A 72,089-nucleotide genomic window follows, 5' to 3' on the forward strand; every position below is an offset into this window, starting at 1 on the left:
TTCTTATATATACTAATAAAATGTGCACTTTTGTTGTTTTTGCTTTCTGTTATCACACTGGTGTGATGTGCGGTCATGTGCCAACTTCTTGAGCTGTACTTGCTGTATGTACAACATGCAAATGTTATGATTTACTATCAAACTCACAGGAATGGAATGATGAACTGGCTGGAGTAGCTCAGGCTTACTCAACAAATGCGCTACTCAGCCACATCCTAATAGAGCCAGCCAAGCTCCATCATTTAGTATTGTTGGTGAAAATTCAGGAGTAAGTATTCCTCCATGCATCTTCTGGCAGCTTTGGCCAGGTGGTAGGATTATGGTTTAATGGACATCTGTTATACAACTACACTACTCGACAGTGTTTTAGAGATGGAGCATGTGACAGTTATACACAGGTAGGTTGGGCACATAATGTGTAAATGTACCAGGTAGGTTCATACATACTATGTGTTTGGATGCGTGTACATGTTTGTTTCACTAACAGTAAACCACAAAGTTTGAATTTTATGAATGACTTCCAGGCCTGAGTCAAATATGCTCAAAATAATTATTTTGCCCAAACTTTTTAAACCAGGCGCACGTCCACAGCCGGCCTTCGTGCGCCTGGTTTACTGTAATTGTTTCTGTAAAAGTGTGTGTGTGTGTGTACCTATCTATCTATCTATCTATCTACCTATGTTTGTCCGTACGCACCCACGTGAGCAAAATCGTTTAATAACGGTGAAAGCAGCTTTTACGTAAGAAGTAAAAGTGAAATGAAGTCTGTATTAAACTTCTGCACAGGTGAACTTTGCTCTGAGGTGGTTTCTTTTCGGCGGACTGAAATACGGGTGTGGTGACTTTCCTCTGACTACCTTCCCCTTGAGGTTTTCAGGCATTTAGCAACTGAAAAACAACGGTGCAGGCCTCGTACACTGCCAGGAATAGCCTATCGCTTCGAGTTGAAAGGGGGCGTATCCCTTACGTACGCGAACGAAAGTGAAGAGCAGCTTTGAGGCTTTGTCGAGAGAATTTGTGGGAAAAAACACGTTAGTCACACTATAAAACAGTTTAGAAGATAGATTTGTGCGTAATATGTTGGTAAAAGCGGTTTATTTAACAAACGCTTCCTTAGCAGTGCATAGCAACGTAATTGAATGAATTACGAATATTTCATGAATTACGAGAATTAGCTAATAATATTATTGCACAACCCAAACTACCATATTGTAAAGTAGTAATACATAGTTGGTTAATTCATAGTAGTATATACTGTCTATAGTTATTCCAGATGAGTTAGCTAGCTGCATGGCGCCTGGTTTTTAGAAGTAGCACAACATCAACTTGTTGCCTATCACCTCCTCAGTGTTCCCATTTATGTCCCTAGGTTAATGACATTTTTTACAATAATCTTGGAACATTTTAATCAATGAATGCTCTGTTAGAATTATTTCACTGAAAGTGGTTGTTCTATTAGAGAGTATCAATCTAAGGAGTTGTGCACAATGTATTTGAGTACTGTATTGCAGTTTGCATTAGGGAGTATTGATCTATTTTCACGGTATTAAGCTCCATAGTTTGAAATATCCACCTAATATGCTAGCATTATGCTGGCATAGCACTCCTGTCTATAATGTTTTTGCATATTTATGTGGACCTAATGATCTCATTACATTTGCTCTATTGTGAATGGTTTTGTTCTTTTGTTATTTGAATACTTGAACAGTGTTAGCTATGCACTGCCTGAAATCAGTAAAACATTGGAAGTCTATATTATTTATTTGCAACATTTTTATACCTGGTATCAGTTTCCATGTCTAATCCACATACAAAAAGCTGTTTAGATTTTTGCACAAACTACCAGGGTCATAACAATTAATTATAGTAGTAACACAAATGTCAAACATGTGCATAACAAGCATGTAATCTGGTCTAAACACTCTAATAGAGCAGTCATGTGTAACACAAAGTCCATAATTATACTAGTGAAAGTATTACGTGCACATCTGGTGTTCTGTATTCATATAAAAAGGAGATGAATGAACAGCAAACCCTAATCCTGTATGCCTTTGGGGCTTGCATGCACAATAAATAAATAAACAGTTGAACTGTGAAGAAAATGTAATGGTCAAGAAATGGCTGTAGTGATGTATGATCTTTGATTTTAATTTGCTTAAGTATTAAAAGATTTTTCCCGAAGTTTTCTGATATGTAGCTAGATCTGGTTTATGGTCATTATTTATGACCAAGAGTGCATGTATCCAGCAAAAGTTATTAAGTGGGGCATGCATGGAGGCTCTATCACTTAGACATAACAAGATATTTTTTAGATGGGGAGCTCTAGTTTTGGTAGGGCACAGTGTTGAAGCAACTAAGGCAAGCAAAAAAAAAGCGAAGGTCAATGCTTATTAAGAATGGCTGCCCTCCACCATTGTAATCACTGATAAAGCACATAAAAAATCCTTATTTATAATTTCAAAATTTGCTACACTGTTGTGACTGCTTTATTAGAGTACTTGGCTGCTCTATTAGAATATCTCAATCTTTTTGCAATTTACAATCAGAAAAATCGCAAGAGTGCTCCAGCCCCTCTTGCCCCCTGGGTTGCTATGCTTATGTATCAAGAGAAGTGTGACATTAGAATCTTTATCTGTCCTATTAATGTTGGGATGCAACTCTTTGTGTTTTTAGTATGCTTTCACACGGTAGAGCTGCTACCAGATTGGATTCTAACCAATAACATTGCATACTGTAAAGTATGTACATGTGTGTGCTGGTGATATGCCTCACTACAAAAAATTAATGTGTTTGTAAATTGGGTTAAGGTGCGTTATTGTCAAATTATTCATGATAAGTAGCTGGTGTGGGCTACATCTAATCAAGTTGGTTGTGGAGCAACTTGATGCAATCCTGTAGAAGGATTTGTTGGTGAAGGTCTCCTTCTTGTGTGTAACTATAGACCATTGTGAGTGACATGTTTGTAATGACTATTGTCACTGTGTTTATTTGATAGTGGAAACTTGGAAGGACAATCTCCTTACATGACTGAAGATTCATCATGTTCAAATTGTCCTGATGACAAGAAATCCTGTGTGAATAATCTTTGTAGTAATGGTAAGTAAAATAGGAGTTTGATAATTATTCTGAAAATAAATCCGAGTTGATTTGAATAATTTAAGTATTCTGATTTATATTGGCAGCTGTTAAATTCATAGTGCAACATTTATCTCCTGACAATTATATATTTTACAAGTACACAGAAGAATTTGGAATTTTCAACTAGAGTAGGGACCATAACACATCGTTAAAAAGTACTGAAACAAGCTGGAGTAGTGCACGATATTAAATCACAGTAAAACAATAAGAACGAAGTGTTATATCCCTACTGTGCATTTCCTTAATGGTATCTTGAGCACATGCAGTAGGAATATAACACTTCTTATTGTTTTACTGTGATTTAATATTGTGCACAACTCCAGCTTGTTTCAGTACTTTTTATCAATGTGCTATGGTCCCTACTCTAGTTGAAAATTCCAATTTTTTTTGTGTATTTGTGATGAATATAACGTAATGATTATTTTATTCCTCTTTATTCAGTGTCATGTCCAGTACTTGACCCACCCAATAATGGAATGATTGACTGCACCAGTAATGAGGTTGGAAGCACTTGTACATTCAAATGTAATACTGGTTTTGAGCTGACCAGTAGTGCCAGTCGAACCTGTCAGGATAATGGCACTTGGAGTGGTACTGAGACTACATGTACACCAGGTTTGTTACAGGTTGTATATACAAGAAATTTGAGTATAAAGTCAAGAAAAAGATTGTCTACCCCTACAGTCACACTATAGTGACATCAAATAGTGAAGAAGTCAATCCTGTAGTGGTTTAGCTATACTTACATGGTTGGAGGTATCACTTAGTTTAGTTAGTCAGTAGAAAATAAACAGTTTGCACCAGAAAGTTGTTAAAACTGAGCCAGGCCATTCTAAAGGCACATTTAGGTGATTATGCCAAACCAATACTGACAAGTCATGGTGAAGGATGATTTGTGATCAATAGTTTTGGTAACAAAATCTATATTTAATAATCAACCACAGGCTGTACTTATGGTCCTGTATAAACAGACAGTTAATGTTTAGCCTCTATTAGCTATCTATTAAATGTGTTCAAGTACAGTCTGTCATAATGACAAGATCATCACAAGGATACTCTGGCTGCACATCACATTGCAAACGTGCAGCTAGCTGGTGAGTTAATTAGCACTGAAATAAACCTTGATGATGCCAATTATATCAATGAACACAATAGCATCAGCTGCTTAGTTTTAATTGCAACGTAGGTATTATTATTATTATAATATGCACTAGCTATATAGTTTAAATTCAGATTTTGTCTTAATCAATTATATCATAGGGATAGTCTCCAGTCCTATGGATGAAAAAGCAATAATTATTGTATATCCATATGGTGGTGAAAATATTTGAATGCCTAAAGTATATCATTTAGGTCAGAATCTACCAAGATCTCTTAGCACATATGCATCATTTTTTTTAAGTCTTTGCAATCTTATGCATTATACGGCAGTCTACTGCTGCCTTAAATTGTGTGGATAATTGGCTACAACGGTTGGTGTATTTTAGTTATGGAAGCTGAAGATCATTCAAATGCATACATGGTGTTTGCTATAGGAAAAGTATCTAGCATACTTGTGTAATGTGAGGCAAACTAGAAGCTTTGTATGTAATTCTTAATGTCATGTGATGCCTTGTTCTTCACAAGTGACCACTTAGCCTCATGTGTGATAGAATACTGTAACTACATATAATTTCTGTAGATTGCAGTGCTGATGAAGTTACAATAGATGATATTAGTGTAGCTAGGGAAACTGTAACTGTTGAATTTTCATCTGATCCAAATTCCAGGTTTAGATGCAGGCTGAACAATCAAAGGTCTAGGCAATGTGAGTGTACTTGTACAAGACTAGCTACAGACTGGATGTGTCAAAACTGGTCATGATCATGTACACAATTAATGTTTTACCTTCCACTGCATAACATGTTCTCATTACAGGCACCAGTCCTGTGACATATACTGGGTTGAGTAGAGGAAGGTATCGTGTTACTGTACAAGCTGCTTGTCCTGGTCAAAGATTTCAAGGTGGAAACGCTTTGTAGTATGTGCATAAATCCATAGCAAAGATGATGGATAGAACAGATAACTGGTTTTGAACTAGTAGGCTATTTGGTTGACATTAGTTTGAATTAGTTGATAGATGCACACACATGTTGTAGCTTATTGCTTCTGTGAGCTCAACACGGTAGATATTATATTAGATAAAGACAGCTAAATTATAGATAGCATGGCTGGTACATAAGCTAACTATAAACTGCTGATAGAAAATTTTATTAATTTTATTGCAATCAGTTGCATACACTGTAGTGGACTGAATTTTTTCTTTTTCCAAGCAAAAATATTCTAGCAAACAGCTGTAGTTACATGATTTACACTGAACTGTAGAATATGCAGGTGGACCCACTGCTTGTTCGGAGGTTTATAGTACACAATTACTTAACCTAGAGACCAGCCTATTGTGTTAGCATAATGTAGAGCATATATAATAGCCATAGGTACCAGAAAGCATCAAGCATGCATAATGCTAGCATAATAGGCTAAACCTGGTAGGGTTTCTGCCTGGTGTCGAGAGGTCCAAGGTTCGATGCTCGAGCAGAGACTTACTGCTACTGTTGTTTCTACCTCCATTGCTCCAGCCACCCAGCTGTTAAACCAGGAACATATCGTATGTGTAATTCAGGGCATAGCTGAAGAACAACCTTGGCTGATGCTGTCATCCCTGCAAAAATAAATTTGAAAGAGAAAAAGCGATCTTAATTTTCCGTAAAATTTAGTCTGTGGGCCAGACACACATGCATTGTATCGCATGAAGTGCTCAAAATAAGTACTGGAACATTACAATAGTCATTGATTCTAATAAAGCAATCATGTTATTGTACCTTCCAAAAACTTTGAGTGCATAAACTAATTTTGCAAATTTTGTAATTTTGCGTGTCTCATAAACTACTGCAAGTGTTCCATATTGGCTGATAGAGCAATGCCTTCAATTTTCTGCAACGCTTGCTGCAAAGAAATGATTCAATATAGCTAGCTGACTAGCTGACTGCGACTACATCTCAAGTTTCAATGCTTTAGGGATTTCCTTTTGCTTTTACAAATGACTGTGTGCGTTTAAGGTCCCAATATTGGGTCATTGACCATGCCATGCTCTACTGTGTATTATTCTGCTCAGAAAAATGATTAATAGCTACCACCCACACATAGATATCAATTAAGACTAGTGATAGATATACTATATGCGTGCCTTAAATTTGAAAGTCTGAAACTATTTCCCTTTGGAACAGCATGGCATGGATTTAAATTTTTCGTGTCTCATACTGCAGCATCTACAGTCTTCAGGGCAAATAACATTTTCCTCACGTGAGTGCGGAAACAGGCGCGGCCAAGTGTGGGCGCGCGCTTTGTTTATTTCTTTGTTGTCGTCACACTGCATAGTGAAGGACATCATGTCTTCTCCGCTTATCAAAAGGCATGTTGTATTTCTGTTGTTAATTGTACTTATCATAATTGGATGTTTTGGCGTGTATTTTAAAGGAAGAACAGCGTCGATTAGCGGTACGCCAGACTTTCTTGAGAGCCGCGAGACTGCCTCAAGAGGCGCTTCCACTAAGACTACAGATAATAGACGTCCCATTATATATGATAAGACAAAAGCGACGAGAAAGCCCAAGAAAGGTTTAACAGTTCAACAGAGTACTCAGCCGCGTTCCAAGTCGTTCAAATCATCTTTTATGGAAACCGCAGCGATAAAACGATTTGGAACTGACCTGACGGACGAAGCACTGGCTCAATTTAAGAAGTGTGCCGGTCGTGTGTTGTCACAACGCAGCAGTGGATATATAGAAATACCCCCGTCTAAGCAGCACTGTAAAACAATGTCATTTAGAAAGTCAGGACTAACAGTATTACTGGTTAGCTATCCGGGATCAGGAAACTCATGGGTGAGACAGCTACTCGAGACAACTACAGGAATTTACAGTGGCTCGTTTCCTTGTGATTCAACATATGTTCAAGCTGGAATGATTGGGGAAGGAGTAAGAACAGGCAATGTGATTGCGATCAAGGCCCACAAGATGTCTAAATCAGTGGATTATGACAAAGTAATATATTTAATCAGAAATCCATTTGCTACACTTGTTGCTGATTGGAGCCGATTTGAATCGAAGAAATTTGACATGAATACTAGACATGTGCATGAAGTGGGTCAGGAACACTTCAGTAAGTGTGTGATAAGTATATGTTAAAGCATTGCCACGAGGGCTATATGAAAAATAAAGCACGAGGTATGCTGCCTTGATACTATTAAAGCACGAGGCCAAGCGCCGAGTGCTTTATTTTTCATATAGCATGAGCAAGGCAATGCTTTAAAATGATTTTGAACTTTCTAGTTGTAGCTTGTAGCCATACACTAGGACTCATAATTAACACGCATTGCACGAATTATTAGCAGCCTAAATGCACACAAACTAGTTTGACAAAGTAATAGTTTAGCTTCATCACATATTTTGGTAGGTTTTGGTCTTAACCCACAATCGATTCTATTGTGACACACGGTAAAGTATTTCCGTGATATCTCCAGGACTTGTCCCTTTATATTAATTAACAAACGTAACAGCAATGTTACCTTCTCCCACCCATCATCGAAGCATTTAGGTATGTCTATAAAAGCAATCCAGTGGTAGAACTCTTGTTGGCTGGGGTGATTGACCACTCAGCACGGCGCAGGCTATCAGCCTTCACCGGCTTGGGTGATTAGTCATACTGGCATGAGCACCGCGGGCTATTAGTCTGTACTAGAGCACGTGGACAACTGTGCTTTATTGCCCACAAAGAGTGCTTTATTGTACCGCAAAGAGTGCTTTATTGTACCGCAAAGAGTGCTTTATTGTACGATTAAAGCATTCTTTGCGGTGCAATAAAGCACTGTTTGCCCTAAAGTATACTTTATGAAATTTAAGTACACTTTTTTTCCTCTGATCTTGCCCACACAAAGTTCTATAACTAACCATGATTAATTGAACTTTCAAAGGATAACACTTATTTTTTTTTGCGCAAAAATTAATGTCAGGAGCCCATAGGTGTTGCAAGGCACAAAGGAGTGTAACACTCAGGATATAGCTGTGTTCTACCTTTTATGAAATGCCTTTGCATCTACATGTCCTTATAGAGAGAGCAGTAATTGCCTGCGCTGTGCCTGGTTATGTTAGCAGGTGCTAACAGTTAATATGCAGCCATGGAGTGTCAGTAATACTCGTAGTAGGCCTGTGCGATAATGGAAAAACCTATATCTCGATAAATTCCGATAATAAAAGCCTATTTATCTCGATAAACGATATTATCTCGATAATGATCATACAATATAACACTGAACACTAAAGAACTTTCAAGTAAGTGATGGTTGTTAAATTTAGTCTCAATATTGTTATACTGTTAGTCATACTGTTATTTTTAAATTTATCTTTTCTTCTTGTTAACTTCTAGGTTTGCACCAAGGAAGACCAACATGTTAACATTCTCCGGTAGTAGACAGGCTCTTTTTTCATTTACTACATGTCCAGCCACACTAAACGCACGCTCTGATGGCACTGAGGTTGCTGGAATACATAAAAATTTCCTGGCTAACCGTGCTAACCGTGGATAGTGTTTCTGATTGTCTCTCCACCATACTAGAGGGTTACCCACTGTACTAGGATCAATTTCAATGGCAATGTAATTGCTCATTTCCCTTTCTACTTCAGCTTTGATTCTTTCACTGTCTGATAGTGGTGCACCTTCATCTTGAGATTTGGAATTAACAACATCATCCAACAAAGACATCAAGCCTTTCTTGGCCTTTTTAGATGGTAGAGGAGGATCATCATCATCAGTCAGATTAATAGTGCTTGTACTAGTATCAAGGCTGTTGCTATCATCATCATTCAACTCTTGTGCTTCTTCTTGCACAGAAGCAATTGTAAAGCTCTTGTCACTGTCAGTCATGAAAGCAAGGGCTTTAAATCTAGGGTCAAGGAAGCATGCCTTGTTAATCAAGCTCATGACATCATCGTAACGATCTTTGAGATCACCCATCACAATCTTTTTCATTGTTTTAGCCAGTGAGGAATCTGAAGAATTTTCAACCAAATGTATTGACAAAAGCTTGTATAATAGTGGTCTTACGGCTGAAATGGTTACTAGTTTTTCACCACCCAGTGTCTCAGTGATCTCCACAATGGGTTGTAAAACTTCCAAAAATGTTTCCATTATTGAAATCTCAGCATCACTGGGCATAAAATCTGTTTTTTTAATTTCAATTAAGGTAGCACACAGTGGCTGACGCTGTTGAAGCAAACATTTCAGCATGTAATATGATGAGTTCCACCGTGTAGTGACATCTTGAACCAAACTTAGTTCCTCAACATGCAAGTCTGTTTGTTTCTGCTTTAATATATATATGAAGACTTAGAAGAGTGATGAAAATGGGTCACTACACGGCGGGCACGAGCAAGAGCTCTTGATATTTGTGGAATTTCCATAGCTTTCTTAACTCCAATTTGAAGAGTGTGGGCTAGACAACCAAAGCGAGGCCATGACAGTATTTCAGTTGTACAAACAATGTTTCGTGCATTATCAGTGGTTATAGACACAAGATCATCATGTTTAAGATCCCACCTTGCAAGGCTATCCTTTAACTCATCAGCTAAATTGACACCTGTGTGCTCCAATGGCATTTCAGCAGTGTCCAAAAGGTGAGCTTGTAGATTCCATAATTCATCAATATAATGCACGGTATGTGTAATATAACTATGGTTAGCACGGGAGGTCCAACCATCAGTGGTAAGTGAAAAATTCTTTAGACCACGTGCCATAGCAGCAGCAATTCTTGCTTTCTCACTCTGATAAATTTCTGAAATGTAATTCTGTGAGAAGGTCTTCCTATCAGGAACCACGTATCTTGGCTCAAAAGTACGCAACATAGCCCGAAATCCCACATTGTTGACTATGCTAATGGGCAACATATCCTTCGCTATATTGTATTATTGTATTAATGCTTTACAGTGACCAGCACTATACAATGGCTTACTGATTGGTTAAGAGTTTTCCACCTTTTCAAGTTTGTTGACAGTGGCTCGAACTGACGGAAAGCTTCACTAATGGGTGGTTGGTTGGCAGACACGGCACTACACTGACTTTTGACCAGTTGCCGTTTAGGCTTTTACTTTCAAATATTCCGAGCGGTGGTTGTATTCCAATGAGAGATCATATTGGTGGTGTTTCCAAGATAGTTCATCTTCTTTGGGCAGAGCGTACAGTAGACTTCAGTCCGCTTCTTTTTATCTTTCTCCAAGTACTGCCCATTTTCCGCTGGGAAGCCAAAGTATTCCCAAACAGAACTCTTTGCTTTTTCAAGCTTTAACAGTTCACGAGGACTATCACGACACTCACTGCTTGAGTCACTGCTAGAATCACTGCTCGCACCACTTTAAGTGCTCATTTCACTAACACAGATAAAACAAAACAACACAAGGTGAATCACGAGATACATGATTACGTAAGCAATTGCATCATAATTAATTATCGTATAATAATCGATTACAAGGAATATAATATCGCTATCTCGATAACCCTTCGTCCTAGCGCGATAATCTTATTATCGCTATTATCGCACAGCCCTAACTCGTAGGGTAGTTAAAAGAATGATTTCAACATAGTTCTGTTTCTGGTCCGAGAGCTTACAAAAATGATTACTGAGTTCATTGTTAAGAGTTGTTCAGGTTCTTTGGTTTACAAATAGCACACAAGCACTTAGACTCATCATGGCTTCTTTTGAAAAACAATAGCTTGAAGGTGATGATGCAATAAACCACTGAACAGCAGTGAATATAGCCCTATATGGACTTGAACTTTACTTGAGGTTAAGTAATTAGTCAAATGTTGGAACCACTAGTATCACGCTCCTTACGAGCATCTAAAGTTATTACAAAATAAACACATTATGTGTTTTAGGGAAATCTAAGAAAACTGTTTATTATAAGTTTCTCCTCTGAAAGTTTTTGAATTACTAATGGTAGCTAGATATAGAGTACTGGCTGCTAACGTGGTACTTGAGATATGAGAACACCAGTAATATAGAGGCTTAGTAATAGTTCCAAAATAGTTTGTAAAGTACCTGGAAAATCAGGACACTTGGTTTATCTGTTAAGATTTTCTGCTTTTGTAATTGCTACATGGTGGTTGATGGTGCTGTGGTTTGATTGGCAACGATTTTAATTTAACAAACTTTAGCTGTGTTTGCCAAAATAAGATACCCATATACGTAACAGGAATGATTCGTGGAAGAAAACATTCACGAATTTCGCGATTTTAGATGCATTCACAACTGTTTTCTTGCAAAAATTTTTCCTACAATTAAAAGCTTGTTTTTTTCATGGATCAGTTGATGCAGCATTCATATAAACGAGTGCATAAGCAGGTAGCTACTCGCCTTGTTACTCGCTAAACTGCTATATATATGTGACGGTATAGCCATGCAGTGAGGTGTAAAAACATGTGATTCAAATTTGAACAGAGATGCAAACTTCAGCGAAAAAAAAAATCTGTGATATATACTCATGCAAGAGGAATGGGACAAATATAATTGCAGTCTGGTGATTCACTGTGCCAGAATGGCATTTCTTAGTCTCAGTTTTAGTGCCACCCCCAAAGCTAGGCGTGCCTATCGTCTGCGCTCATTATCGTGAATTGCTACTTCTCCAGCGAAGCAGCGATCATGCATGGCTACTAGTACGTGTAGTACGCAAGAGAGTCAAGCGATACAGTAGAGCATTCCCTATCCATGATTAATCCATTGAAGGTGCGCACCCAATTATTAAATTACTTTATGCAATAAATTGCAAATGTTTTCTCACGAATGAGGAAACACTACGAAATAGTAGATAATTCATGAATGTTTTCTTCCGCGAATCATTCCCGTTGTACGGTACAACCAACTGCTAGTACAATTTGTCCATGGTCTGGTGTGACTATAAAGTAATCATTCATCACGTTTAACAGTCCACTGATGTGCTTCATTTTGCTTCATTTGCCAATTTGCCCAATGATTTTTAATGCCTGCAAATTTAATCACGTAGATTGTATGTAGGTCACCAAGCTAATTAACTCCCAAACAATGTGCTCCAACTCATACTCATTCCGCTCTATTTCCACCCATTATACAGTGTTACAAATGAACAAAAAGTTCCTCAGCAGTGCTCCCGATAGGAATTCTTAAGCTCCAGGACAAAATATCCTGACCAATCCAAACTTGTCTGGACAAATCTATACTTTGCAAGGACACAAGTGACCTTATAACACTGCCTGTAGTAAGCATTCTCTGATGTAAGGCACACTGGCTGTAGGCATTCCCTTTGTTGTGCTGAGGATAGACATTCTTTTATGTCTGAGATACTATTACAAGTGACTTTGTGAGTTTCTGTACAGCAGAGGGGTTGGCATTGGTACATTAGTGGTCATTCTCTTGGGTGGCTTGAATGTTTAATCTCCTAGCAACCAAGAGACAGCTATTAGTAGTAAAGTAAACAGTCAAATATGCACAACCTGGGCTATTTGGGCTGCTTTGATAGGACATTATGTCCTGCCAAATACAATTATGGTCAGACATTGGCTAATTTGTCCGGAAATTGTCCATTGTCCGACCGTTATTGGGAGCATTGCTCAGTCACTACAGAAATTATGGATGTTTTTTTTGATAGCCAGCATTGAAGCCACAAAGAAGATGATCATGATGCATACATTGTAGCTGCTGCGGTTGGAAGAAATCAAGCCCATAGTGTTAGCCATAGTTGAGTTATGCTTGGCTGGAGGCATCAGGCAGCTGCAGTCAGTCAGTCAGTAAAAAATTAATATTTCATAGGGAGAGTTTAATAATGCTATTACTGGCTCTTGGATATTAACTAAAAGTAAATGTGTGGATTGAGCTATGAAGATGTGACTTGGCTCAATTCATAGAGGTATAGTGCTTTCCCTGATTAAAATGTGTGCAAATTTTCTTTTATGTGACACATGTATTTTCACCCAATTTATTTCAATACATACTTGGAAATTTTGCAAAAACGATGAGTTTTTGTTGAGCTGGTGACATATATTAACCAAACAGTAATAGACGCAGGCTTTATTCATTACACAAAAAAACTGGGCATGGCTCGTATTGGATTACTTGTAGTGAATAAAATAGGTGATTAGAAGATGGCTATCTGGTTTATACAGTACAGCTCACGGGTAACGTCGCATGTACATGCACGACCCGCGTGAGGTGCGCTTGAGTGACCAGCGTGGATACAGCAAGGCTACAGTATTGCTCCATGATAGCAAACTTTACTCAAGAGCATCAGGCAAGACGAGATAACAGGACTCGCCTATGGTGTTGGGAGGCGGCACTGGCTCAGTTCCGCCAGCTGTGAGGTCTCCTGTTGCAATGCCTGTGTTGTAGCTACCGAATACTTAGTCACTTAGCTACTGACTTGACCTTTCATGTACTACAGTCAGTACTGTAGCTAGCAGTAGCTACTGTAGACCTAGATGGATTGGTCGCAAAGTAATACGACAGAACCCAAGTTAGTGCATTTTTCAAATTCATATTTTCTTTATCTAGATAGCCAAAGGAATGGTCAACCGAAGTTTCAACTTAGAAGCCAAGAAATTTTGAAGTTACAGTGCTACAAAGTGGCAACAGCAAAAAATCAATTTGTACAGTGACGATCATAACGTATAAGTGCAGTCCTCTACCAAGATACAACTTGCACCATCGAATTCTCCTTGAACAAGCAAGTCCATTGCTGGGTAAATTTTGTCTTTCAGGCCTTTCCTACAACTAGGAGAAATCGACGAAGGTGAACAAACGTGAGAAAAGGCAATAGTGAACCGCTTGTCCAATGCAAGGCAAACTAACGCTGCTATCTTCCGTCTTCTTGGGAGTACTGACACAAAACAAAGATTTTGGAACTCCTCTTGCTTTGGGGATCATGATGCTATCAAAGTTTTTTGTGGTATCACTTTCCTTCAGTATGAAACAAGTGCTTTAGAATTTACAGAATTTTTTCAATTTTGTAAATATTCCACCCATTGCATTCTGCGGGCCGGCCAGTATGTGTTTATTGCATTCTACTGTAAAATTAGCTAGCTAGGCTTGCACGAACATATGGGATCGGTCACAAATGTTTATGTGATTTAAGTATTGTATGGAGGTACTAAACTCAGTAGCGAGTGTTCTCATGTGTGGCGAGTTTTTTGCGTGGCTAGTGCATATCCACGTAATGTTCCACAGGTATTGTACAGTACATTACAAAAGAATGATCCCGCGAGAAGACACGAGCATTACTCGCATGTGTATACTCATGATGTTACCTGTGAGCTGTACTGTACGCTCAAGTCAGCAGAAATAATCAGTTTTTGAGGATTTACACTTCCCATCATCACTGTCAAGCAACCATAAAACAAGATACATGTAATCTATGTGGTCCAATGTACAATTCGGGTACGTTTCCAACAAGATACGTTTTTACACAGACAGTAAGATACGCTTATTTACAGACAGGAAGATATTTTACAATTGGGACCCACCTGTAGTATATTTTCAGTATAGTCACTATAAATTGAATTCCTTGTTGTTCCTACTGTCTAGCACTATAATTCCAAAACTACTCACCACAATAGGCTAAAACTTTAGTGATCTATTCCTTGGACACTGCTGAGAATACCAAAAAAAATAAATAAAATTTGGAAGTTGTGCAACTAGACAGGTTGTTGCTGAGGTGGTTCCATATATATCAGTCAGAAAGCTGTTTGTCTTTCTTTGTCATTCCTGCTATGTTGTGTCTATAGCTGTGGTTGTTCTATTAGAATACTTGACTGTGACTACTGTATACTAGAGTATCTCAGTCTTCCTGCTTATCATCATACAATACAGTTACAGTACAATTAGGAGCCAGAACACCTGCCTAAAAATGGTTGCTAAAATCATTGTAGGAAGTTCTACTTGACAAAAAGTATCTTTACAGTACTGAACACAGCCCGGCACTGTGAACATTCCCTTAATGATGATTAGCATAGTAGACACAATACGACAACACAATACGACAACCAAGCCCTTACAGAGGCTCATTCTAATAAAGTAATTACTCTAATACAATAGCCATGACACTCATAGCTACACCTACCTCAGTTGTGGCTATACTACTGACAAGTTATTAGACTGAAGTAGGTGTACCTTGATTCCTAACTTTTTATTTCTATGTTGAAATTTTTAATTTTCTACAATTTAAACTACAGAAACTCTTTTGACATTGAATTAATATGAGTAGATGTACACATGTTTAATATACAGGTAACAATTCAAAGTGGGATAAAGCTGTTAGAGAAGACTCAACTGCTTGGGAGAAGCATGTCGCTACATGGCTTGGACACATTCAGCGACCAACTCTAGTGGTACAATATGAAGAATTGCAGAGAAACCTTGATGGAGAACTAAAACGGATGTTAGATTTCCTGGAACACCCGTACACTGAAGATGATATACAATGTACTGTCCATTCTACAGTGGATGGCTTTCATAGGAAACACACTAAACAATTAGATCCTTATACTCCATCTCAAACACAATTCCTATTAAATAAACTTCATCTTGTAGATAATGTACTAAAAGAAAATAACATTTCTTATCACAATGTTTATACTTAGCTATTCATACAAAGATCATAATTATTAAATTGTGTAATTTTTCATAATTTGTACTTTTGTAACAATTAAAATATTAATTTATGGAAGCTAAATTATAATTAAACATTTTCCCACCTCTTTAAAGTTGAGGTGAGTACCTCCAAGTCAACTATGCTGTGCCAAAACAACAATAAGAGTAAGTGTGTTACTTGTATGATTGTATACATACTATGGAGGTAGGCAAGTGTAAGTAGCTCATAACAATGTGTTATAGTTTTGTGCTAACGTTTCATTTGTCTTCTCCCTGTGAAGTAGACGATGTTATTCATGCATGGGAGATCTGGGAGCTTAGTCAGCTTACCCTTAAGAAATTTTTCATAATTTATTTCAGAAAACACTACAGGTGCGCTCTGCTAACAATTCGCCAGCAGTGATATTTTGCTTGATTCACCAAATTTTTCCTCCTTTAAAGTTTTCCTCCCTACAGTACAACATGCAAATAATGATTGACTATCAAACTTACAGGAATGGAGTGATGAACCGGCTGGAGTAGCTCAGGCTTACTCAACAAAATGCAGTACCCAGCCAAATCCTGGTAGAGCCAGCCAAGCTCCATCATTTAGTACTGTTGGTGAAAATTCGAGTAAGTATTCCTCCATCTTCTGGCAACTTTGGCCAGGTGGTAGGATTGTGGTTTAATGGAAACCTGTTATACAACTACATTACTGGACAGTGTTTTAGAGATGGAGCATGTGACACATACACACAGGTAGGTTGGGCACACATGTATACCAAGTAGGTTCATGCATATAATGTGTTTGGATGCATGTACATGTTCATTTTACTAACAGTAAACCACAAGGTTCGAATTTTATGAATGACTTCCAGGTCTGAGTCAAATATGCTCAAAATAATTATTTTGCCCAAACGTTTCACCTATTAAGCTCCTCAGTGTTCCCATTTATGTCCCTAGGTTAATGACATTTTTACAATAATCTTGGAACATTTTAATCAGTGAATGCTCTGTTAGAATATTTCACTGAAAGTGGTTGTTCTATTAGAGAGTATCAATCTAAGGAGTTGTGCACAATGTATTTGAGTGCTCTATTGCAGTTTGCATTAGGGAGTATTGATCTATTTTCATGGAATTAAGCTCTATAGTTTGAAATATCCACCTACTATGCTAGCATTATGCTGGCATAGCACTCTAGCCTGTTATGCTTTTGGCATATTTGATGCATGCCTAATGATCTCATTACATTTGTGAATGGTTTTGTTATTTGAATACTTGAACAGTGTTAGCAATGCACTGCCTGAAATCAGTAAAACATTGGAAGTCTATATTATTTATTTGCAACATTTTTATACCTGGTATCAGCTTCCATGTCTAATCCACATACAAAACACTATTCAAATTTTTTACACATCACAAAATTTTTTTTGCACAAAAATAAAGTGAATTATGGTAACAATTAAATATAGTAGTAACACAAATGTCAAACATATGCATAACAAGCATGTAATCTGGTCTAAACACTCTAATAGAGCAGTCATGTGTAACACGAAGTCCATAATTATACTTGTAAAAGTATTACATACACATCTGGTGTTCAGTATTCATATAAAAAGGAGATGAATGAACAGCAAACCCCAATCCTGTATGCCTTTGGGGCTTGCATGTACAATAAATAAATAAACAGTTGAACTGTGAAGGAAATGTGATGGTCACGAAATGGCTGCAGTGTGATGTTATTTTTAAATGATCTTTGATTTTGCTTAAGTATTTAAATTTTTTTCCAAAGTTTTCTGATATGTAGCTAGATCTGGTTTATGGTCATTATTTATGACCAAGAGTGCATGTATCCAGTAAAAGTTATCAAGTGGGTCATGCATGGAGGCTCTATCATATAGGCATTTTTAGATGAGAGGGGGGGGGCTCTAGATTTGGTAGGGCACAGTGTTGAAGGGCAAACAAAAAAAAGCAAAGGTTGATGCTTATTAAGAATGGCTACCCTCCACCAAATATACATTGTAATGTCTGAAAGCATATACACTGTGAAAAAGGTGAGATACAATATGGTATTTCCAGTGGCTTATTGAATACAAATAAGCCTTAATATAAATCCTGTATTATACCCATCTTATACTTTAGTATAATCCATACTATACTATTGCATATATGGTTTCAGTTTATTTACCACAATACCTGAAATAGCTTGCTTATATCTAATATAATGCCCACACTATACCATCACATATATGGTTTCAGCATGTTTAACACATTAACTAAAGCCTTACATGTGATTGTTAGTATACTACAGGTTATATCAAGCTTTTTTGTATTCAATAAGCCACTGGAAATACCATCTTATATCCCTCATTTTTCACAGTGATAAAAATCCTTATATTTTATTTACAATTTCATACTTTGCTGCACCGCTGCCTGATTTATTAGAGTACTTGGCTGCGCGCTCTATTAGAATATCTCAATCTTTTTGCAATTTACAATCAGAAGAATCACAAGGGGTCCAGCCCCTCTTGCCCCCTGGGTTGCTATGCTTATGTATCAAGAGAAGTGTGACATTAGAATCTTTATCTGTCCTATTAATGTTGGGATGCAACTCTTTGTGTTTTTAGTATGCTTTCACACGGTAGAACTATTACCAGATTGAATTCTAACCAATAACATTGCATACTGTAAAGTATGTACATGTGTATGCTGGTGATATGCCTCACTACAAAAAATTAATGTGTTTGTAAATTGGGTTAAGGTGCGTTATTGTCAAATTATTCATGATAAGTAGCTGGTGTGGGCTACATCTAATCAAGTTGGTTGTGGAGCAACTTGATGCAATCCTGTAGAAGGATTTGTTGGTGAAGGTCTCCTTCTTGTGTGTAACTATAGACCATTGTGAGTGACATGTTTGTAATGACTATTGTCACTGTGTTTATTTGATAGTGGAAACTTGGAAGGACAATCTCCTTACATGACTGGAGATTCATCATGTTCAAATTGTCCTAATGACAAGAAATTGTGTGTGAATAATCTTTGTAGTAATGGTGAGTAAAATAGGATTTTGATAATTATTCTGAAAATAAATCCGAGTTGATTTGGTATTCTGATTTATATTGGTAGCTGTTTAATGATCCATAATATAACATTGATCTCCTGATTGTAACCAATTATTGCAGAGCACATTTTATGAACATAACATTAATGATTATTTTATTCCACTTTATTCAGTGTCATGTCCAGTACTTGACCCTCCCAATAATGGAATAATTGACTGCACCATGCAGTAATGAGGTTGGAAGCAGTTGTACATTCAAATGTAATACTGGTTTTGAGCTGACTGGTAGTGCTAGTCGAACCTGTCAGGATAATGGCACTTGGAGTGGTACTGAGACTACATGTACACCAGGTTTGTTACAGGTTGTATATACAAGTATGGATATGAAATTTGAGTATAACTGAAGTCAAGGAAAAGATTGTCTACCCCTACAGCCACACTAGTGACATCAAGTAGTGAGGAAGTCAATCCTGTAGTGGTTTAGCTATACTTACATGGTTGGAGGTATCACTTAGTTTAGCTAGTCAGTAGAAAATAAACACTTTGCACTAGAAAGTAGTTAAAACTGAGTCAGGCCATTCTAAAGGTACATTTAGGTGATTATGCCAAACCAATACTGACAAATGGTGAAGGATGATTTGTGATCAATAATGTTGGTAGCAAAATTTGGGTATTACCAATCAACCACAGGTTTAAACTACGTACTTATGGTCCTGTATAAACAGACAATAAATGTTTAGCCTCTATCTATTAATTGTGTTCAAGTACAGTCTGTCATAATGACAAGATCATCACAAGGATACTCTGGCTGTATGTCACATTGCAAACGTGTAGCTAGCTAGTGAGTTAATTAGCACTAAAAATAAACCTTGATGATGACAATTATATCAATGAACACAATAGCATCAGCTGCTTAGTTTTTAATTGCAACGTAGGTATTATTATTATTATAATATGCACTAGCTATATAGTTTGAATTCAGGTTTTGTCTCAATCAATTATATCATAGGGATAGTCTCCAGTCCTATGGATGAAAATGCAATAATTATTGTCTATCCATTTGGTGGTGAAAATATTTGAATGCCTAAAGTATATCATTTAGGTGAGGATTTACCAAGATCTCTTAGCATGCACATGAAGGTGATTGCAATCATTTTTGTAAAGTCTTAGCAATCTTATGCATTATACAGCAGTCTACTGCTGCCTTAAATTGTGTGGATAATTGGCTACAATGATAAACATGGTTGGGATATTTTAGTTATGGGAGCTAAAGATTCAAATGCATACTGGTGTTTTTTAGGAAAAGTATCTAACACACTTGCATCATGTGAAGCAAACTAGACGTTTGATATGTAATTATTGATGTCATGTGATGCCTTGTTCTTCATAAGTGACACCACACTTAGCCTCATGTGTGACAGAATACCCATGCAGTGTTATACTGTTATTTACATGATATTAGTGTAGCTGGGGGAACTGTAACTGTTGAATTTTCATCTGATCCAAATGCCAGGTTTAGATGCAGGCTGAACAATCAAAGGTCTAGGCAATGTGAGTGTACGTGTACAAGACTGGCTACAGGCTGGATGTGTCAAAGCTGATCATGTATACAATTAATTAATGTTCTATCTCACACTACATAACATAACATGTTATACAGGTACCAGTCCTGTGACATATACTGGGTTGAGTAAAGGAAGGTATCGTGTTACTATACAAGCTGCTTGTCCTAGCTGGTCAAAGATTTCAAGGTGGACCAAGGAAAAGGAAACACTTTGTAGTACGTGCATAAATCCATAACAAAGATGATGGATAGAACAGATAACTGATTTTGAACTAGTAGGCTATTTGGTTGACATTACTTTGAATTAGTTGATAGATACACACACATGTTGTAGCTTATTGCTTCTGTGGGGGCTCAACACGGTAGAGTTTCAATAACATAATAATAATATTATTATTAGATAAAGACAGCTAAGTTAGATAGCATGGCTGGTACATAAGCTAATTATAAACTGCTGATAGAAAGTTTTATTTATCACAATCAGTTGCATACACTAGTGGACTGGATTCTTTTTCTTTTTTCAACCAAAAATATTCTGGCAAACAGTTGTAGCTACATGATTTACACTAAACTGTAGAATATGCAGGTGGACCACTGCTTGTTCGGGAGTTTATAGTACACAATTACTTAGTCTAGAGACCAGCCTATTATGTTAGCATAATAGGTACCAACAGTGTTGGGACAGTTACTTATTAAAATTAATGTAATTCTTTACATATTATTTACAAATGAACTATTTAGTTACAGTTACATATTACCCATATAACAAAGTAACTATAATAATATTACTGTAGTACTTTGTGTCCACAGCCTTAAGCTGTCACGTGTGAAACTACCACTTTATCACATGACATGATTGATTATAAGCAAAAATCTGGTGAATAAGCTTCATTCAGTGGGCTTTGTTATTTCATAGTGGCTAGGCGTTACTCAGTGGATTACTAGTGAGATTAGTAACCTCGTTACTTAAAGTAATAATATTACATAATATTAGACTTGTTACAGTAACTTCATTAGTGCATTACATTTGCAAGTAAATAACTTGAATTATACTACCTGTTTTTACAGCATATTTCGTTACAATACTTCGTTACCACAAAAGTAATAATATTACATAACACATTACTTATGTAACGCATTACCCTCAACACTGGGTACCAGAAAGCATGAAACAGCATAATGCTAGCAAAATAGGCTAAACCTTCTGCTTGGTTTCAAGAGGTTTCGGGTTCGATGCTCAAGCAGAGACTTACTACTACTGTTGTTTCCTTGAGCAAGAAACTACCTCCATTGCTCCAGCTGCCCAGCTGTTAAATGAGGAACATATTGTATGTGTAATTATTATTATTTATTACAGGTAATTTATAAGGCTAAACAGCCTGTTACACCTGATCAACAGGTTAAAAATTGCAAGTAGACTAATTACATACATTTATACATAGTATTAGATGAATACTGGTCAATCAATTTCTTAAATCATCAACTGATGCTGCACAATTCAGGGCATAGCTGAAGAACAGTCTTGGCTGCTGCTGTCATCCCTGCAAAAACAAATTGGAGAGAAAGAAAAATGATCTCAATTTTCCAGCAAAATTAGTCTATGGACCCATAGATATATAAACCCTATGATCAGCTCCTTGAAATATTTAGACCTCCAATACATTCAATGTTGGGAGTGTTTGCAAATCTGCGAAAAATTTATTTGCCCCTCAAAATATTAATCGCTTCTTTGCGACAGAATATGCTAGTAATATTATTATTGTACTGTACTAGCAAGTTAGTAACAGCTACTGAGCAATGTGATACTTATCAGTTTAGTACCCCTTTCTATCCTGGAGAGTCTTGTAAGGAGATCTATGACTGGAACCCACAAACTCACAACAGGTCAGGATATTATTGGCTTATTAATCCTCCTCGTCATGTATACTGTGATATGGAGCAACGAGTAGTATGTGGTAATATTGGTGGATGGACTAGAATTACTAGTGTTAACATTACCAGAGGAGATGAATGTCCAACTGGATGGAACAAGGGATCACAAGACGGCATCAGTTTCTGTAGATCACCAAGTGACAATGGTGGATGTTATCCTGCACTATTCTCCTCTAAAGGAATAAATTACCAGAAAGTTTGTGGAATGGCTAGAGGATACCAGAAAGGAGACACTGATGCATTTGGTCTTAACCTAGATAGACTGTCCATAACTCATGGTAACTATGAACAACACATATGGTCGTATGTGGCTGGACAAAGTGATGCTGCAACTCACTCGATTCATAAATGCCCCTGTGCTGCTACCCCTGGTAATGCTCCAATTTCTTTTATTGGATCACATTACTATTGCGAGTCTGGCAATAATGAGGGACCACCAGATCCTGTTGTATATTACTTGTCTGACGGATGGTTTAGACTGTCCTACTAATAACACTTGTTGTGATAACCCAAACCTACCATGGTTCTATAGGGAGTTGGATATGGTTACTATGGATAATGTGGAAGTGAGGACATGTGCTACAACTCGTTTCAGCCATGAGGGAGTTTTAATAGATCAGTTAGAACTGTACATACAGTGACGTGTGTGATGTTAAAATGTATGTATTTGTGAAATTGTTAGTAGTCATATATGTATGCGTACATATAATCTAAGTCACAGTGACGTGGTCCCTTAGCTGGATATTATCTGGCACCACTACGGACATTGCTTAATTTAATTTCTGATATATGAACTGGGATTCAAAGACATCTACAGAGTCAAGTGAACAAAATGTATCATTACACTTGGTTGCTACACTGTTAAAATTCAGAAGCAGGGGTGCATGTGTCCATTTGCATGTTTAAAAACAACTCCCTTCAGGTGTTAGAAAAAGGTGCTGTGGTGACACTTAGAGGGTGTGAAAAGAAGAGTGCTAAGGTGCTGCAAGAAATATATAACACCAGAGTGTAAAAGTGCTACATCCAGGGTGTGTGGTGGGGTACACTGTTAATTTCCAACACTTTCGTGGGGGAGAGGGGATCTCCTATCCCTTCATTTTCATTGATGATATTGTTACAGCCGCGTCTTGTCTAGCTTACGTGACTTCACTTCGACATGCTCTCACTTGTATGCCAGCTGTTCAACTCATTAACAACATGATTGTTTCTCATGTGACAACACTATTTATAGCGTGCACGTGACACTCCCTTTCTACAAAGGAGAGTTGTGGAACAAAAACAACTCTCAGCCTAAATGAAGTGTGTACAAAAACAAAATAACTATTTACTGTATGAATCAGTCAGTTATCTTTTCACTAATAACAGTTAATCATCTGGCAAATGAGATAGGGAGTCAGCCACAACATTTTCTTTCCCTTTTACATGCTTGATGATCAGATCATACTCCTGCAACAACAGCCCCAACCTTAACAGTCTTTGATTGTGATTCTTCATTTTGTGTATGAAGGTAAGAGGGTTGTGATCTGTACATGCTAGGATTGGATATCGGGTTGCATTCAGGTATACAGCAAAGTGCTTTAGACTTAACACTAGGGAAATAGTCTCTTCCTCAATGGTTGAATAGTTCCTTTGATGCGAGTCAAACGTATGTAAAAAATAACAAACAGGATGTTCCACTCCCTGAGAATCATTCTGCATCAAAACTGCTCCGGCACCAATGCCACTTGTGTCAATCATAAGAATGAACTGCTTCATAAAATCTGGTGCTAGCAGCACAGGGTTGGACAGCAATACAGAGTTCAGCATCGCGAATGCAGCTCGACAAGTATTACACCAAACATAATCTTGACCCTTCTTTAGCAAGAGGGTTTGGTCTATCTAGAGGGTTTGCAATTCGATTTTGTACTAAACTAAGTTATGGCTATTTCATACATTTGTCTATATTGCAGAATTGTTTATGAATGGAGTAGAAATGGTGTTGAGAGAGAAAAGATTTCAGTTTAAGACTCCTCAGGCCACAGCAGCTTATCAGTTAGCAAGTACTTTAAGGGAGAACGCGTCTACTCATATTTCATTAACTGAAAATTTTGTCATTTACCTCACTACAGAATTGAGGAAGTGTTTTGTCACCACCCACAAAACAAAATTAATCATCTTAAACATGCGAAAATGTGGGGGGAGTATCATAAACTGAGGACATCTGAAAAGTTCAAACAAGAGTGGAAAGATTTTTTAGAAGCAACTACAGGACAGAGTCCTAGTGCTGCATTTGTGCAACACGTCACTCACGAATTATTTTAAAATCTTATAAAATCTGAGCACCCGATAACAACCGGTGAGGGAGACATCATTGACACACCAGTACCTATGTCATATGATGAGAAAAATGCTCTCCGTTACATTGCCGATTATGTGTGCAGATGAAGAACTTGTCTATGCTCCTCACAGTGACTGCGACACTTTGAATCTAATTGTGATAACAATAATGGGCAGTCATCACACTGAATTGTCTTTCTGTGTTCATTGTAAAATGCCACTCTCTTCGTTCCTAGTATGCGATTATGCTATAATAATATATTTACAACCCAGTTCCACTTACCAGATTGATTCCTAAAAATTCCTTTCCTCAATTCTTCATACTTTTCATCACTATTCCCACAGCATATCAATGATTGATTCATCCTATCAACAATGGCCTTCAAATCTGCTATAGAAGAAATAATCTGTGAGTGTCCAGCAAAAATTGTTAAGTGACTAGGCTTTTGTGTGATCCCCATGATGTTAACGATCCAACTCCTATCTTCACTTATTTTGATAGAAAAACGAATTTGATAATCACCTGCTTCGTTAGCTTCGAGCTTAACAAGACTCATAGACTTGACTGGTGCTGGAGAAACTGAAGTTACATTTATCCACCCTGTACAGGTAACACATAAAGTTAGGTTGAAACATAAACAGTAAGAGTGTGTACCTTCTATAATATCAGGCATTGCCTGCAGTCTTTGTACCAAACACTCTACACCTGATGCTGGCATTTCTTCCACAACATTTCTGGAGATTGAAATCAAGCATTCTTTGGATAATTCATCTGGTTCTGGAGTTTAAAGCTGAATATCTAGGCTTTTCAGTTTAACCTTTAAAAGTGGAAAATTTACCACTAAACATGGACTAACTGCAACACTGTAGTTTCTCCGCTTGGCATATTTCTTTCTAAATTCATTTTGCGATGAACAGCTAGCCTTAGTTTGCGTTGTAGAGCCATACTACAGGATAAAATTTCACCAAAGTAAATTTAATGTACAAAACATACAAAAAATGTACAGGACTGCAGAGTGCATTCACTATTCAGTTTTTGACTGCTGGCATGGCAAGCTTAAAGGTGTATGGTGTAAACAGTCACACCTGGTATGGCAAGATGCATAGCCACAGGTGATTAAACAACACCATACAAAGGCATAATGTATGAGCCTTCCAGAAAAACATTGTATAAATTTGCAGCACACTGTGAGTGACATTGAAAGCTCGACAAAATATGGATGTTGTGAATACAGAAGTTTTCAGACTTCGGGGGCTAAAAGCCTCAAGGGATGTGGCTCTCATGAATTACACAGTTCATGCAAAACTTACACTAAAAAACTATCACTTTGAGGCAGCCATACCCGTCTGGAGTCAGTGTATAACATGTTCCTGAATCTTCGACAAATTTTCTGGTAACGTGAACAATGTTGGAAAAGCAATGCTAAATGATAAAGGATTAGTGGAGAACTCTCGTCTTACTGTGGATTGCCTCTGAATCTCTTTGTGAATTAAACTATTAACTATACAGGCGGAATTGTGTAGCACTGTTTTATTGTCCTCTATCACTGGCCCATGCACACAATTGTGGTCTTCATCTGAGCACTCTTGTGATGTACTTTGGGTACTTAAAGCCCATGAAAGGCTTACTAACACATCAACACCTTTGCGGTATAGGATTGTACCGAACTTCATATGTACACACTTATATAACATGTAACAATTCAAATATTTAATCAATTTGTGTAGTAGCCATCTAGCTGAAAATATTACTGTGCCATCTCCTGTTTCTACAGTTACCTTTGCTGATGTCACACTACCTGCGTACTCAGATTCATATGACTTTAGGAAAACCTTGCAAGCCCATGGAAGCAGGACAGCCTTAAGTGGTTAGCAACATAAATGACTGTTTGGAGTGTTGCTTTCGTAAGTTTGTCTGTATTACCATCATTGTATTGGTCAACCCACTGGTCAATAGCTTGTTTAAGACTTGTATCACTACCATGTGGGGACTTAAGGGATTCAATAATTAGACAGTGTGTTTTATAACAAGTTGAGCAGATATAGTCTCTTTGGCTGATCGTCACATTCTGCCCAGTCTGGTTTGATAAGTGATGTGACACTTTATCAGCGTCTGGGCTATATCGGCAAAAAGCAGTTCCTCTCTTTGGTTTAGCCCCACATGAACTGCATGGCTTACTCTGGGAACCACAAATTGTGGCATATGTCTCATTATAGCATTTCCTACAAAGAACAAATGTGACCGGGCCTGCGAAAATAGGGCATGTGGGCACATGAGTTTTGCCTACTTTTTCAAACCTTCATCACTAATAACTTTTTGTACCATTATGCTATGGCATTGCAATTTTTAGCTCTTAGTAAGCATTTAATTGGCATTATGCTGCAAGTTACAGAATGAAAATATACTTTTCTAATACTGAGATATGACCTGTAGGGTGATGGGGTGTAGTTTGTGCCCACATGCCCTGTTTTTGCAGGCCCGGTCACAAATGGTTCACCTGTAGGTTCTAATCCAAATAATTTGCTGAGTTTGTCACTGGTGGTAAACATTGCTTTTATTAGTTTATCACATTCTGAATTATTACAATGTGGATTACTGCATTGTTGTTTGCTACTTTGCAGGTCATTGCTTGAAGATTTCCAAGAAGGAATATGATCCAGTTCATGGCCGTGTCTGCGAGCTTCAACCAAGTGTTTCTTACAAATAAAACATTGATTGTGGGGTGAAACACCCAAATGTTTCTCTAAGTACACACGTTCCATTTTACCCCATGAATCATACCGTGATTGCTGGTTGTCTTTGCTTCCACAGAGGATACACTCCTTCACAGACTCTTTATTATCTGCAGTACAATGAGATCCATTTCTTGAAGGACAGTGGGATGAACACTGACTGTCACCTTGCTGTTTTTAAATATTAGAAAAAATATGTGTGATAGCAAAACATTTGTATGCTATGTGGCTATTGGCATGCATAGTTAATACAGCGAATGCTTGCCCATACTTCGCGTATGCGTGGGACACCTAAATTTACCGTGTTATAATTTAATTCTACTATAAAGCTACTGACCAATGCTACCCAGGGAGCCACAGAAGTGTCTAAACGAATTTGTACCTGTGCTAAAGCGAAGCTACCTCAAACTCACCGAGTTCATTCTCGCTGTCTTCGCATCGGCTTGCAGTTGTGTGAGGCCAGCTGTACGATACTGTGAGATAGCTATTTGTTGGAACTATGCGTTGGACAAATGGTGAAGCCATACTATACATGTTAGGGAAGCTACAGCAATGCAAATCGAAAGAGAAATAGACGCCGCATAACTGTAATTATGAACTAGGATTGCGCGCTTGCAACTAAATCTCCCTGTTAAAAGTGGTATTCCCAGACAGTTTGCAAGGAAACAATTGCTTCAGCGATTGTCAGTTACTCTCTGGCGATATAATGCCAAAATGATCCTGAGGCATTATGGCTTAGGCCCCTATTCGGTGATTATTAGTTTCTCATCCAGTCTTTCTAATTATTAAGATGCGGGCGGGAGGGTAGCTATTACCATTATACCATTATTTTATAATATTAATACACTGATGTACAGACCTTGTCCAAATTGTCTTTCTTTCTTACTACAAACATTCCTTCACCAACTGATTCGACTTTTCGTGATCGCCAACTGTTTTGAACACTGAGTCAACTGAAAGCCTGCTTTGATGAAGTCAATAGAGCACGATTGCAACTGGCACTGCAGCAATTTGCTAAGGAAAATAACAGTTCTCCTGGAGATATAGAGTCTATAGCACATTGTAGCGTTCATCAACAAAAATTTATAACAGTTTGGTATCACGTGTTCTTCTGAGCATGCACAGAGTAAATAATGGCTTTCCATGCGGTAGATTAAGAATGATGCGGGCGGTGGATGAGAAACTAATAATCACCAAATAGGGGCCTTATGCCCAGAAGATGGCATAGACTTGTTGAACTAAGTTATTAATTAAGGTTGTTTTGTAGTTAAGGTAGCTAGTTTTGTAGTTAAAGTACTTAGTTTGGTAGTTAAGCTAGTTAGAATTTTGTATTTAATATATTATAGTTTGAAGTTCAAAACTAAATCTCCGTATTTAAGCGTGATTTGTTACGGCTGCGGTTCGACTGGCGACAAGCTACCAAAGTAAGCAGAATTCCACCAAACAATTATAATACCATCTTCATCCTGCTGTTCATAGCGTTTTCATGTTCTTCCTCAGCCAAAAACGCACGCTGTCAGGTGTGAATTAATTCCTACATTCAACAGACAAGGAGTGTTTCAACGTGAGGTATAGCGCACGCCGCTTGCTTCCTATCCCGTTCCTGGGGTATGATATATATCTATGATCAGCTCCTTGAAATATTTAGACCTCCAATACATTCAATGTTGGGAGTGTTTACAAATCTGCGAAAATTTATTTGCCCCTCGAAATATTAATCGCTTCTTTGCGACAGAATATGCTAGTAATATTATTATTGTACTGTACTAGCAAGTTAGTAACAGCTACTGAGCAATGTGATACTTATCAGTTTAGTACCCCTTTCTATCCTGGAGAGTCTTGTAAGGAGATCTATGACTGGAACCCACAAACTCACAACAGGTCAGGATATTATTGGCTTATTAATCCTCCTCGTCATGTATACTGTGATATGGAGCAACGAGTAGTATGTGGTAATATTGGTGGATGGACTAGAATTACTAGTGTTAACATTACCAGAGGAGATGAATGTCCAACTGGATGGAACAAGGGATCACAAGATGGCATCAGTTTCTGTAGATCACCAAGTAACAATGGTGGATGTTATCCTGCACTATTCTCCTCTAAAGGAATAAATTACCAGAAAGTTTGTGGAATGGCTAGAGGATACCAGAAAGGAGACACTGATGCATTTGGTCTTAACCTAGATGGACTGTCCATAACTCATGGTAACTATGGACAACACATATGGTCGTATGGGGCTGGACAAAGTGATGCTGCAACTCACTCGATTCATAACTGCCCCTGTGCTGCTCCCCCTGGTAATGCTCCAATTTCTTTTATTGGATCACATTACTATTGCGAGTCTGGCAGTAATGAGGGACCACCAGATCCTGTTGTATATTACTTGTCTGACCCTTTGTGGGATGGTTTAGACTGTCCTACTAATAACACTTGTTGTGATAACCCCAACCTACCATGGTTCTATAGGGAGTTGGATATGGCTACTATGGATGATGTGGAAGTAAGGATGTGCACTACAACTCTTTTCAGGAGTGAGGGAGTTTTAATAGATCAGTTAGAACTGTACATACAGTGACATGTGTGATGTTAAAATGTATGTATTTGTGAAATTGTTAGTAGTCATAAATGTGTGCGCATGCACATGTAATGTAAGTCACAGTGACGTGGTCTCTCAGCTGGATATTATCTGGCACCACTATGGGCTTAATTTAATTTCTGATATATGAACCGGGGTTCAAAGACATCTACAGAGTCAAGTGAACAAAATGTATCACTACACATTGGCTGCTACACTGTTAAAATTCAGAAGCAGGGGTGCACGTGTCCAGTTGCATGTTTAAAAACAACTCCCTTCAGGTGCTAGAAAAGGGTGCTGTGGTGACACTTAGAGGGTGTGAAAAGAAGAGTGCTAAGGTGCTGCAAGAAATATATAACACCAGAGTGTAAAAGCGCTACATCCAGGGTGTGTGGTGGGGTATACTGTTAATTTCCAACACTTTCGTGGGGGAGAGGGGATCTCCTCCTATCCCTTCATTTTCATTGATGATATTGTTACAGCTGCGTATTGTTTAGCTTACGTGACTTCACTTCGACACGTTCTCACTTATATGCCAGCTGTTCAACTCATTAACAACATGATTGTTTCTCACGTGACAACACTATTTATAGCATGCACGTGACACTCCCTCTCTACAAAGGAGAGTTGTGGAACAAAAACAACTCTCAGCCTAAATGAAGTGTGTACAAAAACAAAATAACTATTTACTGTATGAATCAGTCAGTTATCTTTTCACTAATAACAGTTAATCATCTGGCAAATGAGATAGGGAGTCAGCCACAACATTTTCTTTCCCTTTTACATGCTTGATGATCAGATCATACTCCTGCAACAACAGCCCCAACCTTAACAGTCTTTGATTGTGATTCTTCATTTTGTGTATGAAGGTACAGTAAGAGGGTTGTGATCTGTATATACTAGGATTGGATATCGGGTTGTATTCAGGCATACATCAAAGTGCTTTAGACTTAACACTAGGGAAAGGATCTCTTGTTCAATGGTTGAATAGTTCCTTTGATGCGAGTCAAACGTATGTAAAAAATAACAAACAGGATGTTCCACTCCCTGAGAATCATTCTGCATCAAAACTGCTCCGGCACCAATGCCACTTGTGTCAATCATAAGAATGAACTGCTTCATAAAATCTGGTGCTAGCAGCACAGGGTTGGACAGCAATACAGACTTCAGCATCATGAATGCAGCTTGACAAGTATTACACCAAACATAATCTTGACCCTTCTTTAGCAAGAGGGTTTGATCTATCTAGAGGGTTTGCAATTCGATTTTGTACTAAACTAAGTTATGGCTATTTCATACATTTGTCTACCTTGCAGAATTGTTTATGAATGGAGTAGAAATGGTGTTGAGAGAGAAAAGATTTCAGTTTAAGACTCCTCAGGCCACAGCAGCTTATCAGTTAGCAAGTACTTTAAGGGAGAACGCGTCTACTCATATTTCATTAACTGAAAATTTTGTCATTTGCCTCACTACAGAATTGAGGAAGTGTTTGTCACCACCCACAAAACAAATCGTCTTAAACAAGCCAAAATGTGGGGGGAGTATCATAAACTGAGGACATCTGAAAAGTTCAAACAAGAGTGGAAAGATTTTTTAGAAGCATCTACAGGACAGAGTCCTTGTGCTACATTTGTGCAACATGTCACTCACGAATTATTCAAAAATCGTATAAAATTGAGCACCCAATAACAACTGGTGAGGGAGACATCATTGACACACCAGTACCTATGTCATATATTGAGAAAAGTGCTCTCTGATACATTGCCGGTTATGTTTGCAGGAAGTTCCATGAACGTTTGCTTAAGTCCAGCCACACTATTAGTGGAAAAGATGAAATGACAGTGTCATTAACTGACATGTGCGGAAGTGATAAGTGTGGCGATGGAGAAGAGTGGTTAAACCTGATTGTCGGGGGTGGATTATGGCACATTGACGATGATGTATATGACTTGCTTTGCATAATGGAGGACCACATCGACATGAATCAAGGGCAGCTAAAAGCCTGCTGAAAATAGAAGAGTTAGGATTACAGAAGAACTCATGCTAAATGAGGATTTACTGTTTCAGTGGTGTTTTTGTGCTACTGATCTTGTTGGAGACACATCGACAACTTTACTGAAACAGGTTGTTGAGTTGTTTCTAACTGTACGGGAATTAGCATTTGCATCATCAACACCTGGAAAAATACAAACAGTCACATAAAAAATCCTTATCAAAAAAGAAATCATTAAGAACTGAACTAAATACAGAACAGTAATAAATTTTGTTGATCACTATCCAACTATCACATGATAACTACCTTTTGTGTTGTATCAGTTTCTGTGGTTTCTTTTTTCTTTTGCTGGGATGTTTCTTAAGAGGAGCACTATTTTCTGTTCCATGGATGCTACCTTGAGAACCTCTGCAATTTCCTCTAATTTTTCTGCAGGTAGAGTTAATAACCCGCAAAGCTTGAGTATTTTTAATAAACTGGCTAGCATTGGGGTTCTCATGTGAACGTCCTCTTTGGTGTTGCTGACCAAAAAGTTTTCAATGGCACAACTTATTGCTATAAAATATTTCAACTCCAGGGATGGTAAAACATACTTTACCAATTCCATAAAGGATTTAACTGTAAAACAAATGTATTCTAGCACATTTGATTTCACCTATGCTTTACCTGTATATAATAGCAATGCCCTGACGTGTTTCCAGTGGTAGCAGCATCATGTTTAAAACACACTTTTCACCATCTCTTTCATTTACACTCTCCTCCCACTTATCCAAGTATCCTAAAAATTCTTCTAACCACTGCAATACAGTATGTAGCAACTAGCACGTTCAAAATTAATATTAATATACATAAAAATCATTAGCTGATCGATATGGATTCTTAAACACATTTCTAGATTTTTTCCCCACATGTAAATTGCTAACATTTAAGCAATCAAAGAAATTGTTGAACTGCTCTACAAACTTAACTGTCTGTTCTGCTTCAGCCCCTTGTGTAAGCTTAATGCCATTCGCAACTGAACTACTCAGTACCTGTTAGTAAACAAATATTATTATATGTACATCATTATAAAATTGCATACTTGAGCAGCAAGACCAACTCGCATTTTTGAGTAACTGGTGAGATTTATATGCTTGTACTTTCACTTTGGTATGAGAGCTAAACCAGCTGCTTCAGATCAATTAAGATGGTACAACTTCATTAAGTGAGACCATGATATATCCTTCCCATTACACTAAATACAACAATAATTCTATATAGGGACCCGCCGATTATGCTGGCATAATTATGAACATAATAGGTGCCTGAAAGCATTGAGCATAATGCTAGCATAATAGGTAGAATATTTTGTAACAGTATGAATTCTTGCTTATAAAAATAGCAATCGCAGAAAGATCGATATACTCTAATAGAACAATCATATAGCTGACTGTTCTATTAGAGTATATCGATCTTTTCTGTGATATGCATTTTGACAAGTAAATTTTTGCTTCAGCCACTTATTATTTGTCCATAAACTGGAAATTATTAGCAGAGCATGAGAACTATAATTGAGCATAATTTGAGCATAATAGGTAAGCATTGAGCATAAATTTAAGTATAATAGGTAAATTTTTGAGCAGTGCAGCATAGCATAATAGGTAAAAATATGAGCATAATCGGCGGACCCCTCATTCTATATTAATTAAAATCACGTAGAATTTGTAGAGTAAATCTGCATAGATAACATAATGAGTATTGTAGAATTTGAAAGACAACAAACTGAAAGGCCTATTATTATCATATTGAGTCAGGGTACTAGACAACAGCTTAAAATTTACTGTGATGTAATGGATTAGGGATCACATGAATACAACCTAAAAACATACCCAAAGATGCCGCTTGCTGTTGTACCATGCATTCTGGACTGTCTTAATAAAGTGGGGAGGATCGGATATAATAAATAACTCTCGACCATCATCACAGTAGGGATTTTGGTATTATATAGACAATATCATTTGAGCCAAGATCAGGATTGTGCAGACGAAGGAATTTTCGGTTGGCTGCCAAGCCATCGCAAACTAGTGCCAGTGCTTTAAAATTACATAATTCTAATCGTACAACGGCCTCCCACACAGGGTCATACTTCAGTTCTACAGACAGATCGGTAGATGCAAACTGAGCATAGGGAAAAGCTAGTTTGCTAAAAAGTCCCTTAACAAATAACACCAACATTGTCTTGGCACACTGTAAATACAGTGGTGGTCACAACACACTAACACAGGTGTGATGTTGTTGTCCAAACTGGCACATCCTTACAAGAGTAGTATGCACACCATATTAGTCACACTAATAATAGTGTGACCATACATGTACAGCTGAAAAAAGCACTTGTGTGGAAGGGTAGAATGTGACGGCTTTATTATCAAAGTCAACCACTCATCACAGTATTATTGTGATATATTACATCATCTGCAGTTTCACAATTGGTGTAACATTCCTGGAATGTCAACAATCTACAAACAGTACACAACACTATTAGTCAGTCAGCAACTTACTGCTTTCAAATCTCTACTCAAACATTGTTTCAAAATGTATATGAAACCTATATCACCAAGCCTGGAGTTTGATTGTGGGTTTAATTTCACTCAACTGAGGCTACCTTAAGATATGTACGGGCTCCCACTGATACAAAATTTTCATCTCTCTACTGTTGACTGGATTAATCTAATGGAAATTCTATGAGTTAAGAGTAAATTTACTCTTGGTTAATGCAAATTGGTTACTTTATTGACTAGCTTTGTTCATCGACTTAAACTGTCACTACAATAAAATGTGTATTTGTACATATCACACACACATCACATACTTCGGTGGAGTATGTGATGATAGTTCACATTTGCATTTGATGTAGGAGATGATAGTTCACATTTGCTGGACAAATGTGAACTATCATCTCCTACACATCACATACATCACAGGAGTGCATGCTATGTACAAAACATTTAGAACATACCACATATGCACAAATATACATTTTATTGTAGTGTGTCGTTTATTTATAGCACATAAATTCAATAAAATTGATGCTTTTCTATACATCCTACTACCTCTAAATGATAAAGGATGCCAAAGAACACCTAATTTTTAACACTAGAATCATCTATAATAGCAGAAAATAGTTTTTCATTTACAAATCTTAATGTCATGTACACCAATATACGGTCACTCTACTTGTCTTGTGTGCTTCACACACTATATCCTGAAAGTGTGCCGGCACCCCAAGAGTGTGCTGCTGGTTAAGTGTACGTGCTATGACCACCTCAGTTTTAACAGTGCAGGACACTTCCCAGAATCTGATTCATTTGCTTCACTTGTTACTTTCTTTTCAAGATCAATCAAATGTTCATTAATGTCTCCCAAGTTGTAAAATCCAATTACAGCACCTAATTACCAAACTTTATGAACTCACTTGAATGTTTGTCATACACTATATCTTCACGAATATGCATCTCATCCATTAACAATGTGACATACTTATCCTTCTCCTCACAGTAACCGATTTTTGCAATTTCCATAAGCTGTTCATCAACCTCATCTGAAAAGCAACACTGCATGGGCCATCATAGTAACATAAGTGTAGTCCCTAAGGGTCCTCTGCGATGGTAACACAATTGCTTCGCTTTCTCTCAACATCTCGTAAGCACTGCCACCTGCCAGATGGTGTAAGTACAAACATCACTGAATCATTACAGGGTCCCATCTCATGGATGATAACTTTGTTAGAGACAGTACTTTACACCGAGAGTCCCAAAATATTTTGGCAAAAGACCTTTCTGGGTACTGATTCGAAATTTTAGTAGAGTGCAGACAAGTATTCATTAAGGTCATGATCAACTACAATTCCTCTTCCTTCAATTAGCTTTTCAATACGTTGTGTCAAACGAGCAATTTGTTGCTTTGCATTTCTTGACTGTAAATGTAGTCGTTTCATGCGCTCATCCTTTTCTGAAGATGATAAGCCTTTGTAGGTGGTATGGCTGTCACTTACTGTTCTGTCTTGATCTCTTCTATTGTCACTTTTTAAATGACGATTAAGAACTTGTCTATGCTCCTCACAGTGACTGCGACACTTTGAATCTAATTGTGATAACAATAATGGGCAGTCATCACACTGAATCGTCTTTCTGTGTTCATTGTAAAATGCCACTCTCTTCGTTCCTAGTATGCGATTATACTATAATAATATATTTACAACCCAGTTCCACTTACCAGACTGATTCATAAAAATTCCTTTCCTACTTGAAATCAATTCTTCATACTTTTCATCACTATTTCCACAGCATATCGATGATTGATTCATCCTATCAACAACGGCCTTCAAATCTGCTATAGAAGAAATAATCTGTGAGTGTCCAGCAAAAATTGTTAAGTGACTAGGCTTTTGTGTGATCCCCATGATGTTAACGATCCAACTCCTATCTTCATTTATTTTGATAGAAAAACGAATTTGATAATCACCTGCTTCGTTAGCTTCGAGCTTAACAAGACTCATAGACTTGACTGGTGCTGGAGAAACTGAAGTTGCATTTATCCACCCTGTACAGGTAACACATAAAGTTAGGTTGAAACATAAACAGTAAGAGTGTGTACCTTCTATAATATCAGGCATTGCTTGCAGTCTTTGTACCAAACACTCTACACCTGATGCTGGCATTTCTTCCACAACATTTCTGGAGATTGAAATCAAGCACTCTTTGGATAATTCATCTGGTTCTGGACTTTAAAGCTGAATATCTAGGCTTTTCAGTTTAACCTTTACGAGTGGAACATTTACCACTAAACATGGACTAACTGCAACACTGTGCTTGGCATATTTCTTTCTAAATTCATTTTGCGATGAACAGCTAGCCTTAGTTTGCGTTGTAGAGCCATACTACAGGATAAAATTTTACCAAAGTAAATTTAATGCACAAAATATACAAAAAATGTACAGGACTGTAGAGTGCATTCACTATTCAGTTTTTGACTGCTGGCATGGCAAGCTTAAAAGTGTACAGTGTAAACAGTCACACCTGGTATGGCAAGATGCATAGCCACAGGTGATTAAACAATACCATACAAAGGCATAATGTATGAGCCCTCCAGAAAAACATTGTATAAATTTGCAGCACACTGTGAGTGACATTGAAAGCTCGACAAAATATGGATGTTGTGAATACAGATGTTTTCAGACTTCGGAGGCTAAAAGCCTCAAGGGATGTGGCTCTCATGAATTACACAGTTCATGCAAAACTTACACTAAAAAACTATCACTTTGAGGCAGCCATATCCGTCTGGAGTGTATAACATGTTCCTGAATCTTCGACAAATTTTCTGGTAACGTGAACAATGTTGGAAAAGCGTTAGTTGTGAATGGTACCCACGTCCTAGCAGCAGTAACTGGTGACAAGCCACCAAAGTAAGCAGAATTCCACCAAACAATTATAATACCATCTTCATCCTGCTGTTCATAGCGTTTTCATGTTCTTCTTCAGCCAAAAACGCACGCTGTCAGGTGTGAATTCCTAACATTCAACAGACAAGGAGTGTTTCAACGTGAGGTATAGCGCATGCCGCTTGCTTCCTATCCCGTTCCTGGGGTATGATATATATCTATGGTGGACCATGCAGACACACATGCATTGCATTGTAATAAGTGCTCAGTATACTTGATTACAATAGGGTCATTCCATGTCAAATCAACAAGGAATTTAGGGTCACCTCTCGGATTTTGATGAAACTTGGTGTGTTTGTAGTACCTGTGGTGCTTATCACTCATGCAAATTTTTAGCTCCATACATTCCATAGTTTCTGATTTATGATCACAAATATTTTGAATATTTCATGAAAATTTGGTCCATCTCTAGTTATAAAATTGACTGCAACTTTGTTCTGTGTAAATATTTGTAAACACAATTTTCACTGATGGAAGACTGTTGATTGACCTTTCCAGTGATCCCTAAATTATGGGATATCTACTTAATTATGGTTCAAAAGTACTTCATTGAAAACTTTAATCCTTTATATTTTGAAAAATGCTGCTTGAAATTTTTCAAATTCTTTTGTGAATAATGATTGGGGCATAGTCTATGTTTGTTAAAATTTTGTGGTGGGACCACAATGGGCTCAAGAGATATAACGAATTATGATGTGGTATGTGGAGGAATTTGCAGGCTATTATTGCTGTATTGGAGTGTACACCTCCAATAACCACTCACAACAAGGCTATGCCAAGTTTGTCTTACAGAGTGAAGGTATCTAGGTACATTGCAACCTGTATTAGTGACCACCTGTATTGAAAGGCCACCAATATGTTGCACTTAAATTATACTTCTTTAATGTATAGCACCAAAACATCAACCCTTTCTAGTAAATCCAAAAATGGTCCTTATTAGACAGGTTGACTATAAATTATAGATCTGACCACTACGTGTCCCTAAACATCATGTAAATGTTGTACCATCTCTTCACAAGTATCTTCTTTCTTAAGTTGAATCCCACTGTAGTGGATTTAGCCATATTTAAGTTCCGTATGTGGCTGCATAGATACACAATGTTGGGAGTAACGCATTACTTATGTAACGCGTTATGTAATATTATTACTTTTGTGGTAACAAAGTAACATAACGAAATACGCTATAAAAACAGGTAATATAACGTAAGCTACTTTACTTACAAATGTAACGCGTTACATAAGTAATATAATTACTGTAACGAGTCTAATATTACATAATATTATTACTACAAGTAACGAAGTTACTAATCTCGTTAGTTATCCTCTGAGTAACGCCTAGCCACAACGAAGTAACGAGGCCTACTGAATGAAGCTTATTCACCAGCTTCTTACTTATAATCAAAATTTGCATATTGTCCAACAATGCAATCATGTCACGTGATAAGGCGGTAGTTTCACACGTGACAGCTTAAGGCTGTGGACACAAAGTAATATAATATGTAATATTATTACAGTTACTTTATTTTATGGGTAATATGTAACTGTAACTAAATAGTTCAGTTGCAAGTAATATGTAATATGTAACTAGTTACTTTTACAAAGTAACTTGCCCAACACTGTAGATACATACAACAGAACTCCTCAGAAGGGATACCTGGATACCTTGATAACCAGGATATCTGTTTATACACTGTATTCCCACTCTATAGTGGTGCACATACATTTGGACCAAGATACTTCTGTAGCTTCTGTAATATGAGCACTTTATTATGGTCCTAACAATGGAGGGGTTTTGCCATATACGTACATGCATTAATTGTACCTCAATGTGTGAAATTAATTATTACATTACTTTACATTCACAACCACTTTGAAGATCAAGTCATAAATTCATAAACATACTCACGTAGGAAGTAAACATGTTGACCACATATTTAACATTTACCTGTACTGATCTTCAAAAACGTGAACACAAAATACTTTGAAAAACCATTAATTTTAGTCTATAAATCACGCATTGAGGTGCAAGCAAGTGTTAATTGTACGTACATTTTGGACCCAAGACAAGTCTGTGGTTTCTCAAAAATGAACACTTCATCAATGGTCCAGGGAATAGAATAGTTACACTGTACATAGTAGATGCATTACTTGTACCAAGAGTTTTTATGTTATTATAAAGTGAGATCATGAGGCTATCAAGGTACCCAGATATCCTTTTTGAGGAGATCTGTTGTACCTATGCAGCCATGTACGTAACTTGAATAGTGTAGAGTGGGGATATGTATGTAAGTGCACTACAGCAAGATTTTACTTAATAAATAAGGTATAACTGAAGAGATGGTACAACATTAATGTGTTTATGGACGCATGATGATCTCATTTATAGTCAACCTGTCTAATAAGGACCATTTTTGGATTTGCTAGAAAAATTGATGCTTTGGTGCTATACATTAAGATCAAATTAAAGTATAAATTAGCTGCAGCTTATAGATGGTCTTTCAATACAGGTGGTCATTAATACAGGTTTCAATGTACCTAGACACCTTCACTCTGTAAGACAAACTTGGCATGGCCTTGTTGTGAGTGGTTATTGGAGGTGTACACTCCAATACAGCAATAATAGACTGCAAATTCCTCCACATACCACAACATAATTCATTATATCTCTTGAGCCCATTGTGGTCCCACCACAAAAAGTTTATCAAACATAGACTATGACCCAATCATTATTCACAAAAGAATGTGAAACATTTCAAGCAGCATTTTTCAAAATATAAAGGATTAAAGTTTTCAATGAAGTACTTTTGAACCATAATTAAGTAGATATCCCATAATTTAGGGTTCACTGGAAAAGTCAATCAACAGTCTTCCATCAGTGAAAACTGTGTTTAAAAATATTTACACAGTACAAAGTTGCAGTTGATGTTGTAACCAGAGATAGACCAAATTTTCATGAAATATTCAAAATATTTGTGGTCATAAATCAGAAACTATGGAATGTTTGGAGCTAAAAATTTGCATGAGTGATAAGCACCATAAGTACTACAAACACATCAAGTTTTGACAAAATCCGAGAGGTGACCCTAAATTCCTTGTTGATTTGACATGGAATGACCCAATAGTCATTTATTTCTAATAAATTAAAGCAACCATGTACCTTCCACAAACTTATTTGATCTGAGTGCATAAACTTTTGCAAATTTTGTAATTTTGCGTGTCTCATAACTACTGCAAGCATTCCATAATTGGCAGATTGAGCAATATCTTAAATTTTCTGTATTACTTTCCACAATTAATATAATGATTCAGTATATCAGTGCTTTGGGGATTTCCTTTTGCTAGTCTCGTGCCCAGACCGCTTTTTTTCTTTTTGTGTGGGGGCGGAGAGTTTCTCCGCCCCCACACAAAAAGAAAAAAACGGTCTGGGCACGAGACTATCCTTTTGCTTTTACAAATGATTGTGTGCATCAGTTTAAGGTCCCATAATTTGGTCATTGAACCATGCCATGCTCTACTGTGTATTATGATCAAGGCAGTGGTTACTGAACCGAAAGTTGGTGCAATAACGCCAGAGCTATTGAACTTACAGTCACATGACACGTACGAAATGGACTTTTATGGGCTATGAAAAGGGCCAACTAATTTTAAACACCAAACTACACATTAGAATGGTCGATGACATGATTTAGTCTGCTTTAATAATCACGTGAACCACGTACTTTATAGCTCCGTAGATTTAATTGTGGGATACATGACTTGTGAGTTTCTGTAGTACTCTTCAGGAAATCCGCATACAATTTTATGTTGAAGAATGGCTGAACCGCGGATGGTAACTAGTATGAAAGTTGAGACTTCACTAGTCAAGAAGGCTGGCCATTGATCAGTAAAGTTTTGCAGAAAATGCATTGTAACTATAGCTACATGAGAGACTGCAGGAGTAGACAACACCAAGACTTGTGGAAAAGACTAAAGAAGAGCTGAAATATATGCCTTGTAAAGTATTCCTGCTCATGGAAGACTGAGTTGTTTAAGACTAGTGAAGAGCCAAGCAACAGCTGGTAGCTACCAGCCCTGCCCAACAAAATGTAGCTAAGTGTTTCGTGTACTGTGAAATGTATAGTGAGTATGGTACTTGGATTGGTGTGCACATGGTGTGTTTGTATGTTCATTTGAGGTGATTGACATTGAATTTCTGTATCTAGAGGTATGCTGAAATCCATACCTGTAGAAATGTGTCCACGTTTAATGATAGTTTATTACTTTTGGCATGAGTTCGTTCTACTGACATGTGGGTAAGGATTATCCTAAGGGTATTCAACACTGCATGGTAAGGAAGAGTACGGATGATAGATTTTGCTGCACTAGTCTGGCAACGCCTGACCTTTCATGTGAACATTAGAATACTACCCAGGTTAATGAATAAAATTCAGTGTGACAGCTGAATTTTGGCCAGATAAGTGAAGAAATTCACCAAACTATTCGTCAATTAGCCATTTTATATTAGCTCAATGATAAATTCACCAAAACTTCCATTTGCCAACCTACTTCAGTATAGTGAATACTTCTCTTCAGTTGTCATGTGCACATTCATACTGCAAATGCTATTGGTTATACTGAAGGCTTCCTTTAACTAGTACATGATGTTGAAAAGCTTCTACAACACAAGTATGTTCCCTAGTCCACTTCTTTAACAGGTCATCTAGCTGAGTTGGTAAAGAGCTACCTGACCTATTTAAATCATTCCCTTTGGTAGAGACCAATATTTTAGAGCCCAGCATGAGAGAACTCACAACTTTGTTCCATTATGAATTTGAAGATAATTTCCTGAGGAGTATGATGTGAGAAGAGGAGTTTCAAGGTTCAATCATCTTATATCCTGCAATAAAATTCAAAATACATGTAGATGTGATTATTACATAGCAGGCCTACTTATATAGCAGACTAGATTTGTTAATTTTTATGCTGTTTACTTTTCTGTTTGGTTTTGGCCAATTTAGTAAGTACTGGTTCAATTCCATTACTTAATTGCACTGACTTGGTTTAGTGTTTACTGCTTTAATGTGTGATACTTATAATGACTGAGCAAAAACCCAACTATAGTTTCCTTTTTAAAACATTCTTGTTGCTTAGGGGAAATACCAGTGGGCTATTAAAGTTTCAGCCTTACCTGTTGAAACACTTGCATTGTTAGAGCCACCCGACTAGCACAACAAAATGTAAATGTATGGAGACATGTAGAGTGAAACCTGTGTATTCATAAGGACACCTTGGGACTGACCAAAAGTGTCTTGTCAAGGTGTCCTGATTTTCCAGGTCAGTTTATGTAGGAATACTTTGGGACCATTTCCAGGTATCCAGATTATGCAGGTGTCCTTATTTTCAAGTGTCCTGATTAATGGGTTCCATGTACTCACTTAGTGTATTGCCAGCCAGTGTTATAATTGGTAGAAATTGTAGTGTACAGGAAGATACAGATTGAAATGTATGTGGTGCATTCATGTGCTCCTTGGTATTGCATTTTTGTCTCATGTAGTTCAGTATCCACTACCTGGAATTTGTTTTATTGACCTGACCAGCAGACATGGGGCCAAGCAGGGGCTGATCCAGAAATAAATCAAAGGGGGTGGCTGGCTTAGTTTCATGCTTTTGCTAGTTTTTAATACAATGAACACTGCCATATAATGAAGTGGGATTTATCAAAGGGGGTCTGGGAGCATCCCCCCCCCCCAGGAAATTTTTGCCCTCTGGAGATTGAAGCTGGAAGTGATTTTGACTGAAAATTATAAATGCAAATTTTGTGCTGGCTACTTGTACTGAACCTAAAGAAACACTGGTAAGTGACATGCTAGTAGCTATTATGAGTGATGAAAGACTGGGTAACCTCGAAATGTTGGCAATGCAAGGATTTGGTTTCCCACTGAATGTTGAGTAAATCTGCAAAAAGTTTGTGACTAAGCATAACAGGAAATGTGTACTACAAGTGCTTTACATGTTTAGCATGAGTACTTTAGCTATTAATGCAAATTATAGTTCAATTCATGGTGAGTGGCTAGCCACCCCCCCCCCCCCCCCCTGTATCAGCCCCTGCCAAGTACATGAGTACAAGTTTGAAAGTACTTCTACTTTACTTAAATACTTTCTTAATCACCCCAGTGTACTTGTACTTAGGCACCAGCCTATTATGCTTTTAATTTTGCCTATTATGCTATGCTGCAGTGCTCAAAATTTTACCTATTATGCTCATAATTATGCTATAAATTTTCTGCAGTTCCCATGTTTTGTTACTTTCTAATGGATAATGATAAACTTTTGCTTATGAACAACTGGTTAAATGTAAGTTAGTGCTCGTTGTGCATTAAGAATTTGGCTGCATTGTAAACCACAATAATGGTTGCGTCAAATAACTATGCCCCACTGTGGCATCAACTGTTCTGTCCACCTTTTTCAGTACCATACATTTTTGCTTACAGTATGACAATTCATGATTTTGCCTATTATGCTAGCATTATGCTTGATGCTTTCAGGCACCTATTATGCTCAAAATTATGCCAGCATAATAGGCTGGTGCCTATTTTGCCCTCTTTTCTCTCCGAAATCCCCCATATATCATCATGAAATCTGAAGCCATAGCAACTTTCACCAGACCATGCCTTAGTGTGCACAGACTGGGTCTATACATGGGGTAGCTATAAGCTGTTTCCTTCAGTGTTTATACTTAAAGTATAAGATGATAAGTATAATCCAGATTAACCTGTGTATCAGGAATTACCGCCTTAGTTATATGCCTTATTTTAGCAATATTAATGCACGTGTGTACAATACATGTTCACATTACAGAGCACATATTCCAATTCCTGCCCACCGGTCCAGACTGTTCAATAAGCTCAGCTAAATCATCATCTATTACTTTGACTTTTCCCATGATATCATGCCATGTTAATTCAGAATCTTGGTGGTGCAAATAGTGAAGTACGTCTACAAGTCTGATGTAAGGATCGGCACTGTTATCCTCTATCTTATTCTTCGTACAGTCATCCAAATTAAATGCTGAGCAGACTACAAACCACGCGTCGTCTCTTACGTTGATCACTTTGCGTATGTAAGGCTCCTCTGACATAGGAGGGTTACTAAAACACTCGCAAAACCCTTCAGGCACGGAATCAATCACTGGGCAAAATAACGAGCTTCTCCACGTTCCGCCCCCAACAGGATAACTCACCACGAAATGTATCGTACAATTGCTTTGTATTCCATAATCAATCAAGCAACGCTTAGCTATCGTTTTCAAGTTGAACGCTCCCATAAAGCAGTCTCTGTTTTTCTGGAGGTATACTAGTTTTATCATAGATCCTATGCTTTAGCCGTAATGTGTTATCTGAAAGGTTTGCCAACAATCATAACTCATTAGTAATCCTGAAATGAACGGAATAAACAGAGGACTTGCACTTGCACTAACGTATGTGATCACACGACACACCGGAAGACGCCATCTTTAAGGACAATGGTTCGTGCATAGATAGGGTCCGCAACGCGAAAAATCGATATCCTCCAATCAACTACCTAACTATTGTCATGTGTTAGGCTAAGTGTAACTTGAATAACACCAGCGTGGCAGCCAAGTTTGTCACTTTCTTCTGGTAGAAAACGATACAAATGTCTTAAAATCAAGTGATTTTTCGTTGCAGCAGTTTGTATGGTTCTTCGTATGCCACGATGTTCACTCTCAACATTGTTCAAGTAGTCTATCGTCAACTCAAAGTATCGGTGGTTTGATTTTATTGTTCAGTTTCTGGTGGCAGCACGATCTGTGCAGCTTTTTGGCGACAGACAAAATGTTTCTTCCTCTGGAGCACAGGACAAGCAGAGCAGCAACTGCGCCGTGGGTCTGCAATGACCAGTACTAGGTAAAGTACCTGCATGCGGAGTATGGTTATAATTGAAGCTTGCTAGCCATCTGGCTGAACCATCTATATGCTGAAATTCAGCCAAAATGACGCGATTTTTGCAAACAAATACCAGGATGATTGATACATCAGTGAGACAGTCTCCAACAGCAAGGATACGAAGCTTATAAACACCTAACAATACGGCTATTTCGCCCAGTAAACGCATAGAGCAATCCAATGCATGAAATAAGCATTTACGTGATCGAAATTCAAATCGCGGAAATACCCATGAAATCGCTTTCATTTCTGAATAGGAACCATGTAGTGTGCTCCTTTTGTAAATATTTGTGTTAATTGTTCACTCAGGCCTGGTGTGGGCGAGTGCAGGTGTGTTTTATGCTGTGATGGCATCATAGGGAGGGTCTTAGACTGCTGGGCTAATCGAGATGCTGAACCCAATGCACACAAACTGATTGTCACTTGATGTAAATTGAGCTTCTCTTTGTTGAGGTCTGCAATTATGTGCATTCGCGGTACCAGGTCCAGTTTGCGCTGTCCCATTGCTGAGGCACCGATTGCTGTGCAGGTCGCTGAGGCCTATATGTAAGATAATTTGTTTTTGTTTATTATGTACTGTTTTATCTTATTGTCACTTGATTCCAAGTGATTTTAAGGTCATTGGAATAGATTATGGTTGTATTTTCCGAGATTTGAATATCGATCACGTGAGTGCTTATTTCATGCATTGGGTTGCTCTATGCGTTTACTGGGCGAGATAGCCGTATTGTTAGGTGTTTATAATCTTCGTATCCTTGCTGTTGGAGACTGTCTCACTGATGTATCAATCATTCTGGTATTTGTTTGCAAAAATCGCGTCATTTTGGCCGAATTTCAGCATATAGATGGCTCAGCCAGATGGCTAGCTACCAAGCTTCAATTATAACCATACTCCGCATGCAGGTACTTTACCTAGTACTGGTCATTGCTGACCCACGGCGCAGTTGCTGCTCTGCTTGTCCTGTGCTCCAGAGGAAGAAACATTTTGTCTGTCGCCAAAAAGCTGCACAGATCGTGCTGCCACCAGAAACTGACCAATAAAATCAAACCACCGATACTTAGAGTTGACGATAGACTACTTGAACAATGTTGAGAGTGAACATCGTGGCATACGAAGAACCCTACGAACTGCTGCAACGAAAAATCACTTAATTTTAAGACATTTGTATCGTTTTCTACCAGAAGAAAGTGACAAACTTGGCTGCCACGCTGGTGTTATTCAAGTTACACTTAGCCTAACACATGACAATAGTACGTAGTTGATTGGAGGATATCGATTTTTCGCATTGCGGACCCTAGCATAGATAATAGACATCCCAACTATTTATTATCTATGGTTCGTGGTTGCTGTGTGAAAAATTGTAACAGTAGAAGCATTCACGATAAAGGCCTTTCCTCTTTTTCTGTACCCGCTGTTATTCAGCATCAGGGCGAAAGAACGAACGGAGGCCATCAAACATATGGCAAGCAGTGATGCTGCAAGCAAGGGCAGTGTGTTGGGGTCCATGGGTTCCATAATATTTAAATTAATTTTGCATGCCATTACCAAACAACTCTGTATAAATATGGACATGTGCATTTGTACGCGAAACACTCTAATATAGCGCACAACATTACAGTCTGATTTGTTTGTACTCTGTCATTATCTTTAACTTTGTATATCCAACCTAAGTTACATTCCATAGCATAGCTAGAACTCTGTGGCTAACCACGTTAATTAACCACAGGCTATTAGCACTATAAGTAGCAACCACTCTGTTGTACAGTGTGTGTGTATGGGTGTGCGTGTGTGTGTGTGCGTGCGTGGGTGTGTGTGTGTGTCAGTGGCGTAGGAAGCACGGGTGCTGGAGCACCCTCACAAATTTGTCTGCGTGCGCCGCAAAGTAATTAAACGGATCACGTGATCGGGCAAAAGGAATCCTAACGGTAACGATGACGATTACTTCGACGATTCCGATGTTACAGCTCGCCATTGGTTAGCTGTTTAACACTAGTGCGATTATTTGTGATTCAGAAGAAGCATAGAAAACGATGGATTCACAATCCAACACGATGTCACGTGTCTCCCACGTGCAGAGATGAATAGGATTGGAATACAAGATTCCAATTAACATATTCCAGTGATAAAGTTTAATGAAGTGACGAAGGCGAAGGTGCAAACACCGCTAGTAGCAGTAATAACGTGGATAATATTAAATAAGAAGGTGTGTCCTTGTGTGTTAGTACCCAAGTATGTGTGTTGGGTATACCCCTCCTACCTGTTTATTGATGGTAGCTGTTACAGTTACAACAACAAAGAGATCGATTCTTCCCTAGTCTACAAAGTGTTAATTAAGTAGTCTGGAAATGCATGTTAACTGAACAACTTGTTGCTTCAGAACAGAACTGATGATTTAATTGTTAAAGCATTTACATTTATCACTAGAAATAAATCAATAAATATAATTATAAATGATGATTTTTATATAATTCGGCCAAGGCCGTTCTTCCACACTGAGACATTTATACCAGTACAATTGCATGTAAATTATTGTAATACAATTTTAGGGTTTTAATCCATATTAATTTTGTAATTTAGTTAGCTACTGTACTATGCACATGTATGTAATCATTGTTTTGTCCGTAAATATGCAATTTCCAATGATTTTGAGCCATACAATTCTGAAAATGTCGTCAGCATTGTGCCCCCCAGACCCCCTGCAGGTGAGTCCACCTTCTACCTCAGCACCCCTACCTGAAATATCTTCCTACGCCCACGCACGTTACATGCCACGTTTCTTGATACAGTGGGTCCTACAACTGGTTAGCATTAGGGCTGAGCGATACTACTGTTTTAGCGATGTATCGCGATATTTTGTTATTAACTATCGTGATACCATGCCTTACATTAAAAATCCATTTGTTATGCAGTACTTGGCAAAGAATCCTTGTAAATGATAAAGTCCACCCATCTGGTTTCCCCTGCAGAGAGGTGTGAACACCATAACAACCTCAAAGCATGTGTTACAATAACTGTTACTGTAAACAATGATGATAGTGGCTAGTTTGCTATCACCTATAAGGACTTCCTGCAGGAATGCTAAGCAATAAGCTATGTGGCACCAGCTATGATTGACTTATTTGTAAGTATCGTGAACTATTCAGTATCGTGAATAGTGCCTTTAGTATCGATCGTGATACTAAAATGGCAGTATCGCTCAGCCCTAGTTAGCATGGCTATTTAATACCTTTCCCCCTTATTATATTTATATTTCGTTGTGTTCTGTTTTTAATTTAGTGTGATTTAGACTATTTACATTTGTATTCTAATATTTTAGGGTGTTTCGATTGTGAAGCAGCTTTGTGTAGGAGTGAAGATATTTCATGGTGAGATACTGTAATGCATACAGCTTAGTAATGTATGTACGTATGAGCAAGTGTACAAAACCAGTTCATCCATGTATGCTATTATTAGTAGTTCGAAATGGTACAGTTTTTCCATGTGAGTGAAGTAGTTAAATTGAATGCAAACATTGCCCTGCCCTGCCCCACCCTGTTTTACCTGATTTGAGTCCCAATCATTTACTGAGTGGAATTATTAATGGTATTTTTATTGACCTATTTTTTTATATTATTTAATAGAGAGAAAAAACAACAATTAATTAAAAACTGCTTTAAACCATTGCAAACTCAAACAAATTATTACTGTTACACACTACTGAAATGGCTCTCCTTTGTTTGATATGTATAGAAATTTGCTAACTACTTTCGTCAGTGTAGGACGCAATCACGAAGTCGTGCCAATGTAAAACTACATAGAAAAAGCAAAAACTATTAAATTGAGAAAAACCAAATTAAAGGACTGACATTAACTAATTTTTATTGCAAAACCTTAAAAATTACTATGTAGCAGACAATTTTTACCCTATAGTAAAACAAAAGATCTCTATACTTGTCAGGAGTGTTACGTTAAAGTTTTTATCCGATATGATTGTAGTATATTCTCAAAGTGTCTCTCCACATGTCCCATGATCATGTATTTTTGGTAATGAGGAGCTATGCACTAAACGTCGCGTAGTGTGGATTGCGAAGATTAATAGGAAGGAATAGACTTCCACTTCGAACTCGTTTGTTTGTGAGCGTCATTTCATTTCTGGTAAGAGCAGCAAGCTGCGTATAAGAGGGTCGGGCTGCTAGTGTCACTTTTACAGGTTTATTAACACTTGTTTTGTTGTATCAAAGCTTGTACTTGTAGTGTTAATTATTGTACATGACATTGCGATCTTCAGTTACATTCTATATAGCATGTTACATCATAGATTATTTAGCTATATACAAACGTTTGTATAGGAAAACCATCTGATCTGTATGATTATACTAATCCTGATTGGACACCATCCTTGTACTTGGGATATACATGTGAAGTACCAGATGAGGAGCGATATTGGAGATTACAACAAAGGAATGTAAAGAAGAGAGCTGTTAGTGACACTGCTGATGTTACAGGTGAAGTTAGTACAGATGAAGGAAGTGACACGGTTGATGTTAGTATAGAGGAAGAGAGTAATACGGTTGAAGTTAATGATACGCTGAACGGTAAGGATGGTAGTACTTAAAACTTTTGTTATGGTGGATTGTACTGTGGTTCAAGCTGAAGGCCTAACATTTCAAGCTGAAGGCCTAACATTTCAAGCTGAAGGCCTAACAGTTCAAGCTGAAAGCCTAACTGTTCAAGCTGAAGGCCTAACAGTCCTAGAGAGGAAGGAGTTATATGAACTGAAGAAGAACGCGGTACTTAAGAAGGAGAATGTAGAGCTTACAAAGGAGAATGTCATGCTAAAGAGAGAGAATACCACACTTCATAAACAGCTGGAATCAACTTCATTTAGTGAAGAATTTTTGAAGAGTGATGCTAATAAAGACACACTGAAGTTCTATACAGGTGCACTACACAAATAATGTCAATTATAATGCAGTTCACGTACATGCAGGGTTTCCAGAGTGGATATTGTTTAGTGCTTTTGTGAACTTAATATCTCCACACTTAACCAGTCATAGCAAGTTGCCAAAACTTGCATCAATAGTAATGTTTTTCCTTAAGCTTCATCTTAACCTTTTTGATGAAGACATTGGATACAGGTTTGGTGTCCGCCCATCAACTGTTTCAAGGAATTTTCATCAGATCCTGGATGTAGCAGCTACAAAGACATCCTTTTTAATAAATTGGCCAGACAGAGATGTTTTGAGATTAACAATGCCTATGTCATTCCAGCGTTTCTTTAGGAAATGCTGCGTTATTATAGACTGTACAGAAGTATTCATTGAGCGCCCTAGTGACCTTCTGGCTCGTGCATAAGTGTGGAGTAATTATAAGCACCACTCCACTGTGACGTTTTTAATAGGCATTGCTCCACAAGGGACAATTTCGTTTGTGTCTAATTTTGCAGGAAGTTGCATGAGTGACAAGGAAATCACGGAGTGGTCAGGAATCATGGATTTACTTCTTCCTGGTAACTATACCACACTGCACAGTATTGAATGTGTATTTTTAGATATCTTTTACAGGTGATATTGTGTTGGCTGACAGGGGATTCACATGTAATGAGAAGGCCAGAATGTATCTAGCCGAAGTCAAAACCCCACCTTTCACAAAGGGGAAGAAGCAACTTGAGAAGCAAGAGATTGAAGGGAGTAGGGAATTGTCTACAGTATGCATACATGTAGAGAGAGTGATTGGTTTACTGAAACAGAAATACACCATACTGCAAGGTGTTTTACCCATAAACTTTATATCTAGTATTAATAGTGATAGTGATGAAGCAGTTGTAGATAAAATAGTAAAGTGTGTTGTGCATGTATCAATATGTGTCCATCTGTTGTACCACTGGAATAATAATATTATTTACTTCTTTTTTCATTTGTTGAATTTTGGAAGTAAACGGCATGAAGGGCAGTACCACCTTCCTTTAGGTGGGCTCCGTATCCCGACACATTCAAAATGGAAACATTGAATTGTACACCGTTTGTTGTTACACATTACCATATCACCAAAGCTAGGTTTACTGCAGTAGCACCACAACCTGTTGTCATCTGTGTCATCATCTTCATGATAATTGCTGGTAGTAATACTTGTGGGTGCAATTGGTACAATGTGCTGGGAATCAGCCACCGGTGCTCTTGTATACCATTTCCCCACTATCTCTGGTAGTATACCGTATACAAAAAAATCCTTCATAATCTCTACCTTTCTGTTGAAAAAATCCTGGTTTCTTTTTACTCTCTCCATAATTGTTGTCTGCTCAGTCCATACTACAAAATCACCATGCTGTACTGCACATACTTCCATTTGCAGCTGTATTTGATAGTAGTATGCATGGTCAGGTTTCAGGTGCCTTGTTCATTCTTAGCCATGCAGAACTGCCCATCGACTTCATCTGTTAAGTCATCATCCTTGTGGCAAAAGGGACATTTCACCTCTACTGTTCTATTACCGCAGCAGGTGCACTGGGTCATACCATCAGGTGTAGCACCAAGAAAAGGATAGGTACTATCTACAAAGAGACCAGCTTCAGTCATGGTGAAATTGTCATGTTTATGAACCATGATATCTTTGTATGCAGCTAATGCATCTTTCTCATGTGCACAGCCCCACCTATACATGGTAGAAATTTCATGTCAATCATTTACTCTGATGGTACAACAACATACTTGGTTGATGGTGTTGCAAACTTGTAGACTTCAGGGTAGCATATCCGCTTGATCAAGCTTTGTGAAGGCATGCAAGCATTGGTGAAAGATGCTGTCTTGAATACTGATGCAGTAATGCGTCCAGTGCGATGCAAAAACCACATCTTATTTGTTGACTGGTTTCTTGTGTAAGTTTCTCAAGGGATGACACCTGATCCTCAGTGACCTGTGAGTATATATGACCATATTAAATGTATGCAGATAAGTACAATAATTAATAATAATAATAATACCTTGTACGACATATATACAGTTTCACATTCTTTTAGTAACTGTGGATAGTTAAGTAACAATGCTGATGGAGTATACAGCTCAGGTAAAGGTTTGGGATACTCTGGTAAAGTCATTTTTGGAACAAGGTGTGCAGCAAAAGGTTTAACAATTCTTAATATACCAGGCTTGTTAACAGCTTTGTTGATGGTGGAATAGCATTTTTCTTGCTCCTCTACTGATGCATCATCCATTGATGACTGCCCACTGGCTGTTCCTGAGCTGGTACTGATGTCACTGCACTGCTGGTACTAGTTGTTCCACTGGTACTAGCTGTCACTGTGCTGTTTCTATACTGGCTGTTGCTGTGCTGTTGGTACTAGCTGTTGCTGTGCTGTTGGTACTAGCTGTCACTGTGCTGTTGCTACTAGCTGTCGCTGTGCTGCTTGTACTAGCTGTCACTATGCCGTTGGTACTAGCTGTCACTGTGCTGTTGCTACTAGCTGTTGCTACTAGCTGTTGCTGTGCTGTTGGTACTAGCTGTAACTGTGCTGTTGCTACTAGCTGTTGCTGTGCTGTTGGTACTAGCTGTCGCTGTGCTGCTTGTACTAGCTGTCACTATGCCGTTGGTACTAGCTGTCACTGTGCTGTTGCTACTAGCTGTTGCTGTGCTGCTGGTACTAGCTGTTGCTGTGCTGCTGGTACTAGCTGTTGCTGAGCCACTAGTACTGATTGTCACTGTACATTTGCTGCTAGCGCTGGTACTAGCTGTCACCATGCTGCTGGTGCTGACTGTCACTGTGCTCGTGCTGCATAGGGAGTCTGTACTATCAGTGGTGCTCTGCCTTTTTCCTTTGTGTTGGTAGATATTATCTAGGCTTCTTCTACGGCTACCTTGTCCATAAAACTTGATGTCTTTCAAGAATGCTGGTTTTACCTACATTTGGCATTTGGAATGTTACCATTGACAATTATTGATGGTCAGCAGTGTTATCATATAGCTACCTCTTTTGTAGACAAAATCCAACTACACAAGTTAGATGTGCAGGAATCTAGCCCACTTTGCCTACGTAGCTCAGTTGCCTTAATCATGCAAGATACCACTGCAGCAATGTGAGAGCAAGCCTCACCTAGCCTAAAATATATGACATTTGAAAACTCAGTTGTCAGTCACTTTGTACCTACCCGGCCATGCATGTGCAATGAGCTGCCAGTACCTTCCCTGTTTGCTTGAAAATTACCCATGGTAATAAAAATCCTGCTGTTACTCGCTGTGAGTGATTTACCTTTGGACAAGAAGATCATACTTCCTGACCTCAGATGCTAAGTAAAAGCTTACCTTTCCCATCACCACAAACCATTGCTTTTCTTCAGCAGTGTAGCAATAAATTTTAAGATCATGAACCCATCCAGCTCTCATGAAGCATCCGCCATCAAGCATTCCCTTCCAAGCCTACTTGGGAGAGATATAGGTAGCTTATAGGACCAGCGCATTTACTTCTACTGCATAGCGAGTGTGTTCGCTTGGCCATGGGGTACAGTTAGTTAAATACAAAATCGGCATATCGCTCCACTGAGCGTCGGGTAGAGTCTCCAAAGCTTCTTGCCATCGTTCAATTGAATACGGGTCCGTACACAGACCTGCTGATATAACCTTTTCCTCATATCTCTTCTTAGAAATGGAGGATTCAAGGTTACAGAAATACCCCGATTTTCGTTCCATCGCTTATGAGTAAATCCCGCCAACTGTAATAATGGAATGGTTGTCCCGAAAGATGGCGGATAGCAACAATATCTATGGACACGCCTACTTAATTACTTCCGGTGCAAGTCGTCTATACAAACCGGTGAAGGTCACTACTAACAAGGGCTTAGGGAGGGGCGGTTCCGGAACCCCCCTGTAAAAAATTCAGACTCAGGCTTCTGGGTTTACAACAGGACTCCGCACCATTTAGTAGCTACAGTACATCAAAATGAGTGAGTAATATAGTATGTTCACCGGTTGAGCTGAATCCTCAAAAACGTTTAATAACTCATAGATGCAATTGCACATGATCTTGAAATTTGGCTCATTTGTAGTACTGCCGGCTTGACCCACTAAAAACATTTCAAAATCTTTTTGTTCAAATGTTTGACATAACATTTACGGCCAATCAAAGTTTTCACAATACATTTCCTATGGAGAAGCCATATAAATACAGTGCCCATTACAGCCCTTTCCCGAACTTGTAATGGAGCCAAACCTTACATGCCTGTTGTTGACACTTTTGCTGTTGTCAATAATCATCTGGTTAGTAGGGACCTGCCGATTATGCTCATTATTTTACCTATTATGCTATGCTGCACCTCTCAAAAATTTTTCCCATTATGCTTAAATTAATGCTCAATTTTTACCTATTATGCTCAAATTATGCTCAATATTTTTACCTCAGTTCCCATGTTTTTCTAATAATTTTGCACCTTATGGGAAAATAGTAAGTGGTTGAAGCACAGACTGTAACTCTTTGCTTGTCAAAATGCATGTCACAGAAAAGATCGATATACTGTACTCTAATAGAACAGTCAGCTACCTGATAATTTGATTAGAGTTACTGACTGTTCTATTAGAGTATATCGATCTTTTTGTGGGATATGTATTTTGATAAGCAAGAATTTATAGTATTGCACAAGTTTTCTGCCTATTACGCTAGCATTATGCTCAATGCTTTCAGGCACCTATTATGCTCATTATTATGTCAGCATAATCGGCGGGTCTCTACTTGTACTTATACTCAAGTATTTTGCCAAGTACTTGTACGTACTTGAGTACTTAAAAAACTTTTAAGTGCTGCAAACATTGTAGTTAGTACACAGTGAGTGTCAATGAAAATAAATTTGATGAAGTTGTAGTTTTCAAATTCTTTAGTACTTTTTACAGCCTTACTACTGTATGTATCATGTAACCACAAGCAGCCGTTATTCTGGTAGGAATTCCGGTATAATCAAAAACAATGCTGTTGTTTAAATTGAGAGTTGAAGAGAATGGTTGACATAATCCTGAAGTACCTGTCGTCCTAAAATATTTTGCAATTCCTGAAGTTTGAGACTGTAAGGTTAATGCAACTACTGTAATGAGAGTTTTGTTGAATTGGTGATAAGAAAATATCATTTATAGTGCATGCATCCTTCTACGTCAGATGCCACTCCTTGTGCTTGAAGAAGACAACTCAACTATGGTAACCAATCGAAGTAAGTTGAATTACTATACATGCTGAACTTGATGACTACTTGGAAACCTCATGTGTACCAAAAAAACAACAACCCTGTAAACTTTTCAGAAAGATAATCACAAAGCATATCCTTACCTTTCCATTGTGGCAACAAATGTTCTTTTTAGTACCTGTATCATAACCCAATTAAACAGTTATTTAGCATTGCAGGAAAATAATTTAAACCTGAGCATAATAGACTTACATTGATTTAAAAATAAATGATTATCTGTGCCATGTAATGGTTCTGTAAATATAAAAACTGTACCTTGCATGTTTGTATCTCAAGCTTAAGCTATTATGCACGGCTGCATAAATTTTGCTATAGGAAAATGTACTGTACCTGTACTTTACCTAAGTACTTTCAGTATGTACTTGTACTTTACTTAAGTGCTCTCATGACTTCATTTGGAGTACTTGTACTTCGAAAACTCAAAAGTACTTGCACTTTACTTAAGTACTTTTAAAGGCCCCACATCTGCTGACCAGTTAACACAACAGCAGTATTTCTATTTTTACAATCAATACTTTGGGTACAATGCATGCTACCAATTTTGTATGTTTTAGCAGTAAACAGCACAATTGATGTAGCTAACTGGTAGTTATTATATTGGGGAAAGTAAGAGTGCGTTTGTTTCATTTCTGTGCTATCAAGAACAGCTTGAACAGCTTTCTTGCTTGTAAGTATGGTTGAAAACGAGGAAGTTTTGCAGAGTGAAAACATTTTGTGTAGTTGCATTAAAACTTTAACAATGAAGCTTAAAATTGTGAACAACACATAGCAATTTAGTGGAACTTGTTTGCAGTTTGATTTGAAGACATGCACAAAATGTGAAACTTTCCCTGTTTGTTGTAGGGTAAAAACCATACAATCAGTCGAAACGCAAGCAACAAAAAATGGGAGTTTTTAGTTGCACGTGCAATTTACGACAAGTCCAAAATGGCGTTTTCGACAGGCCACGTGGACGAGAGAAATGGCATTTAACCAGTAAATTTCTGGTGTATTTTCGAATAAAAACACTTGAAGAGATGATTTATGGAGATAATTATGCAGTTTATTTAATCTTGAAATGTGCAGGCTGACAGTATTTCAGTGTTAGAAGAATTTAGCTGCTCCCGATTTCACTTTGCTGTGGATTAACTAAAAAGAGTGCACAAAATCTGAGTCAACAAAAGTGATAAGGCTTGTATGAAGTACGTCTAGTAGCTGTATATATTTGTGAAACAAATTAATTTGTACTCTGTTAATATAGAAGAGGGTGTTATTCAGTATCTTGTTATACATAATAAACCATACATCACAGTGTCATAAGGTGTTAAAACAACTTTTGTGGATTGCCAAAATGTAAAAACTTTTAAAAAAGAAATTTTTGCATGTGGTTCATCTCAGTTGCTCCACACCTTTTGTACATGGACTGTGTAAGTAGGGATTCGTAACATATGGACAATCCTCGTTACAGATTCAGTAGTCAACGGTATCAGCCTCAGTATACAGAAATGTAACCTGCACACAAATCTTCACTAATACTGACAAAATTCTTGTACCTTGTCCTGATGCTTAGACTGGGCAACCATAGCGATGAAGTTTGGAACAAACTGGCTGCATGCCACCATGAGTTGATAACACTTGCCCAATGTAAAAGTGAAACTATCAAGATGTTTCATGAAGAAACAAAGTTGAGTTAGTGAGATAGTCTGGACCAGGGGCGTACCGAGGGGGGTTTCCAGGGGTTTCAGGAAACCCCTTTGGATTTTGCATAGTACTTCAAACATCAAGAAATTGAAACTCAGGTTTCCAGAATCTGAAATCTGCCATGGAACAGGACACTTTTAAAACTTTTATCTTAGTAAAATAATAGTTTCTAACATGATAGCAACACTTATAGCATTGTTCTGAATTATGATTTTAGTGAAAAGATCGAGATACTCTAATAGAGCAATCAGGTCATATAAACTACTCTAATATAACAGTCACTTAGCTGAAGTGGAAACCCCTTTTCAAAATTCCTGCGTACGCCCCTGTGGACTCATAACAAGGATTGCCCATGCATAAAACTATTAATTCCTATGGGAAAGACATCACTATTGCAAATCCCTACATTATCTTTGGTAAAATTTTGCTGATAAGATGCCTACAAAATCCATGCAATCTTTTTGTCCCACAAAATCCTTGAGAAATAATTATTACTGCTACCTTAGTTTCATATAGTGGTGCACATTTTAAAAATAAATCATCAGTTACGAACTCTTCTACTAGGTCGGACTCTTGCAGTGCAGCTGGATTCAGCAACTTGTGATTCACATCCAATGGTAAGGGCTTCCCACAGCAAAATTCGGTGAGTTAGAGCATTGTTGTACATTATGTAGATTTAAATGCTGTCCCATGGTATCCTGAATTTTTGACAATCTTTATTTTTAGACCATCTTTATTTAATCGTGATCACTGCTGGAAATTGATAGTTACTCAAAATGGATGCTTACCATAAGGCAGGAAATTTTTACTCGAGAAAATTTGACAAATTAATTTAGATTGTAAACTATAAATTCATCAAATGCTCATAAGCACCTTTAAACTGAAAGTATGTGTTTAGATCTATAATTTCTTGATTTTTACAGTAATTCACCAAAACTGCTGAAATGTAGATTCATCAAATTTTCTTGTCATATGGTATCTCTTTTCTGAGTCTCTGCTCTACAGATTTTGTTCCTGTTAGCTTATGAAATCCTGGATCTTCCCCTGATTTAGTATGATGGTCTTATAAAGTCTCATGTGTACCTATGTGTACTTAATTGTGACGTTTGTACTGTACAGGTAACTGATTGGTTTGTTAAAGCTGTCAGAACAAACTGATTGTACCAGTTGCAGTGTTGTACCATGACAATTCTGTTTTAGAATGAGAAGGCCCTTCTATGGTGACACCCAGTGCAAACAGGAAAGAGCGTTGCATCTGAAAGCTACAAGCGTTTGTAGTCAGATGGTGTTCTACCCAAAGAAGCGCTTGTTTCTTCGCGGGAAAACAAGCTGTGCAATTAAATACACATAATAAAGCATATTTTTGCCACTTGCGTTTTGACTGCAGTACCTTAAGGGATTTGCATGAGCACAAGCTTTACAAACGTGTATTTTGGCTGTTCTTTAGCCTTTTCCACAAAACTTGGTGTTGTCTACTTAGCAAAAAGTCCTGCAGTCTCTCATGTAGCTATACACCGCATTTTCTGCAAAACTTTACTGATCAATGGCCAGCCTTCTTGACTAGTGAAGTCCCAACTTTCATACTAGTTGCCAACTTCGTAATCCGTTACCACCCGTGGTTCCGCCATTCTTCAACTTAAAATTGTAGACGAATTTCCTGAAGAGTACAACTGCACGGGTGGAGGAACCTCACAAGTCCTGTATCACAATTAAATCCACGGAGCTATAAAGTACGTGGCCCACGTGATTATTAAAGTAGACTAGAATCACGTAATCGACCATTCCAATGTTTAGTTTGTTGTTTGGAATTAGTTGGCCCTTCTCATAGCCCATAAAAGTCCATTTCGTACGTGTCACGTGACTGTCGGTTCAATAGCTCCAGCGTCCAGTAACCACTGCCTATGATCAAATACCACCCACACATAGATATCAAGATAGGTAACTACACTATAAATTAATTATGTGTATACCTTAAATTTGAAAGTATGAAACTATTTCCCTTTGGAACAGCATGGCACGGATTAAAAATTTTCCCGTCTCATAACTGCAGTCTTTCAGCGCAATTAACAGTTTCCTCACGTGAGTGGGTAAACAGGCGCGGCCAAGTATGGGCGCGCGTTCTTTCTTTGTTTAGTTAATGACATCACACTACATCATGAGGAAGTGAAGGACATCATGTCTTCTCCGCTTATCAGAAAGCATGCTGTATTTCTGCTGTTAATGGTACTTATCATAATTGGATGTTTTGGCGTGTATTTTAAAGGAAGAACAGCGTCGATTAGCAGTACGCCAGACTTTCTTGAGAGCCGCGAGACTGCCTCAAGAGGCGCCTCCACTAAGACTACAGATAATAGACGTCCCATTACATATGATAGGACTAAAGCTACGAGAAAGCCCAAGAAAGGTTTGACAGTTCAACAGAGTACTCAGCCGCGTACCAAGTCGTTCAAATCATCTTTTATGGAAACCGCAGCGATAAAACGATTTGGAACTGACCTGACGGACGAAGCACTGGCTCAATTTAAGAAGTGTGCCGGTCGTGTGTTGTCACAACGCAGCAGTGGATATATAGAAATACCCCCGCCTAAGCAGCACTGTAAAACAATGTCATTTAGAAAGTCAGGACTAACAGTATTACTGGTTAGCTATCCGGGATCAGGAAACTCATGGGTGAGACAGCTACTCGAGACAACTACAGGAATTTACAGTGGCTCGTTTCCTTGTGATTCAACATATGTTCAAGCTGGAATGATTGGGGAAGGAGTAAGAACAGGCAATGTGATTGTGATCAAGGCCCACAAGATGTCAAAATCTGTGGATTATGACAAAGTAATATATTTAATCAGAAATCCATTTGCTACACTTGTTGCTGATTGGAGCCGATTTGAATCAAAGCAACTTGACATGAATGCTAGACATGTGAATGAAGTGGGCCAGGAACACTTTGGTAAGTGTGTGATGAGTGTATGTTAAAACATTGTCTTGCTCATGCTATAAGAAAAATAAAGCCACTCGGTGCTTGGCCTTGATGCTAATAAAGCACCCGGCTTCGCCTCATGCTTTATTAGCTTAGCATTGAGGCCGCACACCTAGTGCTTTATTTTTCATGTAGTACTTGCAGTGCGTAAAATAATTTATGGAACTTTCTAGTCATAGCTTGTAGCCATATACTAGTACTCGTAATTAACACACGTTGCATGAATTATTAGCAGCCTAAATGCACACAAACTAGTTCAACAAATTTCTGTGATATCTCCAGGACTTGTCTATTTACATTAGCAACATAACAGCAATGTTACCTTCTCCCACCCATCATCGAAGTATTTAGATATGTCTATAAAAGCAATCCAGTGGTAGAACTTGTATTGGCTGGGATAATTGACCACTCAGCATGGCGATAGCCTGTACCAGCTTGGGTGATTAGTAGTGCTAGAGTTTACTAAAACCAGTTATTGGAAGGTGAATAATTGGATATTGACAGGTTATTGTTTGACTTTAAAGCATGTGTAAATATGTGCTTGTAGTAGCTGTTATTGTGTTGATGGTCACTTTGGTACCATCCTGAGGCTTCCAACAGGCTTGTTTAGTGCCATAATGTCTGCTAATTTAAAGTTATGTTAGGATGTTAACACTTGTCAGCAGGGGCAATTTATGGTTTACCAAGTGGGTGGGCAAAATTGGTTTAAAGCTTTAATTGGCTTGACCTGGTTAATAACTGGTTTTTCCATACTGGTTTGCAACACTAGTGATTAGTCAAACTGGCGTGAGCGCCACAGGCTATTAGCCTGCACTAGAGTACGTTGGCTACTGTGCTTTATTTTCCACAAAGAGTACCTTAATCCTACATTAAAGTACTTTGCGTTGGCTAGATCAAAGCGAAAAGAGTGCTCTATTTTCCGTAACACATTCAAGTGTGCTATATTTTCCATTTGCGTCACAATAAAGTACAGTTATGGAAAATAAAGAACAGTTTTACCCTGTGTGCATTGATTGGAAAATAAATACGAAAAACAAGATCACATACGTAACATTTCTAATCACTAAAAATAGCCAATTGCAAAAAGATACTATTTGCTTGTATTACTACCACGACTGTACTACATAGTCACTTACTGATTGTCTGATGGCTGAAAACCGATGCGGTTCAAATTCATGAAACGGACACTCCAAGCAAGATGACAAGAAAGTACTCTAAACCAGTTAAAGCACTGCTACGCTTGTACAATATGAAATTAAAAGCACTCAGGCATGGTCTTGAGCCTAATATAGCAGGCTTCGCCTTGTGCTATATTAGTCTCTCGCCTACACACTAGTGCTTTTATTTCCATATTGTACATGCTTTAACTAGTATATAAAGAACTTTGCGTGGGAGTATCAAAGCAAAAAAGTGTTCTACATTCGCCATAAAGGAGCAAGTGTTCTATATTGGGCAGTTATAGAACACTTTAATAGACCACAGTTCTATATCAGGTAGTTATAGAACTGCCAGGTCTATTTGTGTAGGCTGATAACCTACTTCGAGTGAGTAATCACTCATTCTGGTCAGTACAACCAATCAACCAAGCCAGTGTAGGCTGATAGCCTGACTGCTGGCTGACCAGTCAACCCAACCAATAAGAGCCAAACCACTGGATTTTATTTATAGACGCACTTGAAGATTTCGATGATGGTTTCTTGTGGTCAGCAGCAGTGAACGTTCTTAGTACGTTTTGCTCACATAAACGGACGAGTCCTAGGAATATCACAGAAATATGCTTATTAATATACCACAATCAAAAACTTTATGTATTGAGAAGACGGACTAGACTCAAAACAACTAATGAAGGCACAGCACAGTGCAACATAAGCTAAACACAGGTGCAATGCCTATTCTACCGATGATAACACTCCTCCGTGAGTTTCTAATTGTTTCGTGTGTGTTGTGTATACCTCAAGTTGACAGTTCTCTATACCAGATAAAGCACTGCCTTTCACTCGTGCTATACAGGAAATATAGCACTCAAAGAGTGGTCTCGAGACGAAATATAGCACTCGGCTTCACCTCGTGCTATATTTGTCTCTCGCCCACTCTTTTCATGCTATATTTCCCGTATAGCACTCGCGGCAGTGCTTTATCTAATACATAAAGCACTGTTTGGACAATAATAAAGCACTGTTTGCCGTAAAGTGTACATTATGAAATTTAAAGTATACTTTATGAAATTTAAAGTACACTTTTTTCCTTTGATCTTGCCCACACAAAGTTCTGTAGCTAACCATGATTGATTGAACTTTCAAAGGATGAAACTTGGTTATTTTTGTACAAAAATTAATGTAAAGGAAGATAAGTAACGAGCACTAAGGTTATTACAAAATGTGTTTTAGGGAAATCTAAGAAAACTGTGTATTAAAAAGCTTCTCCTCTGAAAATTTTTGAATTGCTAATGGTAGCTAGATATAGAGTACATTTCAGAAAGTGAAGGAAGTAATTAATACTAATGACATATTTTGGTTAGTTAAATGAAAAGGCCGCATGAAAGCCCAAACCTCCAACTCTACTACAAGTAGTATAACTCTACTGCGCTGTATGAGAGAAGAGTTTAACATGCTCCATTGTAGTCCATTGCCTTATATAGCAGGCCACCTGTTAGTGGTTGCATTATGCAATCATTTACCATACCTTGTCTAATTGATGATTTTTCAATGCAATATTAGTGTGTACTTATAGTCCATGCCACTATATCCATGCCACTATATCCATACCACTACCAGGCAAAGCGAACTAGCTGGAAACCAGTGATATAGATCTGCATTGAAACCGGGTTATATTTTGACTGGGTCATCCTGGTCTGATTCACTTTGCAAATTATCTGGGTCTTACCCAGATGGAACAGGGGCGTAGGAAGATATTTAACTTACGGGTGCCCACTGCTAAAACTGAAGACCCCAAAAAAAAAAGGGTCACAAGTATACATGACTGCTTTATTAGAGTCATTGACTGCTCTATTAGAGTATCTCGATCTTTTCAGTAATATATAGTACAGTGTGTTGACACCCATTAGTTATGCAACTGGAAATATTTATGGGTGCCCAAGCACCCATGCTTCCTACGCCCCTGTGGAACATGTGGGAAATGAATTAATTGGTTTGATGATGTGGAAATATGTTAACCACATCGTAGTCTAATCCCTTCGTGACCCACGCCCAGTTATCAGTTTGTAGGCATACATGCAGCCACGCCTATTTATCACAGTATTGCATTCTGTAGGAATGCATGCACGAATCCATGTCTGTTGCTGTCTGTGGTTAATATCAGGAATATGTAATACTGTTAGTAAACATGTGGAGCATATCAGTATGGTGAGCCGAAGTTTGCGGGTATGCATGAAACCACACCCACTTGCAGGAAATGCTGTCTATATAACACTATGTGGAACTACGACCACCCAAGAGCAGAAACTACAAGGAGACATGTATGACTACAGTCTCCTGGATGAATGTGCACCACAGAGACAATCTCCAGGCTGAAATCTCAATGGTCATTCTCCAAGGATGCTTGAATAATAACCCTGTAATCAGGTAGAGTAGATGCTGTCGGACCATATTATTCAAACACTGTTTATGTGGATTTTAAAAGGGTGCAATCTCCCTTTTTTCTTTGCTCTCTTTCTGTTCCATCTGTAAAGAAAATTTAGAAACTCTACAGTTGTCATTATTTTCATGTTTAGAAATTAAAATGTTAAACACATTGAAAGTAGTCTACAACAAGTTTGAAAACAGGTCAGCATCACTGCCCTGGATGACCCACTGATCTAGATGGTAATCCGGGTGGGGCTAGATTAGAGGCTAGATTAGAGGCTAGATTAGAGGCTAGATTAGAGGCTAGATTAGAGGCTGGTGCTACAGCCTATGTTTGGATACTATTACTGGCTCTTGGATATTAATTTAAGGTAAATGTGAAGATTCAACTATTTAGATGTGACTTGGCTCAATTCATAAAGGTATAGTGCTTCCCTGATCAAAATGTGTGCAAATTTTCTTTTATGTGACACATGTGTTTTTACCCAGTTTATTTATTTCAATACATATTTGGAAATTTGCAAAAACGATGAGTTTTTGCTGAGCTGGTGACATATATTAACCAGCAGTAATAGACACAGGCTTTATTCATTACACAAAAACTAGGCGTGGCTCAAATTGGACTTGTATCATGTATTAACACTGCCCCAGTGAATAAAATAGGTGATTAGAAGATGGCTATCTGGTTTGTATGGATTTTATTGTGCCAAACAATTAAAATACTTTAATATAGTAGTTACATAACTCTATTCAAACTGCTTCCATGCTCTACTTCACTTAGTATACTCAGTAGGAATAATCAGTTTTTGAGGATTTATCCTTCCCATCATCGCTGTCAAGTAACCATAAAGCAAGGTACATGTAATTTGTGTGGTCCAATGTACATTTTGGGTACGTTTCCAACAAGATATGTATTTTACAGACAGGAAGATATTTTACAATTGGGACCCACCTGTAGTATATTTCAGTATAGTCACTGTATAAATTGATTTCCTTACTGTTCCTACTGTCTAGCACTATAATTACAAAACTACACACCACAATAGGCTAAAACTTTGGTGATCCATTCATTGGACACTGCTGAGAATATCAACTGCAAAAAAAATTGTAAGTTGTGCAACTAGAGAGGTTTTTGCTGAGATGGTTCCATATATCAGTCAAAACGCTGTTTGGCCACATTATTTTTTGTTGTTCCTGCTACTCAGACCATGTTGTGTCCATGGCTGTGGTTGTTCTATTAGAATACTTGAGTTTGACTACTTTATACTAGAGTATCTGCTTATCATCATACAATATGGTTACAGTGCAATTGGGAGTCAGAGCACCTGCCTAAAAATGTTAAATCATTGTAGAAAATTGTATGTGACAAAAGTATCTTTATAGCATTGAACACAGTCCGGCACTGTGAGCATGTCCCTTAATGTTCATACAGGCCCGTAGCCAGGGGGGGTTCGGGGGGTTCGGAAGAACCGCCCTCTTGGGAAAAAGGTCCACAATTTCAGTAAAAAGGTCCACAATTTTAGCAAAAAGGTCCACAATTTTAGTATACAAGTCCAAATTTTCAGTAGCAAAAGTCCATTAGCTCCAGTTTAATAAACACCACTGATAAAAAGCTAAATTAAGTGCTCCCAGTAGCTGGCTCATTCAGTACTTGTAATGCAATGCAAGATCGAGATACTCTAATAGAGCAGTCAACCACCCTAATAGAACAATCACTCTAATAAAACAATCACTCTAATAGAACAGTCACAATTACGTTTTCTTATAAAATCTGTATGTAATTACTTAATTTATTTACAAAACCATGTTTGTTGTCTAAACTAGAACTTTCATAATATAAAAAGTTTGGTGGGCATGCTCCTCCCATGCAGAGCCCATAAATAGCATCCATGCTTCAAAGCGCTCAGTCTTTCCCATTCTTATTCACTGTGACATTCCAATATATTATAGACACAGATGGTATAATCACAGATGGTATAATTACAGTAGCAGTAGAGATATTTCCCAGATGTCATCCAAATAGCTGGTCTTGAGCCTACCTAAAAATTGTTATTTTTATTGACTGAAATGCCACTAAATTCAACCTTTTAGTGTATATTTTCAAGAAATTTCCTGGGGGGGCATCCCCCAGACCCCCCTAGATTGGGTGTGCTTCGCACACCCAGTCTCAGTACCTTTATTAATCATCATGCAAGTAAAGGTCCACTTTTGGTCAAAAAGAACCCCCCTTTCAAAATCCCTGGCTACGGGCCTGATGAATGGCGTAGTAGTATGGCAACCAAGCCCTTTGAAACATTACAGAGGCTCACTCTACATCCTCTAATAAAGTAATTACTCTAATACAATAGCCATGACACTCATAGCTACCGTAATTTGCTTTTTTTTTGTTGTAAAATAATTTTTGTATGCAAAAACTTGTACGAAAATTTCTTGCACAAAATTTTTTTATAAAAGATTGAACTACTCTAATAGAACAGTCATTCACGTAAATCATACAAAACCTTTTATCACGAAAAATTTTTGCACGAAAATAAAGCAAATTACGGTATACTAGTGGACACTTACTTCAGTTGTGGCTATACTACTGACAAGTTATTAGACTGAAGTAGGTGTACATTGATTCCTAACTTTTTATTTCTATGTTGAAATTTTAATTTTCTACAATTTAATGGGTTAACTACAGAAACTCTTTTGACATTGAATTAGTATCGCTAGCTGCAGTTATAAGTACACATACATATGTTACAGGTAACAATTCAAAGTGGGATGACGCTGTTAGAGAAGACTCAACTGCTTGGGAGAAGCATGTCGCTACATGGCTTGGACACATTCAGCGACCAACTCTAGTGGTACAATATGAAGAATTGCAGAGAAACCTTGATGGAGAACTAAAACGGATGTTAGGTTTTCTGGAACGCCCGTACACTGAAGATGATATACAATGTACTGTCCATTCCACAGTGGATGGCTTTCATAGGAAACATACTAAACAATTAAATCCTTTTACTGCATCTCAAACACAATTCATATTAAATAAACTTCATCTTGTAGATAATATACTAAAAGAAAATAACATTTCTTATCACAATGTTTATACTTAGCTGTTCATACAAAGATTGTAATTGTTGAATTTGTAATTTTTCATAACTTGTACTTTTGTAACAATTAAAATATACTTTTGTAGCAATTAAATATTAAGTTATGGAAGCTAAATTATAATTAAAAATTTTCCCACCTCTCTAATTACAGTGGCGGATACATGGGGGTTGCAATAGTTTCAGCTGAAACCCCTTCTGAAAAAATGCACGTGCCCCTAATTTATCTATGATTTGTGTGAGTAATAAAACCACCAACAGGTAGTACTGTAAATGAAATCACATAGTAAGTTCTGCTATAGTTCTTGGAAATGAGTATTTTGTGGTGTATTGAAGTTTGGCAGTGGAGAAACTTGTGATCATGGCAGGATCTTGTGAAAGCTATGAATGACACTGTGCCAGGAACAGTATACATTAATTCAACGTTTGCCACAGAAAAAAAATTGCCATAGCAATATTTTATTGTAACAAAATTTTTACAGATGCTACCTTAAGAACTATTAACTAGTGATGAAACAGCTGCAGATTATGAGGAGAAAGCTGCACCCAACGGACAGAAGTAAAAGAGCAAATCTACATTAATTTTAGTGATGTAACATTGCTCAGAAAAAAAGAATCCTGAAGGTGTCAAGAACCTCAATTTGTGAACTGAAAATTATAGTTGCTGTTATGCATAGTGTATCACACTGGGACCTTTTCACTGGCCAAACTTCATACTTTTGCCTTTGAAATCACTAAAAATGGCATTACGGTGTTGAAGTGTGTTAAGTGTTAAGCGCCTCTAAAAATAATTATTGTTTTAGTGCTGTTTTAAGGCCTGGATGAACTATGAAATGTTTTGGAATGATTTTTATGATTCACTATAGATCTTATAGCTATAGGCCACTAAGCTATAAGACTTGAGTTAACAACCCCAGCTGGACTATGAGATAAGTTATTGAAAGCTTCTTGAACCTGAAACCCCCTTTGAAAATTCCTAGATCCACCACTGAATTATTCATTGTAATAATATTATAATACATTTCACTGATCATGAGCTGTGCATGCCCACAAGCTACTTCCTTGTGTATGTAATGGCACTTTGGTTATTCTGTCATCCTTTATAATTGTGTCATTTTTTTTCTTCATAAAAGCTTTGCAATGCTACATGTTCCTCACCCAAGTGTAGAAATTAAGACCAACTTTCCTAAATTACCATTCTTGGTTGTCATAATGTGTGGGGTTTGTTGTTTGTCTTTTTCCAGAACAAAAAGATTGCAAATGGATTACTCTTTGTCCCTTGGCTGGGATTTGGAGGGGAAGTAGAGATATCTCCCATGGGGGGACTGGGGGTGAGGATGGAGATCAATTCTTCCAAAGAGTGATCCCTGAACTAGTGGAAGTTGTGTGTAAGTGAGTGAGTGTGTGTCTTATACAGCCGTGCATAGTATGGTTAACAGCATCAATATGCTGCACACTACGTACAACCGTTTGCAATAAAAAAATAATATGAAAAAGAATTAATCAATTAATACAATTACAAATACATCATGTTGGATGTTTTAGGTAGTCAATAAAGTTGGTGAGATTGTCTTCCACCATTTCAATCAATCCCATAATATGTCCAGGATGTTTTTCTATTGCTCTTCTCTCGTCCTTAAACTACACAAAATACCAACACAGTATGCATTTCAGTCAATTACACACTACTATGCAGTTTTCATAAGGCCTCAACAGTAAGCTATCACATTAGTAGTGATGTTTAACTATAATCATTACTGTGGTTGACCACTAGTTCCTGTCATTTGCAAACGAATAAAAATTTAATTTTAACTATTTTATGTAAGTGCAGATCACCACTGTGGGCTAAGTCCTGAACTACTCATTGGTTTTACAAACTGAATGTTGAAATTTTTGATGGGCAAGCAGTAGTAAAAAAGCTGCAATTGTATGAAGCTGATTTTTTATACTTGCATCTGTCCGGCCATGGTGAACTTTTAAAAAGCCATTTCTTTGTGTGACATGGTAGAACTAACACGTGAACTAAAGACCTGATAAGAAAAATAACTCAACACAGTGGTAGATAATCAGGTAAATAACATAATCCAGCCCCATTGAGCCAAGCGCGAAGGAAGAATTTACCCTGAAAAGCTAAACTTACAACCTGTGCTTCACCTTAGAACAAATGCTTCCTCGATTTCTATTAGCATGAGGTATTTCAAAGTGATGGCCTCCTTGTTCTAGGCCTTTCAAATTAATTTTCATGGTGAAACCATACGGAAACTATAACCAGCCACCTTAACAAGATACCATAAAGTCAGGTTGTTAAGCACATGTGCTTATAATTTTCGGAGAAAACGTTTTGTAAAAATCATACTATCTGTTAGGCGCACATGCCTAATAATTATGATGAGTGTAACACGGAATCACTACGTTGTAATAGAGTAGTTAATAGTTTGTGCCAGTCACCATGCCAGTGTGTAAGGAGATTTTCTGGGTGAAATCCTTCACGATAAAGCCAAGATTATCACTATCCCGATGGCTGCATACATAGCGAAGGGAGACCTCAAGGGAGACATAAGCACTTGAGAAGACATTAATTTTTCAGTACTTTCAGCTTTTCTTCCCGTTTCTTGCTTGTGTGTAGCTTTATCGCCGCATTTGGCCATGTGCACTTATCATCCATGGTTAATTACAAGAAATGTGTATGCGCTTAACAAATAATATGCACTTAATACACATGCGTTTAACAACCCGACTCTACGGTAACAGAAAACACTCACTCTCTGTTTGAAGGTGTCTGCTAGTTGTTGTAGTATAGGGATGACTCCAGTAGATGATAACAAGGTGGCCAGTGGTACACTACTACCAAACACATCATACATCACATCAACTGCCTCACAACATGTCCACAAACTGGTGCTAGCCTCAACACACTTCTTGAGGGCACCAGCAAACAACTAGAATGACAATACCACAACTCTATATTGGAAATAGCTATGGTCTTACTGATAATATCACTTTTGATTTGTGCTGATCTTGTTGCTCATTAGCGGCAGTGATTTTACTGGCCACACCCATCGTCTTAATCATGTTAGCCATGGTAGATGGATCACATGATCCAGATGATGTCACAACTTCACATATCCACTGCACCTGCTGATTAGTGAGACACTAAAGGAAATAAAATGTTTAGAGTGACAGCATATTTTTGTTACCAGTACACCACCATAGTAACTGATACAATATAGGTTACCCAACATGTAACATATGTGACCTGCTGAGCATAAACTGGCCATTTTTGCACATTCCTCAATTTCCATTTTATTGCTTCTCTGTTATCTATAGTAACAAAGAAATGTACAGCCAAAGTTTCAGCCTTTGTGATGAATAGTCTTGGAGTTATAGCGCTAGACAGTTGGAATAGGAATAAACTCAATTGTACAGCAACAATTATGGCTAATAAATTACAGGCACTTATTTAATCGATCATATCTCATGACTGAAGCAAACTATGAAGATGAACTTTGGCTCAATCAGTTCACCATGAACTGATACATAAATCAAGGTAAGAGTTTGCCCTGTATGTCTCAGTGTGGACAAAGAAGAAGGCCATTCCAACAATAAAATGATGATGGTAAACTTTATTTCTAACGCATCATAAATAAGCATCCGTAACTCATGTGCCGAATGCTGTACAAACATGAAGCAATGATTTTCTTACTCCCAATGAACAGGAGAATCTGGTGGTGTATAAATTTTATTGATTTGAGCTTTGTTACATACCAAAATAACGTGTGTAAAATTTTAAGGAGCACACGTATTTTACCCGGATTATTTCAAAACATTTTTTTTAGCAAAATAGAATTTTGCAAAAATGGCTGGTTTTTGCTTAGCAGGTCACATATATGGTGTACCTCAGTCTAAAAACACTTTAAATTCCCTAGAGATAGACAAAGGTGTTCAGAAAATTTATGAAGCTTACTGATAACTCCATTCAATTACTCTAATAGAACAAACATTTACCATAATGTACATACAAAACTGAACTACAAATGCTTTAATCAAAAAGCCACTTTTACTAAGATTGAACTGTGTTTCATCTCTACGGATTATGGTAAAATTTTATTTTTTTCCTTGTAATTGCAATTGTTTGTTTACTGCATAAATATGGCTGGCGAACCCACAATGCAGATCACATCAACATAAATAATGGTACCATGTGCACTCTAGCCATCAACTACTGAAAAGTGAAGTGGCCACATCATTACATAAGAATAGCAGTACAAGAAGCACCCCTGCAACCAATCCACTTAAAACAAACCAACATCTTGTACTTGTCAGTAGGACACAAAGGTGAGTCCTTGATGCATGCATTGTATGCACTGTGGTATGTCGAAAGATACCTGTCTGGCTGAAGTAACGTCTGACAGTGAGCCCATAGCCTTAGCCATTATTAAGTTTCACTTGTCTGAAGGCATCAGCCAAAAGAAAATTCCACTGAATAAAATAAAATTTGTAACAACTTATTGGAAACATTTCTGGTTGCACTAAAGACACTTTTGGGCTTGACTAATATGGCCAAGGCACCATGGAGGTATTGTGAGACTAGTTTCTGGTCAATATATATTTTTTGTGAGGAATATCCCTAACATGTACAGTATCACTAGAGACCTGTAGTGTTCCTGTTGAATTCAACTTATCGAGTATCGTCCACATTGCTGCTGTTACAGCCTCAGGAAATTCATCATCAGTAGCTGTCACTGCATCACAGAAAATCCAATTAAATGTGTATGACAAACAGGTTGCTAATACAATTACCTATTTTGCCTGAAGCCATGCTGTACAGAGAGTTCCAGAGAGCAGTCAAGTCACCCAAACATGTAGCTGGTACAATTGGTGATAGTGATCGTAATGCTGTAAGTGCTCGACATAGTACTAGACATAACCTACAACAACCATTAGTACATGTTGTATTACAGTCTTGTAATTGCAACCTGTTGAAGATGTCAGTTCTGATCTTAGCACTGCTGGTAAACTGGTTTAAATTGTGCTGAGGAGCTGCACACTTTTCTAATACCTAAGAAGACAGTACTCTAGCTGAAGTATGGCAGTAATAAGAGAGCATAACCTTCTGTGGTATTTGCTGTTCTACAAACAACTT

The 72,089-nt window shown here is 37.8% G+C and overlaps 4 protein-coding genes, 2 long non-coding RNA genes and 1 pseudogene across 9 annotated transcripts in view; 6 read left to right on the forward strand and 1 right to left on the reverse strand.

Moving 5' to 3' along the window:
• The first annotated feature begins 271 nt into the window (after positions 1-271).
• On the forward strand, positions 272-20,799 carry LOC136265117 (sialate:O-sulfotransferase 1-like). 4 transcript variants are annotated; one of them, XM_066059911.1, is made up of 6 exons: positions 272-398; positions 2,996-3,096; positions 3,580-3,753; positions 4,820-4,945; positions 5,056-5,142; positions 20,633-20,799. In XM_066059911.1, exons 1-6 carry the CDS (start codon positions 328-330, stop codon positions 20,671-20,673), a joined length of 600 nt encoding a protein of 199 aa, XP_065915983.1. In that variant the 5' UTR covers positions 272-327; the 3' UTR covers positions 20,674-20,799. The 4 variants fall into 4 exon arrangements, with proteins under 4 accessions (XP_065915983.1, XP_065915984.1, XP_065915982.1 ...); XM_066059912.1 differs by lacking the exon at positions 20,633-20,799 and having other exon boundaries at positions 5,056-5,354; XM_066059910.1 differs by lacking the exons at positions 4,820-4,945; positions 5,056-5,142; positions 20,633-20,799 and adding an exon at positions 15,479-15,923 and having other exon boundaries at positions 305-398.
• A 5,758-nt stretch (positions 20,800-26,557) lies between these two features.
• Positions 26,558-27,684, forward strand: LOC136263526 (uncharacterized). The gene is made up of 2 exons (XR_010704674.1): positions 26,558-26,598; positions 27,316-27,684. It is a non-coding gene; the product is annotated as an uncharacterized lncRNA (long non-coding RNA).
• Positions 27,685-29,091: 1,407 nt separating this feature from the next.
• Positions 29,092-30,035, forward strand: LOC136264580 (uncharacterized). The gene has a single exon (XM_066059345.1). It carries the CDS (start codon positions 29,165-29,167, stop codon positions 30,002-30,004), a length of 840 nt encoding a protein of 279 aa, XP_065915417.1. The 5' UTR covers positions 29,092-29,164; the 3' UTR covers positions 30,005-30,035.
• Positions 30,036-47,308: 17,273 nt separating this feature from the next.
• On the forward strand, positions 47,309-51,288 carry LOC136263277 (uncharacterized; annotated as a pseudogene).
• Positions 51,289-54,195: 2,907 nt separating this feature from the next.
• LOC136263671 (uncharacterized) lies at positions 54,196-58,061 on the forward strand. Its single transcript, XR_010704736.1, has 3 exons — positions 54,196-54,329; positions 55,529-55,580; positions 57,858-58,061. It is a non-coding gene; the product is annotated as an uncharacterized lncRNA (long non-coding RNA).
• Positions 58,062-59,412: 1,351 nt separating this feature from the next.
• LOC136263278 (sialate:O-sulfotransferase 1-like) lies at positions 59,413-67,073 on the forward strand. The gene is made up of 2 exons (XM_066057791.1): positions 59,413-60,240; positions 66,600-67,073. The coding sequence occupies exons 1-2, from the start codon at positions 59,469-59,471 to the stop codon at positions 66,950-66,952; spliced, it is 1,125 nt and encodes a 374-aa protein (XP_065913863.1). The 5' UTR covers positions 59,413-59,468; the 3' UTR covers positions 66,953-67,073.
• Positions 67,074-68,430: 1,357 nt separating this feature from the next.
• Positions 68,431-72,089, reverse strand: part of LOC136263417 (HEAT repeat-containing protein 3-like) — an 11,870-nt gene continuing 8,211 nt past the window's right edge. Inside the window, exons 10-16 of the mRNA XM_066057927.1 lie at positions 72,057-72,089; positions 71,923-72,005; positions 71,747-71,874; positions 71,600-71,688; positions 69,935-70,099; positions 69,709-69,885; positions 68,431-68,587 (exon numbers count right to left, since the gene is read on the reverse strand). The exon at positions 72,057-72,089 is cut by the window's right edge and continues 36 nt beyond it. Of these exons, the coding sequence (XP_065913999.1) occupies positions 68,474-68,587; positions 69,709-69,885; positions 69,935-70,099; positions 71,600-71,688; positions 71,747-71,874; positions 71,923-72,005; positions 72,057-72,089 (789 nt within the window). The 3' untranslated portion in view covers positions 68,431-68,473. The remainder of the gene's footprint in view (positions 68,588-69,708; positions 69,886-69,934; positions 70,100-71,599; positions 71,689-71,746; positions 71,875-71,922; positions 72,006-72,056) is intronic.

The sequence above is a fragment of the Dysidea avara genome, chromosome 8, assembly GCF_963678975.1.
Source record: "Dysidea avara chromosome 8, odDysAvar1.4, whole genome shotgun sequence".
Lineage (NCBI taxonomy): Eukaryota > Metazoa > Porifera > Demospongiae > Dictyoceratida > Dysideidae > Dysidea > Dysidea avara.

What these genes read in the sequence shown, in the direction of transcription:
- LOC136265117 (XM_066059909.1), top strand. Translation starts at nt 6,564, where the DNA reads ATGTCTTCTCCGCTTATCAAAAGGCATGTTGTATTTCTGTTGTTAATT. An exon ending in AGTGGGTCAGGAACACTTCA is followed by an intron (nt 7,336 to 15,478) that starts GTAAGTGTGTGA and finishes TTTAATATACAG; the next exon opens with GTAACAATTCAAAGTGGGAT.
- LOC136264580 (XM_066059345.1), top strand. Translation starts at nt 29,165, where the DNA reads ATGCTAGTAATATTATTATTGTACTGTACTAGCAAGTTAGTAACAGCT.
- LOC136263278 (XM_066057791.1), top strand. Translation starts at nt 59,469, where the DNA reads ATGTCTTCTCCGCTTATCAGAAAGCATGCTGTATTTCTGCTGTTAATG. An exon ending in AGTGGGCCAGGAACACTTTG is followed by an intron (nt 60,241 to 66,599) that starts GTAAGTGTGTGA and finishes CATATGTTACAG; the next exon opens with GTAACAATTCAAAGTGGGAT.